General features: G+C 26.3%; 3 protein-coding genes and 1 long non-coding RNA gene across 5 annotated transcripts; 1 reads left to right on the plus strand and 3 right to left on the minus strand.

Moving 5' to 3' along the window:
* The first annotated feature begins 1,000 nt into the window (after nucleotides 1-1,000).
* LOC135923293 (uncharacterized) lies at nucleotides 1,001-10,566 on the plus strand. 2 transcript variants are annotated; one of them, XM_065457966.1, is made up of 11 exons: nucleotides 1,001-1,476; nucleotides 1,525-1,636; nucleotides 1,678-1,811; nucleotides 1,853-1,991; nucleotides 7,227-7,381; nucleotides 7,550-7,672; nucleotides 7,824-8,143; nucleotides 8,207-8,358; nucleotides 8,406-8,865; nucleotides 8,915-9,171; nucleotides 9,239-10,566. In XM_065457966.1, the coding sequence occupies exons 1-11, from the start codon at nucleotides 1,054-1,056 to the stop codon at nucleotides 10,318-10,320; spliced, it is 3,357 nt and encodes a 1,118-aa protein (XP_065314038.1). In that variant the 5' UTR covers nucleotides 1,001-1,053; the 3' UTR covers nucleotides 10,321-10,566. The 2 variants fall into 2 exon arrangements, with proteins under 2 accessions (XP_065314038.1, XP_065314037.1); XM_065457965.1 differs by having other exon boundaries at nucleotides 1,002-1,476; nucleotides 1,519-1,636.
* Nucleotides 10,472-36,503, minus strand: LOC135924130 (alpha-N-acetylglucosaminidase-like). Its single transcript, XM_065459178.1, has 17 exons — nucleotides 36,429-36,503; nucleotides 36,220-36,386; nucleotides 35,997-36,178; nucleotides 35,803-35,950; nucleotides 24,412-24,697; nucleotides 24,188-24,359; nucleotides 23,810-23,966; nucleotides 23,105-23,254; nucleotides 22,656-22,828; nucleotides 18,936-19,008; nucleotides 12,059-12,193; nucleotides 11,921-12,015; nucleotides 11,209-11,313; nucleotides 10,992-11,169; nucleotides 10,726-10,930; nucleotides 10,642-10,684; nucleotides 10,472-10,591 (listed from the first exon to the last, which is right to left on the minus strand). The coding sequence occupies exons 1-17, from the start codon at nucleotides 36,439-36,441 to the stop codon at nucleotides 10,534-10,536; spliced, it is 2,340 nt and encodes a 779-aa protein (XP_065315250.1). The 5' UTR covers nucleotides 36,442-36,503; the 3' UTR covers nucleotides 10,472-10,533.
* Nucleotides 36,504-41,903: 5,400 nt separating this feature from the next.
* Nucleotides 41,904-52,703, minus strand: LOC135923702 (CKLF-like MARVEL transmembrane domain-containing protein 4). The gene is made up of 4 exons (XM_065458603.1): nucleotides 52,508-52,703; nucleotides 44,054-44,233; nucleotides 43,353-43,448; nucleotides 41,904-42,993 (listed from the first exon to the last, which is right to left on the minus strand). Exons 1-4 carry the CDS (start codon nucleotides 52,610-52,612, stop codon nucleotides 42,673-42,675), a joined length of 702 nt encoding a protein of 233 aa, XP_065314675.1. The 5' UTR covers nucleotides 52,613-52,703; the 3' UTR covers nucleotides 41,904-42,672.
* On the minus strand, nucleotides 49,309-49,895 carry LOC135925496 (uncharacterized). Its single transcript, XR_010571656.1, has 3 exons — nucleotides 49,808-49,895; nucleotides 49,489-49,593; nucleotides 49,309-49,445 (listed from the first exon to the last, which is right to left on the minus strand). It is a non-coding gene; the product is annotated as an uncharacterized LOC135925496 (long non-coding RNA).
* Nucleotides 52,704-72,089: the final 19,386 nt, after the last annotated feature.

Genomic DNA, 72,089 nt, shown 5'->3' on the forward strand with positions numbered 1-72,089 from the left:
AAATCTCACAACCTATATAGTTAAATAATGAAAATACCAATGGTTGGAGAGAGGGAGTAATTAAAGAAAGAATAGGACTTTATTCTTATATTGTTGAATCTTCCGGGAAAACATTACGGAAGCATGCAGAACAGTAAAGAAATCGTTTAATTATCCCAAATCATGAAAGTTCTTTGGAAGTTACAGAAATGGATGTGCCAGTGAATGAAGCAAATACAAACACAAAAACAAATACCACATTACGTTGCTCATCAAGAAACCGTAAACCTACAAAGAGGTTTATTGAAGAAATCTAACTTTAAATTGTTTGAAGGAAATGTAATAAATTAATAAATGATTATTTATAGATATTGTATATTAAAATAGAATCGAACATTCGAAAAACAATAAATAAAAATTCGATGTTAAAAATAAATTGAAATATAAAATTAATAATCGTATTGTTTATAATTAGTAGTTGGTATTACTACAAGGCCATTGTGATATTTCAATAATAGAAAATAATTGGCTCTTCTAACTCCTTAAAAGCTGTTACTGCTTGATGGCAGAGACTCTATCTCGGACAAGGTTGCAATTTCTTTTTCCCTGTTGGACAAAAAGTTTCAGAAATAATAATTATTTGACTAGAAATTTGAAAATGGTAGATAAATAATACGCCACTAAAAATTTGAAAATAATAAGTAAATATTACGCCGGAAAACTTGAAATCGAAATTAATTGATAAAATAACTTAGTAGATAAATGTGATAATAAATGCAATTAAATATATATTTAATATGAGATACAAATAAATATTACCAAATATAAATTAATATAAACAATAATATTTTTGAAAAATATATCCAGCATCTGCATTTTTTGGCTTTGGGGGGGGGGGATTTGTCCCCCTGCCCCCCCTTCTGCGTACGCCATTGATTATATCATATAAAAAAATGATTATTATTATAAATAAATTTATAAAAAAAATATTGTTTTATATCACGTGAAATCTTTCCGCCATATTTTTTTTAACTTCATACCATTTTATTGTAATTTGCTTTCGAATTCTACGCCATGTATAATAATACTTTGAATTCAAGAAACTCTAATAAATATAATATGAATCGATTTCAGCTCATGAATTTTGAAAATATAGAGAATTTGCAACCGCAGAACATCTCTAATTTATCACATACCTTGCCTATTGGTAATCAAAATCATGACAAAAGGCAACGAGATTTTGCAGATATTGGACATCAAAATTTTGTACCAGCCAACAAACAACCGTCATGTTTTTTAAATAGCTATACTAACGTTATTCCAGAGGATCTTAATTCCCAAAATTATGGATTTATGAATATGAATCCAACTGCAACTAATGGCAATACATTCATAAATAAAAGAAACTTTGAAACATTAAGCTCTATTTATAAAGATATAAGTTTTAATGCATTAAATGAGATTAGTGTAAAGCGTAGCAAAAAACCAAAAATAGAGGTAATCTTAAAATATTATTATTGTAAAAAGTTATATATTTAGCAACAGTCCAAAGACCCTAAAGTATTACTTAACGAATTGAGGCCTGACATTCGCATGGAAGAAATAAGTATAAATCCATTTACTTATAGAGCTGTCATTGATGATAATCAATACCAAGGTATTTAAATAGATAGTAAATTTAAAAAAAAATATTTATAGCTGTTGGTAGATCAAAAAAATTAGCAAAAACTGCATTAGCTGAGAAAATTTTAGTAGAACATTTAAAATATAGAATTCCACCTCAACTAGAAAAGAAATCTAATCCACTTTTGTCCAATTACACAACTTCAGAAGTTTAACAATTGTCATATATGTTATATAAATTAAAAATCAGATAACTAAAAAAAATCCAATAAGTTTGTTATATGAACTCCATGATGGTCGTAATTTGAATATTGAGATAAAACAAAATGAAGGATATAAGATACCTATATTTGTTGCAAATGTATCTATTAATGGCAATATGTATTCAGGTAATTTATTATATATATTTTTATGAATTTTTTTAATTATTGAAATTTATTTGTGTTTATTTTTATATGTAAGAAAAATAAATGATAATAATTTCATTTATCATTACTCTCCTTATGGTTTGACTAAATCATAAAAATCTTTCAAACCAAAAATGGAATCATAAAATTTAAGGTTATCTAAAAATGGTTCAAAATATATAGATAAGTTGCCAAAAATTTTAAGGCTATGTTGATATTAAATATCAGATTGGTTTAATATTTAAAAAAAACCCAACTTAATTACTTATTACAAGTGTTATGCAAGCCTATTTTTTAAAATGGCTAACTCAATATTTTAGCCAGAAAAATATCGCCTAAACCTCGAGATTTAGATAATATATGTATAGACCTTTATTCCTTATATTAGCAAGATCTTCAGGCTTGCGTAATATTTTCCTGGATGAAATATTAAGTTGGCTCTTTTAAAAAATCGGCTCAAAACGAGTCATTTAACAACACTACTTATTACAATTGTTTAGTTATTTATATTGTTTTTATACAACAATTACATTTTATATAATTTCCTAATCATAAATGAATAAAAGGAACCAAACCAATTTCCAAATTGTTAATAAATTAAACTACAATTAAATTAGGTCATGTTCAGTTAACCTAAAATAAAATTATGATTGTCATGTAAATCTCACCTTGCAATAAATAGGCTTATTGAAAGTTTTAAGAAAAAATTGAGAAAAGTGTTTATTTCCAATAATAAAATGAATAGATATAATATTCATTAGGGATTATAATTTAACTTTAATTTATATTTTTCAATTAAAAATTTATGATTTATGCTGAAAATGAAAAAATATTAGGCCTACCTTAGAAATCAATAAAAAAATTTGAAAGTTAAAAAAAAGGGAACTAAATCCAGACAAGAAAAATGAATAAAGAAGAATCAGGTTGCATCTAAAGAAACCCTCTTTTTACATTTATTTTTTTAAAAGAATGATATAAATTTGAAAAGTGATAATATTGATATATTTGATTATTTTCCTTATTCTGTAAATTTTTATTATAAAAACATTTTCGGTTAGAACATTTTCTCAAAGAGATTTTCTAGGCATGTTTCAAGATTATTTTTTTATTTATTCCTATTTTTTTTGCTTAATAAAATATTAAAAAAAAATTTGATATAAAAAAGGCAAACGATTTTGATTTTACTTACAATTAAATAGTGGCAATTTTATATTATAAAATACATGAATTTAATTTAATATTATCCCTAGCTAATTGTTTTGTTTTGAAAAACATTCTGCCTGGAAATGGCCAAATATCCTCTGTTTGCCTCAAGTGTTATGTTTTATGAAACTCTTATTTGTGAAAATATCAATAGTGGACCACTTTCTTTTTTTGGAAAGTAATGTTAGATTTATTTTTATCTAATACCAGTAGCAGATACTCAAAAATGGCAATTAACCTGAAATATAAAAATTTAATCAACATTATGATATTTTCTAAAAATTTCTAAGCTATTATAAATAAAGGAAGAAGATTACAGTGTTGTTAAAGGTTGCTTTTAATAGGAACACACTGCCGCTATTATTATTTGTCAAAAAGTAGTTCACACCTGCTATTTTAACCTGTCAAAATCAAATAGTCACTGTTAGCTATAAATCTTTTTATTTTTTGATTATAATGTATTTATTTGTGAATATAAAAAATTAACATTTATAAATATTAGGTCTGTGCCGTTCCACATATTTTTCACCATTCTGATCCAATCTCTTTCAATATTGCTTCAAACCCGATCCGATATTTATACTGATTTTTAATCACCCCGTTTGAACCAATTAAGAAATCAATATTTTTTAGGCAAAAAATTGAATCATGAATTTAATTTAATTTTTTTATTTCTACAATTAAAACTATAATAAAAAAATATATATTTATTAATATATCCATTTTATATTGGTATGAATTATAAAATTGTAATATTTAATATATAAAATTATAATATATTAGATTTTTTAAATAAATATGAGAGCCTCCAGATTTTCTGGGAATAAGCTTCTACTATATGGACTATCTATATCTCCTGCCGTACTGAAGGCAGACTCAGATGATCCCGCAGATAACGCATTTTGCAAAATTATCTTTGTCTTTTGTAAAATATTTTCATAATTCAGATACCATATTTAAAAAAAATCTTTTATTTAAAGTATAAATAAAAAACTTGGCGTTGTTTAAAAAGATTTAAAATAAATAAAACTTTGGATGTTCCTTTCTATTTTTATAACAAAATCTTTTAAAATACTATAAATCTAAAAAGAAATAAATTTTAAAAAAATTATTTAGAAAATATTATAATAATGTAAAATAAATATACATAACATAAAATAAATATACATAACATAAAATAAAATAACAAAAAAAAGATCGAATCGGGTTTTTTATAGGTATCGGCCCGATCCGATATTTTTAGAAAACGCTAAATATCGGTACCGATTCGATCCGATATTTAATATCGGCACAGCCCTACTTAGCCAATTTTTTATGAGTCTTGTTAATACCAAAATGGCCAGCAAGTGAAATTGCTTCAATATTATTATCACAACCTCTGTGAACTGTTAATGAGTTCTTTTCTTCTAGTGTGTATGGTCAAATAATTTATCATTATGTATTTTAAATTTGGAGGCTTTAACACGCAAATTTCTTTTCTCACTGTTGTTGCCTGCTAAACGAATTGGATATTTTTTATATAATATGAAGTTTTTTATTTCTTCATAATCTAAAAAAGTTATATAAAATTTAAATATTTAATTTACTATCTTCATTATAATTTGTATATTTCGAAAATAAATGTGGATCCTAATATTTTAATTTTATATAAAAAAATTTTTTTTTTGATTGACAAGTTAAAAATATGAAATTAAATTATAAAACGTTATTCAAAATATATCATTATCAAAAATACACTGGTAAAAACTTACTCAGGTATGTAAATACATTATAATAGAAGAATAAGTATTGAATTCACTCATTAAATAGGACAAAAAGAGTGGTTATAATACTGGAGTGATTTTAAAACGTTACACCGGTAATCGTTATTAAAATCAAACCAGTTTGTTTTCTATTTACGATTGAAAAAATAGGGATCCGAATTGTTTTTTTTAAAAATATCATATATATAAAAATTAATTCGTTTTTTTGGAAAGCTGATAACATTAGCCAAAAACAGCATTGAAAAAGTTCTGCCTTGAAATGGCTTAAAGAGGATTTTTTAATATAGGTAACACGTTTAATTTTTTAAATATTTTGATTAAATTAATGTTAATTTATAAAAAAAAAAGGGTCGAGATAAAATTGGTTTTTGAATTTTTTATAGATGAAAAACACTAATAATAAATGATAAGCAATGTAAATAATTTATAATAAATCTTTAATATATCAATGAATTTGATTTTAAAAATTTTCAGAAAAATTATTATTTTATAAATTGTATTTTAGAGATTTTATTTAAAATTGTTATAGACAGCGATTTGCCATATATGTTTTATAAGTGCTGGCATTTTATTTTATCAAATTAGCTTAAAATCAATTGACGATTTATTAAGAGCTAACGAGGTTGTATATATAGAAATCCATTGTTTATATTTCTCATTTATATTGAACCCATTTTCGCATAATTTTATTATATTTTTAAATCTATAACATCCGCTACCCCCTAAATAATATTTAGGATATGCTGGATGACATACTTCCAAATATAATTTATAGAACATTTATTTTTCTTTTTACTCAATCAACCCAATTAATTAACTTTTTTTCTTTAAAATGCCATTTTTTAAATAATGTTCTAATTTGTCTAATTCTATCTATATTGTTGTTTTTTATCACTAAAGGATTTAAAAAAACTCGTTAACCAATTTTTACCCTATCACATTTAGTATAAATTTACTTTAATATAATGAAGATATTTACCAAATTCCAGAAAATGCACGCCGATATTAAAAAAAATCTACATTCACCTGTTCCAGAATTGAGAAAACACTGGAGATTCAAAAATTTTTTTTTATAAAGTGCCTCATTTGCTAACTAATAATAACTATTTAAATTTATCTTGTAATTAGGGATGTACCGATATTTTTTATCGGATCGGGCCGATATTTTATCCATTCTAAAATATTGTCGGTTATCGGCCAATATTAGAAAATTTTCCGATTCGATGCTATAAAAAATGGCGCTTAAAATGATATAAAATTTTTTAAAAAAGTTATATCTAAAATCATTTATTTTTATAAATTAAATCGAAATCCATTTTCATGTTTATTTTTTTAATAATAAGAATTAATTAATAAACATTCTGCCATATTGTTATTTTTTTTTTCGCCTTCTGTTTATAATGCGATAATCTCTGCAAAATCTGTTTTTAGTGAAGCTGCTGATATTGACAGTTACCATCGCCGCAGGCATACCTCTGATAAATTGGAAATTTTGGTATTTTTAAAAAGAAATCTTCTATATATTAATGTTAAATATTATTTTAAATATTTAATTCAAATTTCATAATATATTTGTTTATTACTTATTATGTATATAGATTAATGTTATTACTTATTATATAAAAGTAACTTAACAATAAAAATATTTTATATACTTTTAGAATTTCAATTGAGTTTTTTTAAAGTAAATAGGTAAAAATATGTTTTGTAAACATGTTAAATTAATATTTCAGTGAAAGTGTACTGTGAATATAAACTATAACTGATCCTTATAATATATTTAAATGACATAAGTTATAGTATAGTTAGATTATAGATGTTATACTAATAAAAAGTTTAAAAATTAGAACCATTGGTTTACAGAATACAAAATTAGATATGATATCGGATCGGTAATCGGCCGATATCAATTTAATATCGGGAATATCGGATCGGTTTCGAAAAAGTGGTATCGGACATCCCTACTAGTAATCTTTATTTTTATCCTTTTTGAAAAAATATGCAAGCCACAATTTTTAGGCTTTGAACTTTAATATCTCTGACAATCGTTATTTAAAAAAAATTAATTACACTATTCCTCACAATATACTTAATAACTATGCAAAATGTCATTCGAGAGATATCCTTGAAAATGGGTCTTCTTTATATCGATCTATAATCGAATGACCCTCAAGTTACTTATCTCCATTTTGATTTGATAAAATATTATTAAATTTACTTTTCATATATTTTTAATTTTGATTTTAATCAGCAAAAGGACTGTCCAAACATAAAGCCAAGATTACTTTGTCTAAAAATATATTGAAAGAATGTTATAACGTTGAACTGGGGATCAACGATGAAGAAGCGAAAGAATTAGAAAAAATCGCAGAATTAGAAAAAATTCTTGATACCTCAACAAACGCTGTAAAACTTTTTCAGTATATTTTGGTCAATAATTAAATTAATAGATTTCATGTATTTTTAGAAATTGTAGTTTTATTTCTTGAAATTTTATAATGTAATTAATAGTAGTTACTTTAATAATCGTATCAATATGTTTGTTATACAACCAATTTTATCTCTTTATCACAGACTAATGAATTAATAGCAACAAAAACTCCTTCAGCAATTCTTTATGAAATAATGAAACATGAAACAACAGTGATATCTTGTCCTACTGGGGGATTCACTGGAACTATAAATGCAAAAGGGAAGGTTAGTTATTCAATATATTATTTACATTTTTTAAAAAAATATTATATTTTAATAATACTAATTCAACTCTATTAATCATTATTAACAATATTTGAGGTGTATTTTGGTGTAAGTGTGTGGACCATATTTCTAAAAAAATATATTTTTTAAGGAATACAAAAGTTGGGGCAGCAGTAAAAAGTTAGCCAAAAACGAGGTTGCCAAATTAGTTTTAAAGGATCTAAATATTGATTTTGGAGTGTTTACAAACAAAATTGCAGTTCCTAATGAAATAGATTTGTCCATGCCAACAACAGCAAATATATCTAATATCAATTTTCCGAAAACTTTTTCCCTCATAACATCTACACTAAATGACAGTTTTACCACAACTGAACCAAATGACCAGTTGGAAGACTCTAATATTGGAGAGGTTGGAGATGAGGTCACCTTCAGAAAAATACCCTATGAATTGGCAGATCTTATAGCTTTGTAAGTTAGAAAAAGAATAAAACTTAAATCAGAAATATTCTATAAAATTATTATATTTTTAAGAACTGTTTTGAACAAATACAAAGAAATCATGCAAATGGGTGAATTGGAGAAGATTTTGTTTGATAATTCAAAGATGATAGCGGGTATAGTGATGATGAGACAAATGGTACCCAATACTCTACCACAATTGACACTCATAGCTGTTTCAAATGGTTTTATTTAATTCAAATTTTTGATATAATAAGATTCAATTTATCAGGAACAAGATGCTTTGATGCACCTGCAATCTTTAAAATGATATCCGAAGAAGAGATGCGTGATAGCAATTTACCACCCATAAAGAGAAAGTGCATCACTGATTGCCATGCAGAGAATTTATGTAGAAAAGCTCTTATAAAATTTTTATGGGCTCAAATATCAGCTCATGATGATGATAACAATATATTCGAAAAGATACCTGTGGTCAATTCACACTCTCTTTTCAAGCTAAAATCAAACGTTAAATTTTTATTATATCTAAGTGGGTTTCCCTGTGGTTCAGAACTTAGAATTCCATTTAAGTCTGCTTTACGTATGAATCAAATAAAAAATCAGAAAATGCCATGCTTAAAGCTCTGCCCAGGATTTTCCAAGACCAGAAATTCTGATAAATTGTTAATCAAATCTAATTATGTTTACCCTCTTAACAACAATTATTCCAATTTGGATAATCAAAATAGGTTGATTTTTAAATACTTTTACTTATTAATATATATTTATTATAAAAAGGGATGGAAATCAAATGGAAAAAAATAGTGATCCTCAAAATATAAATGGTAAGGTTGGGGGTGACACAGGCTATGACTTTAAAAAATCTTTTCCTAATTTTAACACTAGTAAACAAGACTCGAAAGTGGAAGAGTTTCAAATTGTGATGGAAAAGGGCTTAGGAATTATGTCTTGTGCTGACAAGCTAATGCTTTGGAATATAGTTGGGGTGCAAGGAGATGAATTAACCCAATTTATTCAACCTATATTTTTCAATGGTAATAATCATTTATTTTATTTGTAAAATTGAATGCTTAAAAAATACAATTTGCATTCCTTTTAAAGGTATCATAACCTCGACTCCTTATCCATTGACGAGTTTATATAAAGCAATATATGGAAGATCTTTATATTTTTTGAGACCGGAATGTTTTTCTTCCATAGATACCTATCTGAACCCACCTATTATTCAAAAGACAACTTACAGATTTATCCCAAACAATAAAGACACGAAAAACCCCAATATTTATAATAAAAATCATAATAAGAAGATGAAAAAAAAGGGTTCAGACATTGGAGGAAATGCAAAGATAGGTGATGACAACACATCGACCATGACTGAAGACAAACCATCATTAGATTTGAATATGAAAGAGGATATGCTTCAAAAATTGGAGCTAAATCAGATAAACCAGAAAATTTTAATAAGCGATAATATAAAAACAGTGAATGACATTAATAAGATAGACGATGAAGATAAAACGGAAGATGGAATGACGTTGGCTGCAAAGAAAGGGGCCAAGTTTTTGGCTAAAAGAAAATTTAAAAGTAATCCAACACCCAATTTTGTTAAGCATAATCGTTACGCTTTTGTTTGGTATCGAACCAACATGGTTGAATCTGAATCTAAGGACAACGTTTTAGAAATTTTGGACTGCAATCGAGGCTTTGCCTTTGGGGACGTATCTATGTTGCAACCTTTGGCGTTAAGCATTTGTGAGGAAACTAAAAAGAAAATTTATGCTAAAATATTGGAAAATAAAATTGTGGAAGTTGATAAAGATGATAGTCTAAATAACGATGATCAGAATGTTCTTAAGATAGATGATTCAGAATTAAACCAATCTTTAGTTGACAAGAAAGTTTCTATTCCGTCTCCTTTAAAAGAAACAATAAAAATGGATTATGTAGATACGTTGAAAATTGAATTAATGAAAAAATTGGATGAAATGCCAGTAATTAATTCTTCTCTGTCCTCTTTCCAATTGAATACATTCGCTTTGAAAGTAAAGACCAACATTTTAGTTAATAGTAAAATGACAACGCCTGCATCTTTTAGCAATGAGGTAACACTTTATAAAAAAACGAAATTGGAATTCAAACGGTACTGTGATCAAGTCTTGAAACTGGGTACTTGGGCTAAATAATATTATTTTACAAAAACCACTATTGCTCCCTTTAAAATGACTTTGCTTATATCTTTATATTCTTTTGTAAATTGTCATAATAAACTACTATTCATTAAACATTTTTTATAAACTAGATTTTTAATTTTTAGAGTTAAGTTCATCATGTATAGTACAAATATATAAATTTAATTTTTTGATATATATATATCATATTTTGAATTTCAATTATTTTTAATGATATTGTTGCATAACACCATTGAAATGTATATTTTTCCTAGATGTTTGATATCTAAATTCAATATATATATATATAGTAAATTTTTGTTTAATATTTCTTACTTTATTATGAATTTATGAATAAAAGTTTCTTCATAATTTTTATCTGTAGTTAATAAAAAATTAGTAATTATGAATATTTTCTACCTAAGCATTGATTTAAGGATGAGCTATTTGCAACAAATGGCAGTTGTAACTGGTTCCATATTTTCATATCAAAATCAGATTGAATAAAAATTGTGTCATTGTCTAAAGCATTTATTAGCTCCAATATAAATAAATCCCAACGTCGTCCATAATAACAGTTGAACATGCCACTCCATTGTTTACTGGCATAATCCATAAGCCATTTCTACAAAAAAACAATTATTGAATAATAAATCTTAAATATAGTATAATATAAATAAATCTACGTTTTGGTTGACATCCCAATTTGTTATCTGCATTAAAGCATTTTTTCTAAACAAATTATTGGTCTTGCTTGTAAAGTTTTCAGCTGTTTTTATCCACGTGATTAATCGTAAATCATTATGAAAAGATAATACATAGTCTAATGATTTAAATAAGTGGGCCATTTGTTCTTTTATAACTCTTTATGGTTTTAAATGACATATAATATTTTTATATTACCTCAAATTGGAGCTGTAACCATTAGAATATGTTCTCAATAAATTGTGATAAAGGTCATTGAAAGAGTTTTGAAAGCATTGTCTAATTATGTCAGCCAAATCGTATCTTAAAAAATATAAATATGTAATTTCTTAAAAGAAAATAATATAGTGCTAACTTGGGTCATAAATTTATTATTTAAATAAATGTGAATTTACATTTTTTATACAAAAAATGATTTGTTTTCGACTGAAAATTATGAATTATAATAAATACAAAATACTTTGTAAATATTCAGAAACAAAATAGTATTTTAAATACAAATATTACTGCCCTTTCCTTCTTTCTTTAGTCTAGGATTGGTCCGACTTTTCTAATTTAAGTAGAATAAATTTAAATATTCAGTAATACAAAAAACTTAGCTAATTTAATGTTTTGGCAAATTATTTTTTTTAAAACTTGTAATTTTTAATCATTTGTGGATTCAATCAAACTTAATGTTTATTCTGGCCTATATTTTATTGATGATGTTAAACCCTTAGCTCGGGCTGACTGCAGGATTTTAATAATGTTGCTCAATTTAGTAAACAAGTTTAAATAGGTGGCAAAATTTTCTTAGACAATTAAATTATCAAAGATATAGAAAATACCTTAAATTTACGTTTATAAAGTAAAACAAAAATATTTATAGCATATTTCCTCTTAATCTTATAGTGAAGTAATATATAAATACCTGAAGGTATCAATTAGCATCATAGATGGTTGATCAATCATAATTCTCAAAAATGTATTACAAACCATTTCCAAATCTGAATAATCATAAGTTCTCTGTCTTTCGTATTAAAAAATGCCAAATTAGATAAAATATAACTTGATCAAATGCAAGATTCATTGAAGGCATTGAAGTTATAAGGTAATCGCCATGCCCAGGAAATGAATGTTTTCGATGTATATTTCGGTCAATAACCTTATTGTTGCCTCCATTTTGATGGGAGTACACAGTGTGCTTAACGTGTTATAATATCGGAAATATTTTTTGTTTTTACTCATAAATTATTTAATGTAAATTAAAGTGATGTATTTCATATGGATATGGGTAACACAATTAGAACATTTAAAATAAATTTTTTACATTTTTAGAATGGAAGAACAAGACTTGGAGTTTAATCCTCTAAAAATAATAATTGATTTGTTTAAAAACAATCTGAATTATAACGAATTTTTAAAAAGATATATTATTTTTATGAATTTTTATTATTCACTCAGCTTTCTCTCACTTACAGATTTGTAGGACTTAAAATGGTGACTAAAAATCATGTCGGACTTAAAAAAATTAAAACACTTGGGTTAGGTCGATTTTTAATTTTTTTTCAAAAATTATATTAATGTATTTATTCAATGGGAAAATATTATAGTGAAGTCTAATATTTATTTACTCCTTTACATTTACAATTTCCCTTAGAAATAATTTGAAAAATAGTTAAAATTTTGGGCCGTGCCATAAATTGATCAAAAAGAATTTAGAGGTAAGCTTAAAAATGGAATTTTTTTTTAATCGGGCTAGGCCTAAAATTTTGACCTCTGCAGGTCTGCCACTTATTTATCATTAAAAACAATTTAAAATATTGCGATTGTATTGACATCGGGCGGTCTAATATTTTAATAAAATTTTTGCCTTTTATAAGAATGAATGAGAGCAGGTATGTAAACATTAAAAAGATTATCTTTTTTCAAATGTCAAAAACGGATAACTTATCATCTTAACAATTTTGGGAAAAAATTAAATTTAAAATTAATTTTCTTAATATGATTATTGAAAAGTTTATTGGTAAGTAGGAATATTAATTTTATCAGAATTATTTTTATTTGAATTTCCGAGCTAATTTTATTGAATGATTTTTCTTGATTATTGTGTAAATAAGAAAAGTGAATCTCATTTTTCAAAAGCCTCTTATTTCTCTATAATAAAATTTTTGTTCCTTTTTCTGAACCTCGAGAACTTAATGGTGTTAAAGAGGGCATAATATTAGCTTAAAATGTAAATTATATAACGTTTAATATGATACATTTCAAAACAAGTTCCCATGGAGATATATACTACATTTTTGCATGCCTTTTAAAAATTCTTTTTACAAGATATGGGTCACCCCTTCCTTCTGGCTTCTTACCGTATTTCAATAAATAAAAATAACTAGAAAGTTATGATCAAAAATAATTTATTTTACTGGATAAGTTAAATTTGTAATTGTTTCTTAAGTAAGAAAGAGAGAATTAGGAATAATATGGAAATAAGTACATATTCCAGCCTATAATTGTTTTAATTTTTTGGTTTGGATGATTTTATCAATATAAGCTCTTTATTCATATAATTAGTTTAGTGCAGTGGTTGCCTGAGATTATAACTGCCTAGGGTTTAAAATTTTTTTTTTGGGGGGGGGGGGGATTCGCCCCAAACTCCCTTTCCTCCGGCTGGGTCCCTAAAAAATATTTCTAATGATTATTTTCTATAATATATTAATATTTTTAAAATAAAAAATATCAATCAAATTCTGTACAAAATATCATTAATTTTTCAGTAATTTTCTTATCTTTGTTAAAGTTGGCTGAACAATTGGAAATACTAATTCTAAAATTTGCCAATATTATGTGCTTTATTAGTTTTTAACCACTTAAGTAGCCAGCATAAATGCAAAAAATATTAATAACAAAATTTTGCAGAGAATTTCATTATAGATTTCCTTTAGTATAAATAACATCCCTTTATATAACTGTATTTATTTTAATGAGAATATGCAATAAAATAAAAAATGAATAAATTTTATACAGATTATTATATTAAAAATTTATTGTAAATAACTGTATTTAAAAAAAAATATAATTAAAATAAAATATAAGTAACTCTTATTGCAATTGCAATACTTTTATTAAAAATAATAGAATATAAAAATATTATGACCAAGAATTTATTATAATTAAGTTTTGTATTTAAAAATATATGAATAAGAACATATTATAATCATATAGCAATTTTTAGATTTGAATTTATAAAATTTTTTATTGAGAATAATCTCCTTATAAATATTTAATTGGAATCCCGGAAAATAATTCCCCGGAAAAAAATCCCCAGGAAAATAATTCCCCGGAAAAAAATTCCCCAGAAAATAATTCCCAGGTAAATAATTCTCCGGAAAAACCGGAATAAAATTCCCCTGGAAAATAATTCCCCGGAAAAAATTTCCCCACTATACATTGAATTGCTAATGCATTGCTAAACTGCATTGCTAAAAGGCAATCAATCATTATCAATTATAAATCAATCAAAAATTTATTACGTATATTTTTTTAATGATAATTTTTTAAACTTTTTTTAAAATATATTTAAATCATTTTTTTATTATAAATGAAGAATACTGATTAAATGATATAGTATATAATTTTATTTTTATTTAATATTATTAATAAGAAATTTATTTTTCTAGCTTATTAAAACAAATATACATTTTATTCAATTTTAAAAATTAACAAATATAAATCCGTAAGAGGGCGTTATATGTTTTAATATGTATCATTTTAGGAAACCGGAATGATGATTGGATAGCATTTTTTTTATATTTGGGTATATATATACATATGAAAAACCTAAAAATTAAAATTTTTTTTTAGGTTTCTTTGATGTTTAATGAGTAGGTTTAGAATAGTAAAACAATGGAAATTTTTTAAAGTAAATATTGCTGGAGTTATTTATCAAAATCTCTTCATTTTTGTTTTATACGTGTATATTTACGTGCTAAGCATTATTCTAAAAAATATTTTGAAAATAATTTGATTTGACCGATTGCCGAGTTCAAAACCGACCACTTATTAAATATTTGATTGATCAAATTTGCTATTAAGATAAATTGAAAAATGTTGATTTTTGTTTTATGTATCTATAAATACGTATAAAACATAATTCCAAAAAATATTTTAAAAATATCGTGATTTGACCCGAAAACCGACCGAATGACCAAATACTGCATTGCTGGCGTTATCCATGGAAAAATCTTCATTTTTGTATTATACGCGTATATATATACGTGCTAAGCATTATCCTAAAAAATATTTTGAAAATAATTTGATTTGACTGATTGCCGAGCTCAAAACCCCACTTACTAAATATTCGATTGATAAAATTTACTAGTAATATGATTCGAAAAATGTTCATTTTTTGTTTTATATATCTATAATTACGAGTAAAACATATACGAGTCGGTTATCCGCCAAACCACGATATTTTTAAAATATTTTTTGGGATTATGTTTTAGATATATAAAACAAAAATGAACAATTTTCAAATTATATTACTAGTAAATTTGAATCTAGGAAAATAATTCCCCGGGAAAAAAATCCCGTGACCCGGATCTGCTCTGCAGTATTTAATTAAATAGAAATGTTTTTTAAAGTCAAATTTCTTCGAGGATTTGAGATTTTAAATAATAAAACGAAAGTTAAATAAATCTAGTTCACCTTTACACACTTTCATCAACTTTTAGGTATTTATTGAAAAATTATTTTTACACAAATTTTAATCATTTTTTTAGAAATATGATAAAAGGCTTTTCACAGTTTACTGACTCTTAAATAGCGCCCCTTTTTGTTTTTACAAGGATAAGCTATTAAATAATATAATTTTATAAATTTTGTGGCTAAATAGGAAATTAGCAATTCAATCTGATACCCTCTATTTGATAAATATATTTTACTGAAGTATTTACCTACTTTAAGAATTTAACTGACTGAATACAAAATCACTATAAAACTTGCAAAATTATATTTTTACTGCCGAATTTTAATTAAATACTGCCAAAAGTAATGAAAAATGCTGACCACTTTAATCAAAATACATCCAGAGGTGATTATCAGCAGTGAGTATTATATTTTTCTAATCTAACAATTATTATTTTGCTTATGAATTTTTTTCAAAAGTTACAGAAAAGAAATAATTATAATTTTATTAAATGATATATAGAATAATAAATTATATTATTCAAAAGAAACAATTTTAGAACGTATATGTTCTCCAATTGAAGAGAGAAAATTGGGCAAGTCCATTCTCTCTTCTAAATAATCAATGCATAAATTTTTTAAAATAGTTTGTTTAGTTGCATAAATACGATTTTTTTTGGGAGTGTATGTCCCAATATTCCATTGGCCGATTTTTCCCATATCAACCGCTATTCAGGTTTCTGATATATATATATATAATCATATTCTCTGAAGGGTTATAGTTCAGAGCCAGAAAAAAGGAATTTAAATGCTATATTAATTTATATATTTCAGGAAAAAAAATTGCGACGATTCCAAAACAAATATTTCTCATAAAAATTAATATAAAGGGTAATGAACAAATTTATTACAACCTTAGTAAAAAGCAGTGCTGTAAACGTTACTTTAAAAAAGAAACACGTTACTCATTACGTTTGAAAAAGGAAAGGCGTAACCGTTATTCGTTGCCTTGATTTTTTAGTTTGATTTTATATTTTCACGTTTAGTTTATATATTTTAATAAATTAATTTGGAATCTTTAATTCTGGCTCATAATAATCATTACTTGTTTAAACAATTGGTGCCAAAACCGTATGTACTATGGGCCTAAAACTTCAGTCTAATTAACTCAGGAAAAAAATTCTAAAAAAGGGGGAGAGGGGATTTATGAAATGACCATCGACATAAAGACAAAGTATAAGATCAATCAAGATAAATTGTATGAATATCCAGGTAAATTGTCATAGAAGAAACGAAAGAGCATATTTTAGTAGCTATAGTAGAAGTAACATGTTCGAAAGAGTATAGAATTAGTCGTTTTAGTTATAAGAGATCGTTATGCTAAAAGAAATTCGTCACAAGAGATCGTTATCCGTACAAGAGATCTTTTTAGCTAAAACTAAAAGAAATTCGTCACATGAGATAGTTATAGCTAAAAGAAATTCGTTACAAGGGATCGTTATCCGTACAAGAGATCGTTATAACTAGTGTTGTTAAATAGCTCATTTTGAGGCAGTTTTAAAAACGGCTAACTCAATATTTTATTAGGAAAATTATTATGCCAACCTTTTGCTCATTGGTTTGAACATCTATTAACGAAATCTCGAGGCTTAGACAATCTTTTTCTGGCTAAAATATTGAGTTAGCCGTTTTAAAAAATCGGCTCAAATCGAGCCGTTTAACAACACTAGTTATAACTAAAAGGAATTTGTTACAAGAGATCGTTAACGTTACAAAAAATCTATTGTAGTAAGAGGTCGCTAAGATACAAGTAATAGTTATAGTATAAGAGATATTTATTACAAGAAATCGTTATCTTTATAAGGAATTGTTATCGTTACAAGAGATTAGTATACTGTTACTATCATAAAGGTCAGTATTGTTACAAGAGAGCGTTCTGGTTATAAGAGGTCTTTATCGTAAACAATTTGACAAAAGAAGTATTTAGGAGTGGCCTTCGCAAAAGATGGGGTTAACTCAATGTCTTAGAATTAGTCATTACGTTTAGCTAGCTATGTTCAAAGTAGATTTAGGCGATTTAAAGGAAGGTCGTCGAATACGTGTAATGAAAAAGAAAAGTTAATTATAATTTTAAAGCAGTTAAATTGAATATAAAATTTGTAAGGATAATTGGAATGTTTAAATTGTAAGCAAATTAAATGAAAATTATATAAAATAATTATTGATGGTATGTAAATTTTAATAGTATAATAAAATCAAAAATGTAAAAATGGAAGAAAGAAAAAGAAAGAAAAAGAAAGGAAACTTTTATAATTTTTTAGTTTGATTTTATATTTTTAGTTTGATTTTATATTTTTAGTTTGATTTTATATTTTTAGTTTGATTTTATATTTTTAGTTTGATTTTATATTTTTAGTTTGATTTTATATTTTTAGTTTGATTTTATATTTTTAGTTTGATTTTATATTTTTAGTTTGATTTTATATTTTTAGTTTGATTTTATATTTTTAGTTTGATTTTATATTTTTAGTTTGATTTTATATTTTTAGTTTGATTTTATATTTTTAGTTTGATTTTATATTTTTAGTTTGATTTTATATTTTTAGTTTGATTTTACATTTTTATGTTTAGTTTATTTTTGTTAATTTAAAATGATTTTGATTAACTATATATTTTAATAAATTAATTTGACATCTTCTATTCTGGTTCATAATAATAATTACCTGTTTAAACACACGATTTCCTGGTATATAAAGTACACATTATATTTCATACCGGGCTACTAATTCAATTAAGCATGTCTGTTTGAGATCTTATGGTATCTCTGCAAAAATGCTCGACGAGAGCTAAAATAGTATATAAAAATGCAGAGTTTCTTTGATTAAATAATACATAATAAGCTAAAGCCAACTTACCCAAATCAAGTTCATGTAATATTAAATTTATTTAGATAAATATTATTTATAAAATTATTAACTAAATAAAATACTTTGCATAAAATTAATATTTGCTCTTATTCTGGAAATATTTAGGTCCCCATCTGAATGAAAAATATTTGAGAGCGCTTCTTGGATAAGATTTAGCTGCAATTAGGACATAAGCCTTAGAAAATTACACTGTAACGTTCATACACAATTGATCATAATTTTAAATTATATTGCAACATAAAAAAAATTTCTAAAGATTTCTGTCCCTTTTTTAAACTTTCGGAAAATATTTGTTTGGGATAATTATATCCAAAAATTATTTAATTGTATACATACTAATAATATTTTCCAACTTTGCCTTAAATCGTCAGATCTCACGCCATATCGTCGATAACTATAATCTTTGATCCTTAAATTTTTTAACATAAGTTTTTTATCAAATTTTAAAAAATATATTAAAAAATAAAATAGCAAAAACAAATTAAAATAATATGTGAAAAAAATCATGAGAACAACTTAAAACAAGACAAGTATTAGAGACCTGCAGACCAGGCCCTTACCCAGGGTACATGTCGGGCCGTATTTTAATTTTTTAAAATACCCGAGATGGGACTAATTTTTTTTTAAAAAAAATACCCGGCCGAGCCCTACATTTTAAAATTAAATATTTTAAATCTTAGCTATAAAAATTAAAAATAAATATAATATATTTTAAATAAATTCGGGGCGGGCCTGAAAATAAAAATTTGACAAATATATCCGCCGTGCAAATAGTACTTCTTCAGGTCTCTGACAAATATAAAAACTATATAAAAAATGATTATGGTCCAATTCAAGGAATTTATTTTTAATCACATAACCTGTAGATCTGACAAGTTATTAATAAAAATGAGTACATTTTATTAAAAAATTTTTTTAATATATCTTTGCACTCCATATCTCTCAAACCTCTATCAACCCTAACCCATATATCTCTTATTTTTAATCCTACATACTTGTTTAATTTTAAATATATTTCATCCAATTAAAAAATTTCCTTGAGTTAAAGATTCCATAAGTTAGGTTATTATTTAAAAATTACATATAAGAGGGGGGGGGCAAAGAGGCCCTCTAAGAGAGTTGCCTCGGAGTCGAAACACAGCAATTTGAGTTGATTGTAACATTTTAAAAGAGGGTCCATGATCACCAATGAATTTTTTTTACCTAAAATCCTTTTTATACAATGATTATTTAAAAATATCAGAAACCGGTAGCCAGGAGCCCGGCAGGGTTGTAAAAAGATTTGATTTTAAAAATTTTGGCACGGTTTATATAGCTAAATATTTAAAATGAAAAAATCCTGCAAAGAAAGCAAATATGAGCAGTAAATGATCCTTTACATATTTTCAACCGATTAATTGATATCATAAATACTTATAAAAAATAAATCTGATCTGGGCTTTGTAAAAAATATTTTTAGAGGCCATGTAATGTTTATTTTTAAGCTGGTCTGAGCTTTAAAATTATAACATTTTACGGCCAGCTTAGGGTTGGGCCATTCCGATGATAATAGAGACTAACATATTCATTATAAATCTAAAATTTAGTCTTACAAATATTTTAATTTATATTCACCATTTTAAAAAAATGATATATTAAAAATCGCATTAAATTGGCATCTGTTTGAATAGTGTTGTTAAACGGCTTGATTTGAGCCTTTTCTTATAAAAGGCTAATGCAATATTTTATGCAAAAAAAATACGCAAACCAAAAGATTTTGCTCATAGATGTCATATTTGACATCTATTAACGCAATCTTAAGGCTGATATATTTTTCTGGCTAATATATTGAGTTAACCATTTTAAAAAAATCGGCTCAAATAGAGATATTTAGCAGCACTATATTTGCCAAATTATACTTGGCAAATATCGTTCAGGTTGTAAGGGGCCTAAAAGTATTAACATATTTTCAAGTTTAAGTATATTCTATTTTTTAATAAATAAAATGTTTAACTTAAAAATGTGTTTTATATTTTACATATTTTTAAATTTATAATCTTTATTATTTAAAAAAAATTAAATAAAAAGCATGCATATATTAATATTGATAAGTAACCTTTAAAAAAAATGGAAATTAAAAAAAATTAAATAATAAAAAAAGGCAAAAAATAACATTAAAAAAGGATTAAAAAATTAAATAATTTCTTAGATCATGGCTGGCATTGAACAATGAATGGATACTAGATTCAATTTGCGTGTAGCCATTGCGATTTGCTGTTTTAGATAAAAACATTCGTTAGAATCTACAGACTTTAAATGAGATTTTATGACCTAAGAATTTTATAAATTTAATACCTTCAGGGACCAAAATTTCCTACCTAAAGTGCTCTTAATAAAGGTAATATTGGTTAAAAAGGTTTATTTAAATTTTCGCGTCCTAGTTTGGATAATGCATTTCGGTAAGGAATTGCTGGATCTATACATGTATAATTACAAGTTAATTCTCTTCTTTCCTTGAATGAAATGAGTATTATGCCATCTGATCTTTTTCCGTCAGCTGCGTTGAGTCCTATGGGTTCCAGGGTAGATGGGTACCTGCTTTATTGAGAATCATATCTAATAAAGTATTAATTGTTTTATGTCTGTTGCTGAATTTGCAATGGAGAGGATGCTAACCAATCGACTTGAATACCGCTTTACACATAAAAAATTCAGTCCGGTATTTTGATATCGATCTTCGGTTCGATCTTTTAAAATTGGTTCAAAAATTCAATTTCAAAAGAGCGAACCTTGACCTTCCCATCATAATTTGCCAAATACAATTGTTATTTTAGGTTGGTAATTCGAATTTAATATTCCTAGTCAAATTAGGAAGGTATTTATTCTTAATTCTCTGTAATATAATATTTAGATTAGCATTTTATTTATTCATTATTCAAGTGATACCTAAATTTATTTTGCCATATGTTTTATTAAAACTGAGCAGTATAAATAATTCTGTGAACTTTCCTATTTACCTATATTGAAAATTTAACCCATTAAATTCCGGGTAATAATATGACGTCTGTCTACAAGAACAATTTAATCAACGCTCAGATTCTATTAAAATGCAATAACATTGTTACTAGAGACCTGCAGGCCCGGCCCTAAGCTCGGCGGGCCGTTTTTAATTTTTTTAAATATACCCAGGCCGGGCCTAAATTTATTTTTTAAAATACGCGGGATGGGCAGTATATTTTAAAACCTAATATTTGAAATTGCCATTATTATCTATAAAAATAAAAAAAATTAACATATTTAAAAAAAATCTGGGCCGTGCCTGCAAATAATTTTTTTTAAAAATCCAGGTCGGGAAGTACAATTACCTCTGCAGGCGTATGTTTCTGATGTTACCTTCAATCCCAATATTCTTGAGGAGGTTGATAGAAAGTCCCGAGCTGGGATTGAACCAACGTGGCAGTTTTTTAATTAAGGTATCTAACCTCTGAGTCATACCCATCACTCCAAAATAGTGTTGTTAAACGGCTGGATTTAAGCACATTTTTAGAAATGGCTAACTCAATATTTTATCCAGAAATATTACGTCAGCCTGACGATTTTGCTCATAGATGGCATAAAGGTTGGACATCTATTAGCGAAATCTCGTGGTTTAAGAAATATTTAACTGGCTAAAATATTGGGTTAGCCATTTGTAAAAATCGGCTCACATCAAGTAATTTAACACGACTCCAAAACAATCATTATATCAAATAAATTTAGAAGAACATATCTAAATATCATTACCCTTTTCTAAGAAATGACATATTTTCTTCTCATGAGTGATTAACTAAAAGCTTTACATCAATATTATAAATGAGTTGGGGTTATAATAAATTGATGTGTAAATCAGTGGCGTTATAGCCTTCATCATTTTATCATGCTAAAGAAGCAATTTATTTTAATATTTAGGCGTGAATAACATATTTCTAGAAATTTTAGGTGTTCTCATTTATTCATGCTGAGCACCCCCACCCCCTTTAAAAAAAGGCGCGATTGAATTGATGAGTGGCAAATATATATATTTAAAAAATTCCTTACCATTCATCTAAAACTATCTCTGATCGCCAGTTTAAATCATTCACAAATTCGTATACAACGTTATTTTGGTTAATACCTTCCATTGTCAAACCTATTCCGACACAACTGTTAGAAGAATTGCCAAGAAGGTTTTTATTTCGATGTGGACTAGAGGAAGTTACCAAATTATAGCCCTAATATTTTTCAAAGGTTTTTTTTATGTATTAAAAATGTAAAATTGTCTCTTAATATATTATAAAGCTTCTCAAGGGACGAGGAATTTTATAGTAAAAAACATTAAATAAGATAAATTATAAGATTTCTTGGAGATTAAATATGATAAAAGTTATAAATGGAAACTTTTTATAATCGCATAGAAAATTATAAATTGTAAACAAACCGTGTTTAAATGAAGCATATTTTTTTTCTTATAGGTTTAAATATTAATTTTTAAAAATTAAATTGGATACCCGTTGGATGCTAAACAAATTTCCTTGCATGCCCGATGTGCCGCCAAAATTGTGCAAGACGCACCATATAAATGGTTGCCCATAAAAAGAATCAGTTAAGGAATAAAGTGGCATCATATCACCAGCGAGATCTAAGATGATCATTTTACCCTACATAGAAAAATAAAATCAGAAATTACACCAAATTAAAGTTTAAGTAGATTATCACATTAAATAAAAGTCACCTGATAGTTATAAGGTTCTAACTAGAGGTCTGTCAAACCGATTTAATCAGGAAATTCGAACCATCAACCAGATCCATGGGTTGGGTAATTGTTATTATTTTTTCATTTCTGGTTGGGTCGTTAAATGATACATTCCTACTGGTGGGGTATAAATAATTCTCTTGCAGGTCTTTAGTTATTACTCCATTTTGATCAATCAATTTTACACACAAGCGATTTAAAAAACAGCTCACCTTAACACATTAGAAGAATCAGAGAGTTTAAGGTTGGGAAAAAGGTTGTTATGAAAATCTTTACAGGTCGGTTAAGATTGAATCTTGCTGATCTCGAATATGAATTATATATATTTTAATAGGAAACATATTTACGATTAATTTAAAGAGGACTCCTATGGACAAAGTTTTAAACCTAACTCAAGACGAAAAATGGAATTAGATGTTATATAAAAAAAAATTACGAAAGTTAAATGATAAAATATAACCTTATGAACGGCAGTTAGAAACGCCTTTATATACTCGGGGCTCCATGTTTTAATGTCATAAAAAGTCCAGCTTTGCAATAACCAATAAGCTTGCTCATCAATTTTAGCCAACGAATTATATATAGATCGTGAAAAATTTGCAACTTCTTCCTTGTTTCTAATTTATATATTTTTTTGGATATGGAAAATGAGGTTATAAACGTATTTATCATTATCGTTATTATGCATAAATGTGGGAAAGGTCATAGTCTAAACAATATCACAAGGGTTAAGATTAATAAATGAGCCGCCGATTCCACAATAAAAATAATGATAGTAAAGGTGCCCCTTTTTGTTTTACACATATATATCTTTTTGGATATAATTATAAAAATATACTTAAATGTTCTTTTCAATTCGTTGAAGGGGTCTATATTGTATATGTGATGATAATTGCCATAATTTTTCTTGAGAGTTTGTATGTAAATATAATTTATTTTATGATATAATTCGGAAGAGGGATCTAGAAATCCTACACAACAAAAACTTCCATTTAAATGACCCCATATACCTTATTTAAAAGAAGAAAAAAAAAGTGAATTATTTTTTTTATCTATACATACTTGTATTTGTTATAGGTGCTTTGGGATATAACCTCAAAAATGGCTTTAGTGGTAAGTGCCCAGAAAATCCTGGAAGCACAGCAATTATATCCAGGGATCTCATTCTAGCTAGAATAAACTTTTGTAGATTATATTGATTTTTGGTAAACCACTCCCATAAAATATTCCTGTCCTCATTTTGTTGTCCTAAATACTTCAAGTTACCCATTCTATTCCATGCTAAATAGGCCGGTCCTGAAAAATAATCTAAAATCTCATCTTTTGTAAGGCCCAACTCTAAGAAAACCTAATTTTATTTAAAAAAAACGTAATTATATAAACGTTCCAATGCTTTTCACCATATTGTAGTGGGATGATCAAATAAAATTATCTAAATGAACGCACAAATAAAAAAAGAAAACAACAATAGATCTGCCCTCGCCTTGCAATATTATTGAACTTCCCACCAATTCATTGATTTAAATCTGTGGCATCACTAGATCTTATTGTTTAAGAGTGCTAAAAAGTTTCTATTTATTTAAGCTTGCTTGTGCTCAAAAAATGGTCTGCCTCATACAAAAAAATATTTTGGGCATGTTCAAATTAAATTTAGATGTGCTAAGCACACTTTCTTTGTCCCCCTCCCCTCGAGTGATGTCACCGTTTTAACCCTTTGGGGAAAAAACGTGTTAGTAATTTTTTCTTTTTGTAGAAATGTAATTTTATTTTTAACTATATACATAATACAGGGTTTCCCATTCAAAAAAGGAAAAGTCCCAATCAAAAAAGGAAAAGTTTCAAACATAAAAGGAAAAGGTCCGCTCAAAAAAGGAAAAGATCCAAACAAAAAAGGAAAAGGTTTAATCAAAAAAGGAAAAGTGTCAATCAAAAAAGGAAAATTCCCATTCAAAAAAGGAAAATCGTAATTTTTTAAATTTTTTAAAAAAAAATTATAAATTTTTCAATTTTCCTTAAATTTTCATTTATTTTTGTCATTCCTTCTTATTTTATTTTTAACTTTTTGAGATTTCTTTACTTTATTTGAATCTTTTCTCAATTTATTTTTCTTACTATATAACAATTCTTTACGTTTTTTTTTCATCATACATATGTCGTAATTTTTAAAGGAATCATAACTATCCGGGATCTTCACGGGATTTAAAGGGATCCCTTTAAAATTTCAATTTTTTAAAGGATAAGAACTATACGTCATTATCACGTTTGAACCATGATATAGAAGAATCTTATTTTAAAAAGCGTTTTTCGCGCTTTTCGTTTCGTTTTTTAATTTTATTGTTATTCATTAATTTTCAATGTTGTTGAAATAAAATATGTCTAATATAGGGTATCAATCGATAGCTAATCAAAAGATCCATCCAACTGGAGGTCAATATCTCCCCCATAATGGGCTGGTCTAGGTTATGGGGGGTCAGGAATATTTTTATCACCACAAAATATCGATATGGGTATCAAATAAAATCTAATTTAAATATCTTTAGAATTCATTTTTTGTCTTGATGGGTATGACTGTCAGGTCCTCAACATACAGGGTTTCTCATTCAAAAAAGGAAAAGGTTCAATCAATAAAGGAAAAGTTTCAATCTTAAAAGGAAAATTCCCATTCAAAAAGGAAAATCGTAATTTTTTATAATTTTTTTAAAAAAATTATAAATTTTTCAATTTTTCTTAAATTTTATTTATTTTTGTCATTCCTTCTTATTTTATTTCTAACTTTTTGCGATTTCTTTAATTTTCAGAGTTGTTAAAAGATACTTTTTAAATGGATCTAGATACAGATACATAGTCTAAAAAGTTATCTTGATACAGATACAATTTAAACTGTATCTAGGTACAGATACATTTTTTATTATACTTTTAGATAAGGTTTGAATAAATCTAAATTAGGATTCTCTTGTGAAAATACATGTAATGATCTAAAAAATTTATTGACTCGATATCACATTTATCAAAATATAAATAAAATAATGATTTTTAGATATTAATATAATATATGATTAATATAAATATTATTATATATCATTAATAAAATAATATAATATATGATTAAATGATTATAAATAATTATTAGATTTCAGTAATAAAATATTTTCAAAATTTTGGTCATTAAGACATCCTCGTTTATCTGTAAAGACATTTTTAGCTATACTAAAAAGTCTTTCAACAGGGGCACTGGAAGGGATTGTGGTGTTATATTTAATGAAAAACATATTTATATCAGGATGTTGTTTAAAAATACTAAAATCTCGGCATTCATTTTTGAAAAAACTATTTAAATTTTGTTGATTATCAGAATTTAAATCATTAACAATCATATCTCCTTCTGTGAGATACTGAAAAAAATCGGATATTAAATTATTGGTTTTTTTTTCACAGGTTAATTTGCACTCATTTGAAGACTTTGATAATTCCTCAACTAATCTTTGTATTAGTTGTATTTTTTTAATTAAAATTTTCATCCATTTGCAACCATGTACAATCTAGTTTAAAAAAAGGATGAAGCATAGTTGCCAAAATATTTTCATCTTCAAAAATTGTCCCAATAAACCTAGAATTATTAAATATTGATTAATTTATTATTAATTTACCTATCTTCAATCCCTTTAAGTAAGGCATTTAAGAGTGGTAAACAAAATTTCAGGTTCATTTGTTTAAAATTTTAATTTAATAATGAGCTGGGAGATAGTTGCACAGTAATAAGCTGTGAACTGACTCCTATGTATGAACTAAAAATTAACATTTCTTAAAACATGCTGTTGTACATATTAACGATAATTCTATTAGAATTTTAATGATTTCTTTCTTTTCATTCTCCCATCTTTGGAAAATTCTGGCTACCACTGTCTGTCAGCAAATAATATTTTTTTGTGGAGCTAATGTTTTGATCATTTTTATAAATGATGGATTTTCAATAACTGAAAATGGCTGAATGCTATCTATAATAAAATCAGTTATTAAATCATCTAAAGTGGTTTGGGTTAAAGTCTGAGGTCTCTTGGGAAAAAAATCAAATGACGATTAGCCTAGTCCAATATTTTCTTTAATAGATTTTTTTTCCTTCCCCTTTTTTATTTAGATTAAGAGTGTTTGATGTTTTCTCTTAAAATTTAAAATTAAAATTGTAAACATTCATTTAGTATCTATATAAATGTTTTATAATGTTGCAAGTTGAGGTAATGCTAACTGAAATTTGTATATTTTTTGATAGACATGGCAAACATTTAACTAACAGAGATTTGTTTTCTTTATTTTGAGATATTATTATAATATGGTCTATAAATTGGCCAAGGAATGTCGTCATTTTCGTCATCAATATTAATCTTAAAAATTAATACAAAATGTATCTTAAAAAGTATCTAAGTATCTAGATATTTTAACAACTCTCTTTATTTGTATCTTTTCTTAATTTATTTTTCTTATATCTTTTTTCAATTTTTTTTCTTTTCATTTTTGATAATTCTTTTAAATATACTTAATTTTCACTAAATTTTTGGCAGACAACTTTTTTATTATAATTTTTTACATATCAAATTATTTAATTACAACTACGATATATATTTAATATAGTAAGAAATAAAAATTTATATTAATCATTAATAATTTCTCCCCTTCTACATTTTGGAATATAGGCCTCCATATTTCTAAAATAATTTTTGGCATTTTCCTCAGATATTCCCCTCCACCCCCCAGGCCAAGTCATACCCATCCAGACCAAGAATGAACTTTCAGTCAAACGATATTAAATTTAGCTTTTATTTGATACCCATATCAAAAAAATATTTTTTACACCGCCCCCCCCCCCCAAATTAAGTCATACCCATCAAGACCAAGAATGAAGACTTTCAGTCAAACGATATTAAAATTAGCTTTTATTTGATACCCATATCGATATTTTGTGCTGATAAAAATATTTCTGACCCCCCAAGACCTAGACCTGCCCATTATAGCGGAGATATTGACCTCCAGTTGAATAGATCTTTTGATTAGCTATCGATTGATACCCTATATTAAACATATCTTATTTCATAAGGCCAATAAAAAACAACATTGAAAATTAATGAATAACAATAAAATTAAAGAACGAAACGAAACGAAACGCGCGAAAAACGCTTTTTAAAATAAGATTCTTCTATATCATGGTTCAAACGTGATAATGCCGTATAGATCTTTATCCTTTAAAAAATTGAAATTTTAAAGGGATCCCTTTAAATCCCTTGAAGATCCCGGATATTTATGATTCCTTTAAAAATTACGACATATGTATGATGAAAAAAAAAACGTAAAGAATTGTTAAAAAAATGGACCTAAATTTATCATTTATTTTTAAAAATACAAAAGAATTATCAAAAATGAGAAGAAAAAAAATTGAGAAAAAATATAGTAAGAAAAATAAATTGAGAAAAGATACAAATAAAGTAAAGAAATCGCAAAAAGTTAGAAATAAAATAAGAAAGAATAACAAAAATAAGAAAATTTAAGAAAAATCGAAAAATTTATAATTTTTTTTAAAAAAATTACGATTTTCCTTTTTTGAATGGGAATTTTCCTTTTTTGATTGACTTTTCCTTTTCTTTTGGGAATTTTCCTTTTTCGATTCACACTTTTCCTTTTTTGATTGGACCTTTTCCTTTTTTGTTTGACACTTTTCCTTTTTTGATTGGACCTTTTCCTTTTTTGTTTGACACTTTTCCTTTTTTGATGGGACTTTTCCTTTTTTGATTGACACTTTTCCTTTTATGATTGAAACTTTTCCTTTTTTGATTAAGACTTTTCCTTTATTGAATGGGAAATCCTGTATTATTTAATTTTGAAATTGAAATATATTTTCAATTTGTAATTTATCTTTTCATTTGTATTATAAACCTAAATTATGTGTTAATAATTTAAAATGTTATCGCCTACAAATCGTTGAAAGTGATTCAGACAAGATATTAATGAAATATTAGATACCAGGGAAGAAAATGTTCTTAATAGCTATAATACAAATTTCCCATTCTCTAGATTTGAAAAATTTTTTAAATAAATATAAAAACCAAAACTGGATTCAAATTTATTTGTTTAAAATGTAAAAAAAGTATTTCCTCTGGTAAATTGTCATTTTTACATTCTAATAGTATTTATTTTATCATGCTAATAGCTTTAAGGAAATGGAGAAACATCTAAATAATTAGGAAATTCAAACCAAATTTATTAATAATACAAATGCTAATATTTCTCAGAAATTGGCTGATAGTTATTTTATTTTATAATTGATACAGTTCAGCCAATTGGTACAACAATTTTATGTAGCCAGACACTAATGAATAAAATAGCAGATAACTTTAAAGTGATGAAAGATGCTTTAATAGTAGAGTTATCAGAGATATCATATGGTACAACAATTTTATGTCGCCAGACACTAATGAATAAAATAGCAGATAACTTTAAAGTGATGAAAGAATAGTAGTTATCAGAGATATCATATATATGTACCACGGTAGATAGTTGGACACATAACAGAAGGTAAAAACTTATTTATATTTATAAATGGATCTGATTAAATATTTTTAGAGCTTATTTGGTAAGGCAAAACTTATACTTTCTGATCGTCGTTCTAGACTTGGGGATGATAATATTTAAATGATTTTATTATTAAAATGCAACAAATTACCATAAATATTTATTTTTATTACATAATTTTTTTATAATCAACTAGGGATGTACTATCGGATCGGGTCGATATTTCACCTATTTTAAAATATCGGTTATCGGCAAATATTATAAAATTTTCAGTTCCGATCCGATAAAAAATGACGCTCAAGTTTCTCATTTATTTTTTATTTCCAAAACCCATGCTTTATATGATATGGAAAAAGGACAGAAAATAAAAATGAAATGAATAAATAAAACTCTTTTTTTAAAATTCGTTTAAATATTACCTTTAGAATTGGTCAAAAAAATCTTCTAAGACAACCAATAGTGGAATGTGCAATAGCATTTATAAACCCAGTAATAATGGATTATAAAATTTAAAAAAAAAGTTATATCTAAAAAACCATTTATTTTTATAAATAAAATCGAAATCCATTTTTGTTCAATTTTTTTAATAGTAATTCGTATTCTCTTTATAAAAGTGTGCAATAATCTCTTCAGAATCTGTTTTTAGTGAAGTTAGTGATATTGACAGTCCCCATCACCTATTCTGTAAAGATATCAATGGTTTTAATTTTTAATATACTTTTTATTAGTATATCATCTATAATTTAACTATACCATAACATATGTCATTTAAATATATATATATTTTTTTTCCGGTCATGGGTTACTTTATTTGAATATTTACTGATATGATATTATAATGATCAGTTATAGTTTATAATCAATTCATTTGCAATTCTGGATAAAAAATATTTTTATTGATAAATCACTTATTTATATAATAAGTAATAACATTAATCTATTTACATAATAAGTAATAAACAAATATATGAAATTTGAAATAAATATTTAAAATTAATATAACAAAGATTTCTTTTTAGAAATACCAATTTCTAATTTACCAGTCTAGGGCGATGGGGACTGTCAATTCACTAAAAACAGATTCTGAAGAGATCGCACACTTTTATAAACAGAATGGACAAAAAAAATAACAATATGGCAGAATGTTTATTAATTAATTAATTATTATTATTAAAAAATTAAACATAAAAACGAATTTCGATTTTATTTATAAAAATAAATGGATTTTTTAGATATAACTTTTTTTAAAAATTTCATATTTTATTTTTGTTAAAAAAGCCATTTTTTATCGGACGGAAAATTTTATAATATTTGCCGATAACCGATATTTTAAAATGAGTGAAATATCGGCACGATCCGATAAAAAATATCGGTACATCTCTAATTTAAAGCATAACATAACTTTATTAAAATTAAAAAAACATATAAGACGTGGGGAGAAGACAATGATATTAAAAAAAGGAAGTCATTAAGATCCGAGGAAACTAAGATAATTGCCTTCTAACACAACAATTTGGATGTTGATTATAAAATTTTAAAAGTGGATCCGTGATTCTCATTGGTTTGAGAATTTTTTTTAAACCCAAAATCTTATAAAATGATAGCCTTGGAGACTTATGAACTCATTGATAGAAATATTTGGGATAAAATGAAAATATATTTTTATTAAAGTTTTCATATTTTGTCATTTTCCTTTTTTTTCACTTGTAAGCACGAGTTCGGTTTCCGGTGAAGATTTATAGGCAATAATTGCTTAACAGAGGAAAGATAAACGCAACAAAAATTGGCATTCTTTGACTTTTAAATAAAGATTTGAATTTTTAATTAGTGAATTCTTAATTACTGCTGTAAAATTATGGAAATAAATAAGGCAGAATTATAATATTTAAAAATAATCCATGAACTTTTCAATTGTTGTGACAAAAATTTTTGCTTTCGTGAGTGGGCGGGTCAGGCTCGGGATAAAGAAAATTTAACATATCGCTTGCATATAACCTAGTGGGGTATAATAATATCAAAATCGAAGTGTTGGGTAAATGTGAAAGTCGAAGTAAAAAAAACATTTTAAAATTTTTACCTAATTGGGTAGTTAAAGGAGAGAATTCCCTTATTTTTGGAATGCGTTTTCTTAGAGAATTCGATATAAAGCTTCCAGAAGAAGTTTAGATAAATAATATAATTATGACTCCCATTAAATACTATCGCATCAAAATTTCCTCAAGTTTTAAAAAAAAAATTAGGAGAATGGTTATCCGCCTACAACCGAACGCATTACAGATAGTTTACCAGCAAGAAGAGTTCCATTTCTGCTTTGTCAAACCATCGTAGCTGAGTTGGACAGACTATTAGATGAAGGCGTTATCAAAAAGGTGGATCCAACAACAACTCCAATCACTTGGGCTACACATTAATATCTTAAATAAATCTGGTGCCGTGCAGATACGCGGAGATTTTCGTTTAACAATCAACAAATATTTAGAGATAGATAACGATTTACTACCAAATTTTGTCGACCCAACAAATACAATCGTTGGTGTAAAATATTTTCGACGATAGATTTAAAACATTTTTACAATTCGGAGTTGGTCCAGAATGTAGGGACCTTTTAGCAATTTCGACTCATGTCGGTTTACCGATACCTACTAATCCCTTCTGAGTTGTCTAGCGCTCCGATAATATTTCAACACATGCAAAGCCTATTAAAGGGAATTCCTATGGTTAGTTTATTTTTAGACGGCGTAATAATTACGGGCGAGAATAATTCTAATCATGTAGTTAATTTGGAAGAATATTAAGAAGATTTGATAAGGCTGAATTGACAACAACGACTGATAAAATTAAAATTGGAGAAAAGTCAATTACTTATTTGTGTCATGTTCTTGACGAACGGAATTCACCCTATAGAAGATAAGATCATTGCCATAAAATTGTAAAATACCGTCATATGTAAAAGAATTACGTTCGTTTCTTGGGATGTCGTATATAAAAAAATTACACTTTATTTGTGGGCCTTTAAACCGACTAAAGAGTAAAAATGTTAGTTGGTTTTGGTCAGCTCAAGAAAATAAAATATTTAATAAAATTAAAAATATATTATCGAAAGAGGATACAATAATTCCTTATTCAGCCGATATTCCTATTAGTGATCTGCATCGGGCCTAATTTTTCAAGCCCGGACCGCCCGGAATTTTTTTTAAAAAAGTTTTGCCGAACCGGCCCGAAATTTATTTTAAAAAATTTACCGGCCTGGCCAGGCCCGAATTTATTTAAATATAGAAATTAATTTTTATAATTACTTAAAATAAAAGACATATGTTATATAGCGTTTAGTTTCAATAAATTAAATCAAAAATTTTTATTTTACATAAAAAATTCAATATAAAATTAATAAAGTAAGATATATTTAATAAAATTTCCAAAGTCCGACCCGACCCGGCCCGAAATTTTTTAAAAATATTATGCCTGGCCCGGACCGATTATTTTAATTAGGCCCGGCCTAACTTTGCAAATCTCTAATTGCTATCGTGATTTCTTGTGACGTTTCCGAAGATGGTTTAGTAGCTGTTATTGTACACCGATTTCTTACTGGCCAGGAGAAACCGATTGTTACGCATCGAGGACACTTTCAGTTGCTGTAAAGAATTACGCCACAATTGATCGGAAGGCTTCGGCGATCATGTTCGCCATCAAGTTCCATCAATATATTGGAAGACATTTTATTTGGGTTATGGATCACAAACCTTTAAAATATATCTTATGTGATAAAAGAGACCTAAATAAAATAACCGTTTAATATGGTGGACGAAGAAGCTTTTAAATTAAGGCTACGAGATAATTCATCCATAGACCTGGTAATCAAACAAAAGTGTCTACGCTTTATCCCGCTTGGGGGTAGAGAAAGCAAGAACCAATGAGTTTACATCATAGAATTAAAAAATTAATCTAATAGAAAATTTATCTTTCCCTCGCAGATAAGTGGTTTAAAAGAGCAATGATATCAATCTGAAAGATTATTAAATTAATTAAAAGTCTTTGGTATATTGATAATATAAATATAGGAGATTTAAAAAAAATTTATTTTAATTAAAGATAATATTTCGTTCGATTGATTAATATTTTATCATGATAGGGTTATTCCCCGATAATAAAGAAGGTTTTGAATGTTCATCAAGGACATTTTATAGTGGGGATGAAATCATTATGCAGATACTATGTTTTTTGGACAAATCTTGATCGTGATGTCAAATAATTCGTTAAATGCTACAAGAGTTGCCAGGAAGTAAGAATTGTAGTCAAAGTGGCGTAAAACAAATGGAACATTTACCCGTCATTGGGAACAAATACATATTAATTTGACAGGCCCCATATCTGGAAAATATTTAATTTGCGTATACGCCTTCATCAAATGTTTGAAGTTGCAATTTTAATATTAATTCGGCGAGTATAATCAACAATCTGCGTAATTATTTTTCTAGATTTGGGTAAACTTGCTACATTGTTTCAGATAGCGGTACTCAGTTTACTGGGTCTGAAAAAAATTTCTTTACATATAACTTTTAGATCGGTCCCATATAGCCCAAAATCTAAAGGTTTGGCTGATCGTATAGACGTACGATAAAGACGCGTTTCTATGCTGGAAGGAGATGTGGGGCTCAGGGTAAGTTAGATTTAGAGAATGTTTTAACTCCTCACCGAAATACTCCAAATGCAACTACCAGTAAATCCTCTGCCGAAATGATGTTAAGACTACTAGGACGACGTTAGATCAAAAGAAACTAACTAGGTGAAATATATTATAAAGATAGGAACGTTTAGCCTTGTAAATTTGAAGAGAAGCAAAAGGTTGAAGTAGAAGACGAAATAATTGTGATATGAAGGGACCGTGGTTCAACGGAAAAGTGCGATATTGTATGATGGTGAGTCTGTGGGTATTGTAAAAGACAAGCATGTCATCCAACTGAGGGATGCTCATGTACAAGCTAAGAAAATAGCCATAACAATGACAGAAGATTTGAACAATGAAGAAAAAATAAAAAGTTTCAACCCCCCCCCTCCCACACACATTAGCATAACAAATTCAATTTGTAGTGGGAAGAACTGTAATGTATTAACTTTAAATAAATTGTATTTTGTTTAAGGATACAATTTATAGTAATTAATTATCATAAATGTACTTTTGATGAAGATATAAACATATATTTGTATGTTAAATTATCTTTAAATCAGATTACACTCATCTAACTATTCTCACCTTTATTTTCAACTTGCCTTAATTGACCATGTTTTGCTGTCATACACTATACAACTATTCCCTTCAAAGCTAGAGAGACATTTTTTAATTAAAATTGAAGAAATTTATCAGAATTTCTTCCATGTATACTTTATCCTACCTCCTACATCTTCTCTAGGTATTTCCCTATTTCTTTCTGTTTCATTTGTGATATCAAAATCTATTTTATTACCATATTCTTGCACACTTTCTATGTTGCACTTGCCATCTACAGATTTCTATTTACACATTACCCTGATTGTTAACCTATTTACAAGTACAAGTTAGTAAATTAATTCATTTCCCATCTCCTGATTTTAAATGCATTTCTTATTTTAATTTATTTATAGTGATATTCAATCAAGCAAGGAACAATGAAGGAAATAAAACAAATATTATCTCTGTCATAGGCAAGGTCTGTTTTATTGTTGTTAAAGGGGGATGCACTCACAAGTCCCACTTCATTCTAATTAATTTTGCATTCATTAAAAACATATTTTTTTTTAAAAAAATATCCAAATTCACTATTATTTAAGATGAAAATCAAGATTTGCTCATTTAAATCATAGCTAGATATTTCCTTACTAAGTTAATTTAGGATAAAAATTAAAAAACAAAGCTGAAACTTTTATCCATATAGCTTCTATCCCTGTGAAAGCCAAAGCAATATTGATACCATTCATAGCCATCCAGTCTATTTCCCTTTCCCATTTAAAAGTGTCATAAAATACATATGAATAACTGAAAGTGCAAGGATTTAGGTAATATTGAAATCTGATGATTTATTTTATGAAAATGAAATGTCTATAAATATAAAAACTGCAGGGATGAGATAAATTTCATAGGTTTTAATAAATATGGAAGTTTGTAGGGAAGAGAGAACTGAAAACCAGCCCATGAAACATGAACCCCACAATATTTTCTCAAATAATCATATAGCCCTCTTGCAAATGAATGAGCACTGTTTGTTGATATTAGTATTCTATCATCTATGCTTTCAACCTTAAAAATCTCAAATACCTTTAAGCAGTAATAAAATTTACTTGATACCAATCTTTTAATGAATGGTTATTTATTACATTAAAGCTTATTTGACTCTTATGGTTGGGTAGTAAACGCAATATAAGATCCTTAATTCCTTTCATTTGATCTGAAGGGGCATTAAGATTAGTGAAAGAACTCGCTTGAAGAGTTATAGTTAGCAATAAAACTTTATAAAATAAAATTAATTAATTGAATATATTCTGCATACATAAGTTTAACATATTTTATTCATTCATGTTGCTCAAATTTAAAAAAATTTTTGTTGATGAAAATCTTATAATGCATGCATTCATTTATCTTCGCAGTTTAAAAAAAAATGATAGTATTTTAAGTTATAATTTTAGATATCCTAAATTTTATTAAGATACATGCAATAAACCTCTTCTTCCAAAAAGTCATATACATGCTTTGAACCTATATAACAGGTCCGATCCAATATGAACCCATTTTTTAAAAAACTGTACGATATTTAAATGAAAGCAGAAAAATTTTAAATGGTGAAAGTTAATTCAAATGTTTAGTATTATTTTAAAATATTTATAAAAATATTAAAGAAATAAATCATTTAAAAATTTAGTAGAAAATTGTGTCCGGTCTGGAATAAACTTTAAATCAAAGTCCGAATCTGATTAGGGATGTCGAAAGCTATTAGCAAAAAGGGATGCCAAAAGGTGCTAATTTATTCTATAATAGTGTTTTTTTTCCAATTATATATAATTTATGGGGAGGCCTCACCTCCATGCCCCCTTTTGGCGGGCCTACGACCCGCCACATATAGATAAAAGCACAGAGTTGAGAAATATGGAACACTATTTTGTTGAGTTGCTTTCCATATGTTTTTTAAAATAACATTTTTTAAAATTTTCACGATTGATAAGATTACAAATAATTATACCAGAGGTTTGATTTATACATACATTAAATATTAAATGTAATATGAATTTATAAGAAAAATCAAGAGAGTCATCACAAAATATAATTAAGCATCTTAAAATACTGTTTGTAAATTTTCATAAGTTATCATCATTTCTTAATAGTAGTTCAAATAATTAAAGAATAAATTATTAATAAATTTATATTTTTATTTTATATTAACTTAAAAAACTGTAAAGTTATAATCTATGTGCAAAAGATTTATCCCAGGATATTTGCAATTCAGATGAATAAATCATTTTGTAAATTAAAAACTCCAACCCAATTTGAACATTTTTTAAATTAAGACTTCAATAAATAGGGATATTACATTTTATCAATCATATTAAATTATGATTTTTAAAAGTTTTAATGTCCATTAATATTATTGAAAAACTTATACTTTTAGAACGTCTGCTATTATGTTATTTTGTGTGAACTTGAATCTACGACCTGACTAAAAGATTATCTAAATAAAAATTTAAGATAGTTTTTTTTTATATTATACTATTAGACACAATTGTAATGTGTTGATTAGTGTTGTTAATATAATTTTGAGAAACGTTAACTGTAACTAATAAATTGAAAAGGGATACTTTTGCCTATGACTAGTTCTATTTCAAAGAAGGTAACTGTGCTATGTAAGTTAAGTTTTGGACAAGGTAACTTTTTAATGTAACTTGTTACTTAAAAAAATAATTTTAATAACATAACGTTGATAATGTAGCACTAGCAGAAGAAAATTTATCACTTTGATTGGACTTTATTTTCATTATATAATATGATTAACTCAAAATAACTAAATTGAAGATCATCATAAAATATATGTTCTAACATCAGATACTTAAGAAACTCGATTAATACTTGTAGAAGTAGGAGTTGATAAAAATAAATTTAAGTCTTAATAAAATATGGTATAGATTTTAACCAATTTATACTTTTTTAAGATTTAGTTATGATTAAATAAATTATTTTTTTTCCCTTGAGATATAATATAAAGAAAGAAAGAAAGATTTTTTTTTGAAATTGTCAATGTTATGCATATGAAGCGAAATATATTTAAGATATATTTACTAAAATTTTAAGGATAAAAAATATATTTTAAAATATTAATTTTAGAAAGCGGGGCAAAGCATACAAATATTTTAAAAATAACAATATAAATTAACCTCCTGCTGCACCAATGATATTTCCAGCGTATCTTTAGTCGCTACCTCTATTCTTGCTATTATATTCGCGTAAATAATTTGAATATAAATTATATTTTTATATAATTTGTTAGTTTGTGAATATGTGATCGACGATTGTTAAGTATTAATTTGACTATGCAGTCTAGGAATTTATTTTTTATGAACTTAAATAGACTTGTAATTTTAATTATTTTTTATGAATACTTGTAATTTTTATTATTTTTTATGAATTTTTAATATACTTGTAATTTTTGCATATTAAAAATAAGTGAAAAAATTTTAAAATAAAAGTCAGTGTATGGTTTTATAATTGAAGAAATTTAGTATTGTTGTGAAAAATTCAAGATATAAAATTTGTTTAGTGAAAAACAGGAGTCGTAAGATTTATTAACCGAATTATTTAATTTTTTATATATTCCTTTTTATTAATACTAGGTTCCATTAAATTCATTAAAGTCTCTCCCACGAGCCTTCAACAATTTTATTACAATTTTATAAGGAATTGTAACACTTGCCACATTTGCATTCTTGCCTCTCGTTTTCATAGGTAGAAAATTCATATTTGCCAAAAAATATGACCCAAAGGGGCCGTATCTTAGGCAGAGAATAACCATACAAATACTGTAGAAAAACTTGTTTACTAATTTTCTTGAAAAACTATTCCTACTATATTTTAATTTTTTTTTTCCTTTATATATTATTCGCTAGTTTTATGTTTAGATTTATTTTACTGTATGATAAATAGAATGCTTAACATTAACGACAAAAAATTTAATAAGTATTTTTAAACAAGACAAATAATTTTATTGTTTTTGGAATGTTTGAAAATATCCGAAGTTTTAAACTACATTAATGTGAATAGAATTATAACTCTTTCTCTTCAATTAAAATCTGTTAGAAAGAATAATATCTCAAAAATAGGTAGCTTAATAAAATATTTAAATAAAATTCACCAGCTATTTTTAACAACATTTAAGTAGATATTATGATTATATATAACTCTTAGTGCAATATCTCAGAAATAATGCGATAAAATTTTTTCCTTAAAGTGATTATAACTTTCTTGAAGAGATTAGACAATAATATACAATTATATATATAAAATGGTAATTATTCTAAATTAACTTCAATTCCTTAAATGTTATTATAATCTGGAGCCAATTTTAAAATAAATGTTTTCAATTAACAAATCTTCGCCAGTTTTTAAAACTGCATTTATTTTTGTGTTAGTATATGATCTTCAAATAACCTGACACCTTTAGGATATAGATACTTTAATAACTCCATTACGCATACTGCGTAAATGGCAGAGTAGGCTCTGTAAATGAAAAATGATATCAAATATTTATTATTAATATTAATATATAAATTAAAATTTTTTTATTATGAGTGATGCAACTACAAGAAACTTTTTAAAATGATATAATAGCATTTTAAAAATTTTCCAAACCACAGCGTTGCCACTTTAACGGCGGCGAACCCAGGTGTCAACTTAATCGGCAGTTTTTCAGGTGTGGAAAAATTACCAGCGGCACATAGGACACAAGCCCACCCAGTTCCCGTTGAAAAGGAGAGAGGAATAATCCAGTAGTATCAAGTTGCTGCGCTGAAAAAATTTTTCCCAGCGTGTAGGCTCGATCTCACTACTAATATTATTGAATAATTGATAGGAACAAGAACTGAAAATTAGACAGTTGTAATTATATATGAAAAATTTTAAAAATGAATATAAATTTCCTAATTGTATTAAATAAGTAAACGCCCTAAGCTCAATAAAAAAAATAAAGAAATAATAAATAAACCTTAACATTAAACTTTGCGTTAATGACCTTGCAAATTAATAAATATGAAATAAAATAATGCTTAAAATTGATCGAAAAATATAATTATATTTATTAACATATAAAAAAATATATTAAGGAAATTTATGTTATTTCAAAGCACTTTATAAGAAAAGTTTGATTTGAAATCATTATGTCATTCAATTTAATAATTTATTTTTTTTAATGAGGGGAAAAATAATCAATTTAAATTTGGGATACATAATTGTTAATTTATTGATTGTTTTATTTTATACCAACACCCTTAATAAATGTAAAATAAATATAAAAAAACAATTACCAATATGAATATAATTAAAAATTTCAAGGTTAAACGTTTTAAAAATTATTGTAGTGTGTAACTGAATTTTTGGTAAAAAAAACAAATAAAAAAATTTATTATATTTTAAATGTTGTTTAAAATTTTTTTTATTGAATAAAAATTTGTTTTTTTTATAAATATAGGGTTTATTGGATCTATACCTAGTTATAAAACCTGTATTTTTCTAAATAAAAAATGCCGATAAGTTAAAACGGCAGTTAATTATTGCAATATTAATTATATTTCAAAAATTATTAAAAATTTACTAAGATAAAAAGAAATCCTAAACTGTTAACATTATCAAAAATATTATTTGGTTTTACATCAAAGAATTATAAATAATAATGTGTCAGGATATTTTATTAAATTTTTTCTGCATTATACATGTGAACAATACCAAAAATTAATTTTCATAAAAAGAAAATATTTTAAGCCTACATTAAAAAGATATAAATTTATAAAAAAAAATCTAAAAATTTCTATAAACTGATAAGAAAGCAAGTCTCTTTAATCAAAATGTTAGTTATATTATGTTTACTTTAATTAAATCATTATCTATTCATTCTTTAATTTTCTTTTTCACATAAACCTACATAATAGTGCGCACAAATTGAACGTTTCAACGCAGCGTTTCAAAAAGTAAATAATGCATTCGTTTAAATTGTTAACATTTCCGTTTTGCATTAAATTATTTATTAAAAACAAAAACTTGCCTTTTTTGAAGCGTTTTTAAATTTTGAAGTGATAGCATGGATACAACATTTTCTAAAAAGTAAAATAATTTGGAATTCTGATATTACAAAAAGATTTGCCAATTAAATATAAGGCAATCCCTTTTTTGTTTAGAATTTAGACGTTTCATATTGAAAAAAAATAAAATGAACGCTTCAATTTAAACATAGCTATGTTTACGTTTTTTTTATTTTCGTTTTGAAACGGTGCGTTGAAACGTTCAATTTGTGCGTACTTAAGTGAAAAAGAAAATTAAAGAAAGTTTTAAAAAAGAAAATTTACAAAAAATATTTTTAAAAAAAAGAGATTAATGGCACAGAACAGATGTACTATATTTTAAATTAACTATAAAGTTTGAAAGTTCTATTGTCTCATAAGTCATAATCATCAGAGATATAAAAAACCTTGGAGTAAAAATGAAATTAATTTTTTAATAAAATGAATAAATTGACCTTCTAAATTGGCTTTCTTTATTATTTAAGAGAGATTGAAATAGGGGAAAAAACATTAAGAAAAAGATTATAATAATTTTTAAAGGTATATGAATTCTTTCACACTCATTCCACCAATGGCATCGCCAGGGATAAGGCTGGTCTTAATCGTATAAATTTTTTTGGAAGCACCTCAAAATCTATATTATATCCAGAACGAACTTGCTTTATCTTTTATTTTGCATTGATTGGTAATATTCAAAGCATTAAATAAATAATGCTCAATAAATTATTCGTTTATAATTTAAAATAAAAAGGTAGTATATAAATTAAATATAAATTACAAACAAAACTATGTTAAAATTTTAAATGTAATATACAATTTCATTTCATATAATATATAAATTTTTTTTATTTATTACACTATTTTGAATATCGATTTCGAATTTCAATTTTGAAAATTCACGAAATAAATAAAGCATTTTTTTTATAAAAAAGAAGAAAGAATGAAATGCATAAAAAGGTGGAGAGGGCTTCGCAATAATTATCATAATATACAGAATCACAAATATTCTTAAATAAAATTTAAAAGAATTAGCATATTTTATATACATTCTTTTTTTATTACAAAAGTAATATAAAATTTTTTTAATTTGTCTTTAAAATAAAATGTATTTACACGTGTAAAACCTGAAAGATAATATACCCAAAATAACCTAATGTCTTTAAATTTTTTTTAATAAATTTGATCGCAATCGCATAATTTAAAAGGAATATTGCTTGAAAAATGATAAAAAAATAATAATTTTACATATTATATAGATAACGAAATAAGTTTATGACCTTATCAATAAAAATTACAAATTTTTATAATGAAAAATAATCGTGTCCTTTCTATACTTTATGATCATTAAAAAAATTAATAGCTAAAAATTAAAAAACATTAATAAAAATTACCAAAAACATAATCACAAGTTTTGAATTTTATTTTCAAACAATGCTTATTGCTTGCTTTATATTTATCCATAATAAATAGCAATCCTTATTATTCTCTTTCAATGTTGATAGTCCTGAATGGCGGTGGTGGTGGGGGTCGTCCCAACGAGGGAGGTGGAGGATGGGGAGGAGGTGCTAAATAAGGACCGGGGGGAGTTGGCACCCGGTTATCGCCTAGATGCGAGCGTGGTAAAGATGGAGAAGTATTTCCATCTAGCTTATCTCGAATACTCGATGTGACCTTTGATACCTCGGGGATATCCGCATTAACGGGATCCATTGGCTCAGTGGAACGATCAGGTCGGGAATAATTTTTGAATACCAGGAGAGCGCCCAGCAAATAGAATAGGAGAAGGACAATGGCGGTTATCTTAATTTAGGGAAAATACCAATTATAAATAAAATTAAACCAGATATAAAACGCTAAGGAAAACGTAATATATGAGAAAAAATTTTAAATTTCTGGGACCCTAAATCAAAATTTCCTATATAAGAGGGTAAATAACTTTTATAATGTTTTATTTAAAACGCTTTTATGTTAATAGTTAAAGTTAGTTTGCTATCTAGACATTTACGAGAATTTATTTGCAAAGGCTGGGGGTAGGCCCATAGCTATGCCTATATTGAGAGGTATAAAGGTGTTGGCATAAATGAAACATTTGAAAGATTCTAATTCTGCGAAAATGAATATAGAAATATAACATTTAAATTTGTAATAAAAAATCTTACCACACCAATCATATGTCCAATTGTGCATGGATTTATCGCTAATACTATTATGGCAATAAATATGAATAATGCGCAGAAAAATTGCTGCAAGAACGTCTAAAAAATGTTAAGAAATAAAAATATATTAATTTTAAAAAATTTAATGCATGTGAAAAATAATTTACCTTCCTTTTCTATTATTATAAATCTGATAAATGCCAAACAATGGCCAGTTTGAAAAAAATTCGTTTGGCCAAACAAATATTATTTTTATCATAATTCTTTTTATATAAAAGAGTGTTAAATTAGGGTTATAAATATCATTTTTGTTAAAATTATAATTTCATAAAAAAAAATTTTATGCTATGACATATTATGATTTTTGGCCAACAAAATTTTGTAAACTAGACACTTAATCCATATTATATTGATTCACGTGATAAAATTACCTTTCCAAGAAAATAAGATATTATATTTTTAAAACAAACCAACCATAAATAAACGTAAAGTAGAAAAGTTCAACTATAATTTGTTTTAAAAATAAAACCATTAAAATATTCTATTAATATATTTCCGTATACAACATTTCTCACAAGTTATAAGGGATTTGCGCATTTTATTGAATTAATCAAGATTTAAAGTATTAGATACAGTATAAAACCAGTTAAAAGTGTTTCTTAAAGGGAGAAAATTTTAAACAAGAATAATTTAGCAATATATACTATGAGAAGCCAGTTGATCTTGTCCAATTTGTATGGTATGTTGCAAACGAAAACTATGAGGAAGATCATATTAAGCCAAAAGACGGATAAAGTGAGCGTCGTAAATGTTCGTATAGAACCAACAGATTCTAAACACCACGTGGAAAATTCAACGATGAAAAATGCTAATATAGCCACCAACTTTAATTTAGAAAATAAATATTGATAAATTTTTTTTAAAAAACAATATAACTTCCTTATTTTGACCACTATAGAGATCAGTATTCTTATGTCAGAATCATATTTAAATGTTCTATATATTGACCAAACCATATCTATATTATGACGTTAAATACATAATAGTAATGAGTGGTCATCTGATGGGTTACTGGTGGTGAGGGAGCATATGATAAAACAAGCCAAAGTTTAATCCCTGTTTATATAAAAGAGTTTGAGAGCAGTGAGTTATAGCTAACTAGCCTCTTTCATGGAGAAAAAAATTCTTCATTTAAAAAATAATAAAGTTATTCATCTTTTTTATTAAGGATGGAATCTTTTGCATACCGAAACAAATTTCCCTGATTACCTAAAAAAGCAACAATTGTAAATTAATTTATTTGTAAAAGTAAATGTAGAAAAATGAAAAACGTATTTAATAACGCCAAATATTCAGGTATGTTAAAAAAATCGAAGAAATTTGAAATGCCTTTAAGATTTCTTGTATTAATTTTCGTTAATTAAAATATTTACACAGCGATTCGTATCATCCTATTTAAATATTTATGTAATAAAAACTAAATATACAATTAAATCGAAGCGATTTTCTCCATTTATAACCGTAAAATAATTTTCCCGGAAAAAACAAATTCTTTAAACTTCAGACAACGAAATATTTTGGCATAAATCAATAGAACACTATTGTTAATTATAACCTTCCTTCCCTCCATCCTGCCTGTAGGGGGAAAAATTGGAAACATTGTGTTCAAAATTATTATTTCTCAATAAAGATTAATTGCAAATCGCAAAAAATACCAATTAAAAATATTCCCTTTTTAAAACTCGTAATTAATATGAAATTCTTTTAGGCTATGTCCTAAAGAACATTTATTTGTATTATGATTTAAATATGATAATGAGGAGTCTAACGACAGAATATTCAGTGATTTAGTTTTCTATGGTACCTCCATTTAAATAAATAGTATTTGTTGTAAACCTTCGCTAGGATAGTTTTAGGACATAAAAACATGAGAAAGGAAGGATACCTTTTTTAGTTAAAAGCGGAGCGAAAAACATAAAAACGAATATTTTGAAAATTATTCGGAAATCAAAAAGGAAAGAGAAATATACCATGTAATAAAAAATTCAAAAAAATATATTTCTTAATTAACGTTAAAAAAAAGATAACAAATGCTTTTGCCCTTAAAATCCATTTTTAGAATTTTTTTGTGAATTAATTTTTTTACTTTAAAAAAAATGAAAATAAATATCTTTGCGTTGATTTTCAAAATCAAGTGTAAACTCCCTTCTTTTATGCAGGCTAGTACAAACGGGGTGGCAGCCAGGGTGGCGGTACCACGGCGCAAAAATAAAGACTCCGCTAAATTCTGTTTTTTTGTGCATTTAAAAGAGAATTGCAGTTTATAAAAAAATAAATAATTATTACATTTCCAAATGACAAAACTAGTTCTTTATTTTACGATTTTTTTTAAAGCTTAGGTAAATATTGGTTTTTAAAGGACCATTTATTTTCGAACCTGCTGCAATAGCTTTTGTATCTGCCTGTCTCTATAAAAGAATTAGCCGTGACGTCATTAGGGAGGGGTTTAAAACGCTTAAATTTAATTTGAGTACCCAGCCCCCTCTAGTAGTATTTATTTGGACAAAATAATTTGCGTACCGAACCAACAAAAACGCGAATTGACTGAAGGAAACTTTAAAACAAAAACAAATTTATCTTTTAACTTCAAAGGTATAAAAAGAAATTCCTAATTAAAATCGTAAAAAAAACAAATTTGGTAAAAAATATTTAATAAAAGTGGGATGGGAAAACATGTAATATCAAATAAAAGTTATTAAAACATATTATAAAAGAAATAGATATTTCGACATATTTAAAATGTAAAAAATAATTATTTTTGCCAAGGCCTTTCCCTATTTAATTTTAAATTTGTGATTACAAATATTACTTATTTTATTTGTATTAACATGGTTATATAATGTTTAAATAGCTGCGAATATTATAATTTTAAGGTTATATGTTATTAGGGTGGAATGTGCGAAAGTAATTAGAATTTGCATTCGCGAAATGTAGTTATGCGATATTTATAATTTAACCCTAGCCATTTTATACTAACCCTAGGCGTAGGCTACATCATGTCTTTATAGCCTCTACTTAGTATCGGTAAAATCAAGCATATTTGCATATTATTTTAAAATAAATATTAATATAACCCAACATCTTATCCAGCCTTATCCCGTACCATGTTTGGGCGAGATTAAGTCAGAGATCGGAACATTATAACCCGAACTACAGAAGCGAGTGGACTTAAAATATGTAGTTCTGGAGTTCTTGCCTAGCAAATTTAAAATCATAAAATAATAATTATTATTTTTAATTAAACAAATTTTAAAACCATTCATTACTCAATCTTTTTGTGTGGATGGAGTTTAGGTTAATATCAGGTGAAAATCTTTTTAAAGTTAGGGTTAGGTAAATTAGGCACAGTTTTAACATTGTGCGAGAGTCACGGCCCTACATACTAATTAAATTTTAATTCAAAATGATAAGTTTGGATATAAAAAAAACGTTATATGCTTATATTAAAATAAAAAAAATATAGTTATTATATATTTGAATAGTGTTTTAGTTTTGGTATTATTTGATTTTAAAACTTCGACAATGATGGAGTCGAACTAAAAATAATAGAGGATGAACATGTATTTGTTTTATTATAATTTTGGAAACCCTAAATAATTATCTTAACTTAAAAACAAATTGAAGGAGATAGAAGTGATATTTCATCATTTATCATCTTAATATCATCCCGCCGCTCTCTTATTTTTAGTTAAACAGAAGGGCTCTTCAAATTTTTCAGGGGTTTAGAGCCCCGGCGCCCCTTCCCCCAGTAACGCTACTGGTGAAAGATATCCAATTATAATATTTGGTCAAGTATAACTCCACCTTGCAAATCTGATTGAAATAAAAGATAGCTTGATTTAAATTAAAAAGATCTGTATTTTTTTTTAAAAAAAATAATGATTTAAATAGATCGTGTTTTAAAAATAATATTAAAGTTACAAGTTACGTTTTTAAAAAGGTATATTTAAAGTTATTAGTTGCATTTCAAAAGTAATTAGTTACATAGCAAGTTACTTTAAATAAAATATAGCTAATCATTTTTAATAGTTTTTATTATGTTTTACGATTTACAAATTTTAATCAAAAGAATTAACATAAATAATTGTACTGAAAAAAATAATACAATATAATATATTTTTCATAAAAATCTGGGCTTAATAAGTTTTTAACGCATGCAAGTCAATTAGCCGTGCGAAATTTGCGTGGATCCGGCACAGCGACAACTCGACAAAATAAAAATGACACTTAAAGTGGTTAAATAACCCGAGATGCCATGGCAAATCGGCATAAAAATATTTAGCATAATAAATATGTTGATTCGATATCACGCCAGTTAAAAACGGAAAATCCACCGGGGTCAAATGCGCATACAATGCATGTGAAAATATTTAGTTTGAAAAGAATAAGCAAATCAGTAATTTATAATTTAACCCTGGAACACTAATCCGTTAAATTTAAGACCTAAACAAATTATAATATCATAAGTAAACAAATTATAATATCATAAGTAAACAAGATTTTTTAATTTCCAGAATAATCATGCAACATCCTATATTATAAAAAAAATATATAGAAATATAGTATAAAATTTATTTATAGATTTTAATAGTGCCCACAAATTGAACGTTGCAACGCAGCGTTTCAAAACGCATATATAAAAACGTAAACGCAGCCTTGTTTAAATTGATGCGTTAAGTTTAATTTTAATATGAAACCTTTAAATTTTAAACAAAAAAATTACTTGCCTTATATTTCCTTAAAAAAAATAAAGAAAGGAAGAGGAGCAAGACATCTTAAATATATGTTAAAAGTAATCTTTTTTTCTGAATATATTAATAATAAAGGCGATTTCATTCTCAATTTTATAATTATACAAGATAAGTTAAAATAAATTTAATTCATTATTAATTATTTATATAATAGATATTTATGGTGTATAATTTGCACAACTTAGTTATAGCTCAAGGATTTCAAAATCCTGTATAGCTTGCAATTTGGAATGCTGCTGCACATATTCACATACCTATGCCTAATAAAAATGATTGGGAAAGAGTAAATTTATTATAATAAATCAAGATTAATATTTACTTATCTTTAGTTTTCCCAGGAATTCCTGCTTCAATCAGGATTTCCAAATTGTTTTGGGGCTATAGATGGAAAACATATCTATATCAAGAGCCCTCTTAATAGTGGCTCACAATTTTTTAACTGCAAGCATCGATTTTCAATTACCCTGTTAGCCCTAAAAGACATTAACAGGAAATTTATTTATATAGATGTGGGAGCATATGGAAAGTAGAGTGATGGTAGAGTATTTAGAAATAGCTCTTTATATAGAGGTTACATTATATTAATTTTATTATATCTTAAAAATATATTAATAGTTGGTGAACCATACACTTGATCTGCCTGCTTTATGTAATCATCCAAATTAGATACAACAATGATAAACCTCACTACAAGACCTTTCTTACCTAGCAGAGAAAATAATTCTACTTCAATGGAATCAAAAATTATTAGAGACAAATATAAAAATTTTATAAATTATTAAATTTTTATATTTATATTTATATTGTATTAAATTTATTTATGAAAATATTTTATATTAAATTGTGTTGCATATTTAATTTTTATAGACAATTATGTTATTAAATGATATAAATAAATAGATTGAATATTAAGGAAAATTTATTTAATATATTAAATCTTAATATGGACACTATTCTAGGTGTAGCCAGTTGAGCTGTTTAAAATCTTGAGGAATGAACCTTAAACTTAAAATAATATCAATTCTAATATCTTACAACATCATTTATTAAAAAATTATTAAAAATATACAAAATACATACAATACATTTTTATAAAAAATAAATAATTTATATAATGCTATTAAAAATGTCTAATGGAGAATCATTGTCAGGTTGTGATGATATAGGTTCTGATGATATATCATTTGTCTTGAGATATAAATATTTCATAACCTCTGTTTTAAACAGCAATTGCTTCTCATAGCTTAAGGATTCAGCCTCCTCTACAAGGCTATTCAAAAAATGCCTAAATAAAATATAAATAAATTTAAAATATAAATTAGCTTTACAGCATCCCAGATGGGCTTTCTTCCAAAACATTTATTAACCTATTAAATTCATTCAGTACTTTAAGTTTTTTTGTTGTTGAGAGTTCCACATGTAAATTAACATTTCTAATATTTTATACAAGGTAATTAACTTTTTGAGAATAACTAATTTTTTATGAATAGTAAAATATTTTCTGGGATTTATTCAAATATAGATGGTAAGTAAAATCAATATAAATTTTGGATCAATATAAGATAGGCTTTGTAGTAACATCAGAACAGAATTTAAGGATTGGCACAGCCCTACTCTTTATTTTCCAAGTAGTTATTATCAACTTACCAATAAAATAAATAACATGAATATTTAATTAAGTAGGTTTTCCTATTTTCTCCTTTTGAAGTTTCTCATGAAAAAGAGTTCAGCATTTCTGCAAACCTTTCGGTAATTTCATCGTTCCATGTCCTAATATCATTTAATAATAATTATTCTTACAATTTAGAAGAATTTTATCACTTCAAAATTTAAAAAGTTTCAAAAAACGCAAGCAAGTTTGTCTTTTAAAAAATAATTTAAAATGAAAAACGGAAATGTGCTCAATTTGAACGAATGCATAAAATGCATTGTTTGCGTTTTGAAACGCTGTGTTGCAACGTGAGCACTATAATGCGATAATTAGGTGTTGAGTACAAATTACTTTTGCACTGATTTCACTAATTTATCTTCAGTCGGTTTGTTTTATATTCTCCATCCTTGCCGAATTAAGAAAATTTTTGAAACTTCCTTTTACGTATTAAATTTGGCGTATTTTCCCCAATGACATATAATATATAATACCTCATTCACATTAATGCATTTAAAGTATCGTTGAATGCAAATCAGTTGAAGATCAAGTGACACGCCATTTTGGTATACTATAAAAGATCCAAAATACTTTAAATTATTTGAATTTGGTCTGCTAAATACATATTTCTTGTGAGAATAGCCTTGGAATAATTGCGAGGTAGGATATTATTTTACTCCGCTTACATTAAAATTTAAAAATTTTATATACGCTATGCGTTACCAAAATGGCGTCATAATAGCGTCCTCAAATGTATTTTTATTGAGGAAGGGTCTTTAAAGTATGATCGATCATAGATTACCCAAGAATTATTTGATCATTTAAAGATATTTATTTCAAAAAAATGAAAAATAATATATTGAACATTTTGTTACGGAATATCAACTTAATATTCTTATCTTAAAAATAAGACTAATTAATTTTTAAACTCGATTATTTTTTATATAAAAAATTCTAATTAAATTTTTTTTTCTAAAAAATTATTTTTAACATGTATCTAAAACATAAAAGTCATCGTGTATACATATAAATAAATGTCGCAATTTGAGATTTTGATTTAACCAACTCACCGGATTTACAAATAGGGTAAAAAATTTTAAAAGATTTATACATATAAAAATAACTCGGGAAATCTCCAAGAAATTTAATTTTTTATTTACTAAAATAATATGCATCTAAAAGATTTATTATAGCATGTCTAGAAACGTTTTAAACAAATTTTCTACAATATCCAAAATAGAGGTCGGGATAGCCAGGTCCGTGGGATGGGAAAAGAGATTTTCGGGGTTAGTCGGCCAAATTGTTCAAAAAATTTTAAGGGCAAGGCCGGCCGAATTGAAAATGTTTTTAAAGCTGATAATCGAACAACTTTATATAGTTGTCAACCTTCATAAAAAATTATTACGAGGCGGAAAAAAACCCGATTGTTTTCACGGAAAATAACAAATGCTGATTTTTAAATGTTTAGTTAATATAAAATGTAACTTACTTACTTTCCCTCTATTTCTTCTTTCTTTCTTGGTTATAACATACAAAATGTAAATAAAAATATTAAAAAACGTAATAATACAGTCAACTTGTAAATTAAAATTCTTTATATAATTGAGAATGGATGATGAGAAATAATTTATTAATTAATCTTTATGCAATAAAAAAACGAAATATTTTTTATAAAAACAGCCATTCCTAGTTTCTACCTGAAAATTATACTTTTTAAAAATGTTCTGGTTCCTAAATGGCAATCTTTCAAAACACACGCTTTTTTTTATCGTGAAATTTTATAGTATTTTTATTTCACCTGAGAAAGTTTTCAGAAACGTTTAATTGAGTGATTTAAATTGTTACCATGAGCCAGCTTAGGTTACTTTATTTATTAAATAAATAAACAAAAAATTGATGTGTCAAATTATATCTGCACCCAATTGATTGCTCTGTACTGTAGTGTTGTTAAAAAGCCTGATTTGGGTCAATTAAGATTTTAGCTAAAATAATATTATGTGCATTGAGATTTGGCAAATAGATGTCCAAGCATTTCTGCCAGCTATTTGCAAAATCTTTAGGCTTACATAATGTTATTTTGGTTATGATCTTTATTAGCCCGTTTTTTAAATCAACCCAAATTGGGCTTTTTAACAATACTACTATACTGACATGCACTCAATTTTTGTTATGCCATATATAGACTGAATTATCATGTGCCCAATTGTCAGCCATGAATATGATCAAGCAAATAGATAGGGGGAATTTTTTTAGGGAAGGGACAAAAAATTTTGTTTGGAGTAGGTTAGGGCAAGATTTTTGGTACACCTCTGATTAAAATACTTTAACACATTAGTACCTTTAAATTTATTTATTACCCAGTCTGTAAAAATATTTTAACAAAAAATGCTTGGCCTAACCTAAAAATATTTTTTCCTGACTTGTCAGGTTTTAGGTCAGGCTACAACGACCGATAACTATTATTTTATAAACAAAAGGTGTTTCTAATCTTTTCCCAATAATTTCTTTTAGGGTGATTATGATAGCACACTAATAAAATTGTAATTTGGAAGCCTTTTTAGTCAAACATTGATAACTATTTTGTGAAAAAAAATTTTGCAATATGTAATATTTTTTTTTATTAATTCTGAGTTAAAATTTTATAAAATAAACATTTACAAATATGTCAATAAAAATAAGAATGATAAAGCAATATTTACCATTTGTGTGACCAAAATAATCCCTGTAGCAGATTTAGAAAAATTTAAATCCAATGGTCCACAGATCGGATCAAAAATGGCCGTACTTTTTTCTACCTGACACATTGTTTATATAGGAATTACGTATGAATTATAAATTCATCAAATGGAAAATTTAAATAATTCCACATTTAAAAAACAGCTGTAAAATTTTGAAACATATTTTCTCTTGAGGAAAATAGCTATTTAATTATTATTAATATTATATAAATAAATTGCCCATAAGGCTGTGAATTTCAGATAATATATTTGTGTTTCTAAATACATTATAAATAAATAATCTAATATTTAAATATCTTCAGGTAAAAGTAAATAATTTTTAAAATAATGAAAATAATATAAATTTTTAAAAGCAATTTAATTAAAAAAAAGGCTAGAAAACTAAACATCTACATGATTCGGGGATACAGTTTACTTCCAAATTTTTTAAGGGGGTTAAGTGTCACATCTAGAGTACGCATCTATAGGGGGAGGGTAGGCATGGTAGGCATCTAATAAGGGCAAATTTTATTAAGGGTAAACATTTGCATTTATAAAATAATGTAAAGTATATTGCTGTAAAAATTTATTTAATAATTGAATTATAGACCTATTCTAACATACATAGATTACTAAACATTGAAAAAACTCTATATGCCTATTGCACACAATTACAGTTATTTAAAATAAAAAGTTCCCCTCCAAAGATAAACATTTTCAATTAAGTTTATGCCATAATACCCCGAAAAATAATTATAATACAAAACCAACAACTATTCTTTATAATACCTTTAATAATATATATATTATAATTATATAATTTCTATAAATGTTGGAATTAATAAACAATCATTTAATGTAGGTAGGAGTTTTAAGGTTATTATAATACAAAACTCATTAATTAGAAGTGTAGAAATTTCCCAGCCTTCGATGTTGCATTTTTTTTATGAGGATAGATATAACTTTTAGAAGACAGTTTGCCTCCCGAATGGGAAAACCAATGTGTGTTTTTAGCTAGCACCATCCGAGCAGAATGTAATTAAATTATTTTGGAGATACTTTTTATTAAAAACATATTGTATAAGACAAAGCATGAAAGAATCACAAATCGATTCGACTATTGTCAAAAATAATTCTTTCAAATTATCAAAAATATTTCTATGGCTTCCTTAATTACACACCTAATAAATAATACCAATATGTAATCTTTTTGAATGGCCTCATCACTTATTTAAGCACACTTTGAAATTTACTTTGTTTACCCATGGCCATATACCTTAGTTTTAGTTGATTCTTAGGGCACATAGAGTTGTAGACTAGATTCAGTCCGGCATGACGATAGTTTGGTGCTTAAGATGATATGGCACTCAATCCATCTTTAAAATTAGTACCCATTTTAAAAGATGAATTTGCGCTCTATTTCTTTAAATTATCACCAAATTTTAAATATTTGTTTAAATTGTTTATTTAACGGAATTTTAAGTCATATTTAAAAAGATATTATTTTACTTGTGGCAAATTATTTTATTGTTCTTCCTTTTGCCATAAGCAAGACAAAATGTTAAAGTCATAAAGTATCATATAAAATTTAATATATTTCAAACATTTTTGCTCTAATTTTTGAATATACAAATAGTTGTGCTTATTTTCCAACAAATTTAGGGTGCGTCCAAAGTCAAAATTTTATTTTAAATAAATTAATCTATTATTTAAATTTACGAAATCGAGTTTGGACGCCTTAAATGCGTGAATTATTTTTTTAATTAGACTTATTTCTGAATTAGTTCCTATCTAAACTTTAATGGAAAAGTTTACGTAAGGTGTGTAAGAAGTTTTATAGTTTATGGCGTTAAAACATGGACAATGAAAGTGGATCACGAAGCTAAATTGTGTTAAGAACATAGAAGAGAATGTTTAAATGGATGTGTGGGGTATCTCTGAGAGAGAGATAGAAAGAAATTTTAAAGGATGGGAATCGAAGAAATTGGAATGGTAGTGGGAATAAATAGATTGAGATGATTTGGGCATGTGGAGCGAAAAAGAAAGATGACTGGGTAAATAGATGCACCTCGATAGTAGTAAAAATATCAAGATTTCGTAAGGCTCAAGATAACAACGGATGATATGAGGAAAATATATCTTATAATAGTGATGCTCAGGCTGATAAAAAAGGTGAATCAGAGGGTAAACTGGTTTATAAAGGTAAACCTGGATCGGCATAAATGGAGAAGAAGAAATGATAAACTTGGTAAAAACATTATTATAATTTTTTTGATGACAAAATCTAAAGGATAAAGGCATTTTTTTTATTGATTATGAGGGTAAAGCATTTGAATTAGATATTATTTTGATTAGCGAATACTAATTATAGTAGAAGATATAAATCTATGTACCTATACCTGGCCGATAGCAATGCAAAAGCCTGCTGAAAGGCTGGTAAATGATATGGGTATAAGCGGGGGCGAAATCCCCTATACATTATATATAAATAGAGTAAAAATAATTATAAACGATTTTTATTAGCATCCTTAGCCCCTCCTTTTATAGCTACCCCCCCCCCCCCCCCCCTGGTAGTTAATTTAAAAAAAGTAAAATTGTTGATTCTATCTTGTATTAGATATTAGATATAAAACTGCCATTACCGACCTCGAAGGTGAGTTTATATCTACTCTTACATCTAGTTATCTTTGTGAATTGATGAATGATATTCAGGAATTACTATGTAAAATTCATTATTTAAATGTAAAATCCCTTACAGAACAAAAGATAATATATAAAATAATAGATTTAATATAAATTATCACTCAGATAGGGATATTTCTAAAAGTAAAAATAATTTTTTTTAAAAAACAACCGAAATAACGATATTTATCATGATAAAAAAAATACAAGTAGGGACAAGCATATGGGCTATTCTCTATTTCTCAAATTTTTTTGGTTTTGATAGGAATACCTGTGTATTTAATCGTGGAATTGGAATGGTTCGATTTTTTCATAGATATCCGCAATAAATCAAACGAAATTATTTAACGAAAAAAAAACTATAGATTTTAATTTTGAGAATGACTATTTAATATTAATTGAATACAAAAGAATTTCAACTTTTTTTATTCATAAAAATTTATAATATTTTTACTGTTTAATTATATGATCTTATATATATTGGGTTTTAATCATAGTTTTATTATTTAATTTTATTAAAGAATATTTTGCACTTTTGTTAGATTTTATATAAACATTTACTAAATCATCATTATATTAGTGTTTATATTCTATCGTTTTTTAGATCATAAATTTTTATTATATATAATAAAAATTAAATTAAAACTTTTATTTTTTTTTAAACAATATATATTATAAAATTTACATATAAAATTTATAAAATAAAACTATAAAATGGTATCACGTCAATTCGGCGCGGAAAATTCGGCGCACGACAATTCGGCGCAGAAAACTCGGCGCGGCGTCAATTCGGCGCATCGTCAATTCAGCGCAGCGACAACTCGGCGCAACGTCAATTCAGCGCGGCGACAACTCGGCGTAACGTCAATTCGGCGCATCGTCAATTCGGCGCATCGTCAATTCAGCGCGGCGACAATTCGGCGCAACGTCAATTCGGCGCCGCGTATCTAATACAGTTGCAATTTATTATAAATTTATTAGTATAAAAAAAAGGATGATTAAATAGAAATGATTTTGAATGTTAGTCATATTAATTATTTCTTCGTATTTTTTTTTACAAAAATCTCAATTTTATTTACTAAATGTGTAATATCAATAAAAAAAATTAACAACCAATATTTATATCGATTTCCTTGCTGGACCAATTTACCACATTATAAGGTAGGGGAGACTGGGGTTAGTCGGACCGATTTTTACAAAATTTAGCTCCTGATTTTTTTAGATAATATAAAAAATAATATATGATTAGATACCTCCTAAAACTATACTCTATAAAGGTACCTTATAAAAATTTTAAGGATATAATCATTTTTTTTAAATTTTACTTTTTGAAAAAGTAAAAATAATATCCAAAAAGCCCCAATAGCTGGGTGAGGCAAATTCAAGGGGCTTCCTAATCATTGGTTTTTTTAGCCATAATAAATTGAAATGCATTTTTATTTATTAATAATGATACGTATAGAATAATTTTATTGTTTTATTGTTAAAAATATCATAATACTTATAAATTGAATTATATATAAAAATTGAAACTTAATTTAGGTTAATTTAATAAACATTTTGGACATAAAGGAGATATTATGATTTCTTAGCATAAATCCTAAATACCAATCATAAACAGCCATGAAATTGCCTTTGTGCGATAATTCGTTTTTGATTATTTTATAATAGAAAAAATTAGTTAAACATAATATATATTTAAAATGATTAATAGAATTATTTTAAGGATTTTTAATAAATCTAAAAAATGAATCAGTTAATTTGAATTTTATTGGATCAACATTAGTGTTGTTAAACGTCCGATTTGGGTCGATTAATATTTTAGCCATAATAACATGTAAGATTAGAGATAGAAGTCCAAACTTTTCTTACATTTAGCGCAAAATCTCGCTTACATAATATTGGCTACTAATCAAAAAAGGGGAGACTGGGGTTAGATACCGGGGCTTGGCAAACCACTTAATCTCATCTAAAAATTAAATACACCAGAAGGTTAAAGTTTTATCATAATATAGTTTTTATTAGTTTACGTCTATAGACAAAAAATCTTTTGAAATAATTATTAAAAATTTTATTTAAGAAATAAAATATTGATGAAGTTTTTATAATTTGGGAAAGTTATATGAGTATTTATTATATCCAGAAATTTAGAGTTAGCAGGGCTTGCTAAACCATACACGTCTATTGTGGCAGTTAATAATGAAAAAAATACAAAATGTTTATTAAATTAACCAAAATTAAGTTTCAATTTTTATATATAACTTGCCTTAATTTACCCGCTATTGGGGCTTGTTGGACAAAATTGTTCTTTTACAAAAAGTAATATTCAAAAAAATGATTATATTCTTAAAATTTTTTATAAGGAACCTTTATAGAGTATAGTTTTAGGTATCTAATCATATATTTTTTTTATATTATCTAAAAAACCAGGAGCTATAGCCAATTTTATAAAAATCGGTCCGACTAAACCCAGTCTCCCCTACCTTATAAAGTGGTAAATTGGTCCAGCAAGGAAATCGGTATAAATATTAGTTGTTAATTTTTTTTATTGATATTACACATGTAGTAAATAAAATTGAGATTTTTGTAAAAAAAAATACGAAGAAATAATTAATATGACCAACATTCAAAATCATTTCTATTTAATCATCTTTTTTTTTATACTAATAAATTTATAATAAATTGCAACTGTATTAGATACGCGCCGAATTGACGTTGCGCTGAATTGACGTTGCGCTGAATTGACGTTGCGCCGAATTGTCGCCGCGCCGAATTGACGTTGCGCCGAGTTGTCGCCGCGCTGAATTGACGTTGCGCCGAGTTGTCGCCGCGCCGAATTGACGTTGCGCCGAGTTGTCGCCGCGCTGAATTGACGATGCGCCGAATTGACGCCGCGCCGAATTTTCCGCGCCGAATTGACGTGGAACCCTATAAAATATGAGATATTAAAATTGAAATTTTTTTTTTATAGATTGTTAAATGATTTGCTCTGCAAATTTCTAAGGTAATATTCTGCCGCAGATATAAGTACTCTTTAGTATCGTAGGTTAGCACTGAAAGCTTTTTCGTAGAATTTAAAAGGCGAGGGCTTCGTATTCAAAATTGTCAAGAGTCATGGCGACCATGGGAACGAAGTGGACATTGTTTAGGAAATATTTTGTTTTAGCGTGAGAAATAGAATTTTCACGAATATTTGATTTTGTGAATATATCTGTGCAAGTATAATCTCAAACAAGAGGAAGACCTTTCTCCCAGGATATCAGAGTCAACCATACCTTTTGCCGTCCAATAAATTAACACTATAGGTTACAAGGAACATGGGATATTGGGTCTTTTAAGGGCTTTAGAAATGATATTATTTATGGCGCTGGGTCTAAAATGGCGGCTTTTGAAAATTTACAGAACAGGCTATAACCATTTTTTTCGATGTATTAATTTAAATATGAAAATAATATTTAAGAACAATTTAGAATATAAACGAATATTTGAAAATGATTTCAAATATTTACGAATAATTTTAAATTATTAGAACGATTTCTAATAATACAAATAATTTCTAATAATTCGATTGAATAATCAGAAGCCCATTATTCAACGAATATTTTTTTTCATTATTCATATTCGATTTGAATTTTAGAATCGAATAATATGTTATTGGTATTAATGAAATAAGAATCGAATTATAACGAATAATTAATTCATTATAGGCCTAGTATCGATTTTAAAATTTTAACTTTCAGCCATATTTTAAGAAACACCTGGCTCTTAGATTATAAGATTAATATATAGTTTTTTGCCTCCCATACGCGTTGAAAGTCTTAGCAAATATATGGCTAAATTTAAATTAGAGGTAATACGTAAATTAATAGGGAATTTGTTCCAACTGATATGTAATATATTGCTATGTTAATAAAATCACCAACAAATAATTCCTTATTCGTATTTAAATAAAACAAATAATTTAATATTCGTTGCCATTATATTTTATCAGAATTTTTTGAATTGGCCTAGTATATAATAAATGAATGATATAGTATTATATTTTTGAGATTTAAAAAATATGACAACTTATATATAGCGCAATGACTTTAAGACCGAGTAGATCGGATTTTCAAATAAACTCTTATTTTTCCTTCTTTTTCGTATTGAAGCATATTGATAAATAAATATTAAAAAAATATTAATTATATAATTATAATATACGCAGTTTCATCATCGCCATGAATCTCGCTAATGGCGGTGACTTCTTAGGCAACCTTTAGTAAGGCAAGATCCACGAGCAAATGTCAAATTTGTTATATCTGAGTTTTAGGTCTTAGATATCACCATTTTGAAGCTTCTATATTCCGGAAATTATATATTAATTAAAAATATAATGTATTTTTCATAAATATGTTCCTTAATTATATTGTGATCCTTATAATTTATTTTTAATTATTTTACAAAATTGTTTCATAAAAGGCTTCTTTTTCTTAATTTAATGTATTTAATTTATATAAAATTATTTAATCATGTCAGGTTTAAATCGGAGAGACAAAACTGATACAGATGAGGTACCTGGGGCTATGTAACATCTCAAATCTTTTAAAAACAGTTCCATTTTATTTTATTTTCTTTTTTTTTTATCTAAATAAATATTTTCTAGAAATTTTTTTTACTTTAAAAATAATCTAATAAATAATTAACACGAGGGGAGGGGTACAATTATTTGGTGCTTAATAATATTTCTGATATCTTTTTCCCCCACTTTAAAGCAAATAAAATGAAACTAATTTTTTTAAATAGGTGAAATTATACCACTTTGGGGAGATTGACACGTTCTCCTATTTATTTCTAAGATTATTTTATATAAGAGTCGAAATTTAAACCCTAATATAGCTAATTGTGCCATACATCATTGTACCTTTCTATTTTAACATAAGAGGAGGTCTTTTATATAGTTATAAATAAAGCATTTAAATTCCAATTTTTTTGTATATATCTTAAAGCATAAGGATTCTATTTATATAAAATTATAAATTTAAGTTACGTAAATTCTTCACCAGATAAAAAAATATGTAGAACAAGATTTTGGTTAAACAGGGTACTAAAAAGTACTAATTTTTAGAATAATTATTTTATTGGATTAAAATAATTAGGTAAAATAACCAATGTGGCCAGTCAACCCCGATAATAACTTATCCTCGATCCCATAGTATATTTTTCTTAAAAAAATGTATTGTATTAGATGCATACACAGAAATCTATCATCCGATGTTTGCGCAATAAAGCTCAATACTAATACTTCCTTCGGTCAGCTTTTCAAAAACTACGAGGATGATGAGAGATGTCGATACTTATTGGAATTTTTCAAATAAATAAAAGAAATATATAAAATCTCAGGACATTCAAGATCGTAGAATCATAAAGTTTTCGCCTTAGAAATGGCGAAAAGCTAATAGGGAGACCAGGGATAGTGTTATCCCGTGGCAGATAATTTTTTCTCTAATAACTTTTAAAACGAATAAACTCTGATATTTAAAATTTAGGCCAAAAATTAATTTTAATAAGATGCTTCAATGGTTTTAAAAATGTTTTGAAGAAATATGTTTATGAAACCTTTCAAATGCATATTTAAATTTTAACTCGTTAAAGTATCTTTTAAAACATTTTTACAAAATAATTTTTTATAAAATTTACTCACAATTTTAGGGGGAATGGCTATAGGCAAAGCGCACCTCAACCAAAATATATAATAATTTTTTCAAATATATGTCAAAATAAATAGAAAGCTTAAAATTTAGACGTATTTAGCTTAAATAAATAGATGGGTGGGCAACATTGTTTATTTAACACAGAGGTTTATCCATCTTATTTTACAAATAAAATCAGAACTGAAGGCCCTGCTCAGAACGGGGCGATAAAATAATTATAAAATCCGGGCAGGTTTTAAAAAGTTAAAAATTCAGGCTGGTTCGGGTAAATTTTTTAAAAAAAAATTAAAAACCTGGAACGGGCCGATTAAAAAAAAATTCAATTAAAATTGTAATAACTAATTAGTTGAGGAAAACCATATAATGAAGAGCTAAATATTCATTTACTCTTCCTATTTTCTATTTCCCTTTAAAATTATTCAAACTAGTCAAATTTTAAACATTCTGGTGCGAACAAAAAAAAATAAAAAAAATAATTTTAAAAAAAATCATAGACCGGGTTTGAAAACAAAAAAAATATTAAAAAATCTAGTCGAGGTTTAAAAATAAAATTTTTCTAAATTCGGTTGCTTAAAATTTATAGTTATAAAGGTTCCGTGCATTTCTGCTTATTTTTCAATAGATGTGTATTCCTCACGCAATATAAAAAGCATGTGGTAGTGTTGTCAAGTGGCTCGATTTGAGCCGAAAAACGGCTAACTTATTATTTTATCCTATCACGCAAGCCTGAACATTTTGGTCATAAAAAGCACAAAGTTTCGAACATCTATTAGAGAAATTTCGAGACTTTGGCAATTTCTGGAAAAATCGGCTCAAATCGAATAGTTTTATAACACTAGTATATAGCATGAGGGAGTCTACATTTCTGAAATTTTATCTTTTACCATAGCGTTTAATTTAAGTTTTAAAGACTCTCCAAACTAAATCAGGGGTGTTGTTAAACGGACCAATTTGGTTTGATTTTTAAAAATGGCTAGATTAAGATTTGAGCAAAAATTATATTATGTAAGATTCGAGATTTGGCAAATAGAGGTTCAACCCCTTCTTCCACCTATGTTCAAAATCTCCAAGCTTACATAATATTATAATGGCTAAAATCTTTATAGGTCCGTTTTTAAAAATCGACCCATCAGGCGTGTCACTAGTTGATCTTTATATAAATTATCTAATATTTTACACTAATTAGGACTAAAAATAAAAGTGATAAGTATATCTGGTTAATCAAATATATTTACCAAATCATTTGCATCGTTATATTGTTCCCATATACATTTTATTGCGTTAATAGTTTATTGAAGGATATCACCTTAATAAATACCACTTTTGGCCGTAAAATTATTTTATTAGATGGTGACCTTAGACAAATCTTGACTGTCACACTTAAAGGTTTCAAAATAAATGTGATAGAGTCCTCTATTAAAGGCTATGATATATGACCCTTTTTTGAACAACTTTATTTGAAAAATATTATGCGAACATTTTTTTTTGGTTACTTAAATAACTTACGCCATGATTTACCACTATTTTTTTTCAGTATCATTGCACCGCCATTTTTATTCCCCCCATTTGTAATTCACCGCTATTTGTTATTATCCACTATATGCAGCTTACTAATATTCACAATTCATCGTGATTTCTGATTATCCATCATTTGCGATTCATTGCTATTTATAATTTATCACCATTTCATTTTGTGATTCCCCAATTTTTGGCTCTCGCGATTTTGTGATTACCATTATTTGTGACGGACTAGCCAGCTGGTGTTATATAAATTTATATCTCGATCTATTAATTAAATCCTCATTTATCTAATAATATTTTATAAAAAATTGGAAACTTTCATTTCAATTTATAGGTGCTCTCATTATAGTTAGCTGATAATTTAAATTACTAATTTTATTAATGTATAATTTCACATTATACATTAGAACTAGGGATAATTTTCACAATTCCTAGTTAAAGGCTTTTTTAAAATATAACAACAAATATAGCTCTATTGAAATTAATAAAAAACATAATTGGTACTTAATACATTTTCAAATATTTTCAATATCGTAAATTTATATTATTTTTATATAACAAGTTTTTATATTCCACCACCTCCCTCCTTAAGTTAATCGATTAAATTTATAATTTCTAATCATGTAATTTGTATTAGAAAAGTGGGATCTTAGATCAATAACACATTTGTAACGAAGGCGAAGTTCAGTTTTGTTATATAAAAATAATTCGTCAGAGCACTCGGAGCAAATATAATAATCAGATATTTTTCTCGCAACCTAAAAATATTTTTAATATTATAAAATTAAAAATTAACAATTTAATAAAATTTATAATTAATTACCATTTCTGCCTCCTTAAAGATAAATTATAAAGGAAATTTACTGTCTCCTCTCCTCTCCTCTCCTCTCCTCTCCTCTCCTCTCCTCTCCTCTCCTCTCCTCTCCTCTCCTCTCCTCTCCTCTCCTCTCCTCTCCTCTCCTCTCCTCTCCTCTCCTCTCCTCTCCTCTCCTCTCCTCTCCTCTCCTCTCCTCTCCTCTCCTCTCCTCTCCTCTCCTCTCCTCTCCTCTCCTCTCCTCTCCTCCCCTCCCCTCTCTTCTCCTCTCCTCTCCAATCAAAGATATAGATATTTAAAATAATTAATATTATTCCCCAGTGAAAGAAAATAGCATAAATATATATGAAAAGTGACAAATTTTGACATGATAATATGAAAAAAATATACCTCGAGATTTATTTGTTTCCCAATGTAGCATATTAAGTAATGCATTATAATATCGGCGCAGATTGTATTTACAGATGAATAATTTTTCACGAGCTCAAAAAAAGCATATTTGAAGAGATGATGATAGTACTAATGTTGAAAATTTTTTTTAAAATACAAATTAATATATATAATATCCGTATTATAATTAGAATTTTTAACTTTAGTCAAATTTATTCATTTAACTCAATTGTATATCATCTTAATTCTTAGTATACCTAATGTTTATTTTATGTTTATAAAAAAATGTTATTTTTTAAATTCATTTTTTATTGAAAATTAAATATATTTTTTTGATCGACTATACCTGACTAATCTGAGAACTTTTTTTTCAGAGGCGAAGGCTTGAAGACTGTACTATATTACCTTAATCCAATTTATTATGAAATCTAGATAAGCTAATGGTTTGATGGGTGTTGCTTTATTTTTTGTTATTTTTCCAACGCGAGGCTTTTTTTAAAAAAGGGGATTTTGCTTTAAATGTATTCATATATTTTTAAAATACCTACCCTATTAACTTCAAACAATTTTATAATGAAATTTGAAGAAGTTTTAGTTTATATTTAAAATATTTGGTAAAATTAATATATATTCTTAATTAAAAAGTTAGTTATAAAACTGTCTGAAATTTATAGGATAGGTATTCTATTTTAAATTTAAAAAAATGTCTAAATAAATGACTTTAAGTTGGAAATTTAATAAAAAATAAAACAACACCTATCAAACTATCTCCTTACTAAAATGTATGGATAATTTTAAAAAATCAATTTTCATCCAATTTATATCTTATAATCAGTTTTCATCCAATAAAATTCCTTTTTTTCCTGTTACCAAAATTAAATAATGCTTCTCAATGAAAAGTCTATTAAAACATTTTTGTAAAAGTTAAAAGCATGCCAACAATAAGAAAAACCATGGAAAAATTTAATGATACCTGTAATATCCTCATATAAGGTGAATGGATATATTATTAAACGAAAATATAATACAAGCTGGCAAATCATTCATTGGCGTGAGTTTAAAACAGGTAAAATGATGATATTAATATATAAAATTACCTGATAAATAATTAGTGTTTTTCTTATTATATTATAATTTTATTTAGCTATTATTATTCTGATAATATTATTTAGAAAACATGTCTCTTAAACCAATATTTAAATTGTTTTTATATATTTATTTTATATTTGTTGACCTATAAAGTATTATGATAATATTTGATATAAAAAGACTTTTTATTATACTATTGTAGTGGGAAACAGTTATCAGCTTAGTGCAAGCTGGCGAGGAAAGTCCCGCCCATTTTCCGCACTTATGAGTAACGTATGTTATAGCTTCAGGAGCAAACATACATGTCTTCCATTTTTATTATAATTTTACATTAAAATATTTGTATAAATAATTTAATAACTCAAATCATTATTATATTTTATGAATTATGATTTAAACTATATTCTAATTCTAAAAACAAGGCCTTGTAAGAATGGAATGTAATAAAAAGTAAAAAGGAATTCGCTTTTTTAGTTAGGGGGGGGGGTTAATAACAAAAAGTTGATGTATTAAAAAATGAGAAAAAATATAATTACGAAGTATATTATAAATTTATAAAGTGAAATACAATCTTCTTTAGAATTGAGCTAATTTTTCATGATTTCATCAGTGCTTGGTGTCAACTCCCTATGTATATTAAGAAGGGCTAACTCATTCAATCAATTTTCAGAGGTAGTATTTCTCAAGTAGTGTTGTTAAACTGCTTGATTTGAACCGATTAAAAAAAAATGCTAACTCAATATTTTATCCAGAAAAATCTTGCCAAAGCCTCAAGATTTCGCTAATAGATGCCAAAATAGTTTTCATTCAGCTAGTAATGCATCGTGGGATACTTTAACATACTCACAATAAAAATTTGTCAAATATTTAATTTTCTCTATCAAGATTTGAAATAGATTCGGAAGGATTCTGAGGGAAAATATTAGCAGATATGTAAATTCTGAGTTATAAAAGTATACAAGAAGGGAAGGGATAAAGAGATTTATTTTATAGTATTCTTCGATTGACCCTATATTAATATTGGAGCGATAGGTTTATCTTGCTGCGAGTCAGGGTAAACAAATATTAAATTAATAGAGTGCTTTTGACTCAACAATAACATATAATTTACAAAATTTGTCATCTAAATTTGCCATAATTTTCTTAAGTTCTAACATAATCAAATCGATGTCATTTTTAAAAATATTTTAATTAGTTTTGCAGTTAAAAAGTTTCAAATGATTTGGTGGGAAATTTTTAAAATGTTAAATAAATATAACACCAAGGAAAATTTGGAATCGATATTCATTCAAAAAATTTTGCGGTGAATGTGATAAATAAATATAAATTGGAATATAAATTTAATAAGAGGGTAGGGATGTTTATTATAAACTTTAAATTAATAATCATAAAACAGTAATATTTTTGAAAAATATTATAGCCGGCATCTGCATTTTTGCTTGGTGGGGGGGGGGGAGGGGATTTGTTTACCTGCCCCATCCCGTTGCATATGCGCCTGCTATAATGTTCATAATTGATTTAAATAGTTATATTATATTCATAGTAAATATTATGTATTATATATATAAATTTACAACAAAGACCTGCCGAGGTACCAATTGCATGGCCCTGCCCAAATTTTTTAATTTTTGTCCGGGCCCAGGTTTATTTAAAAATTAAATTTTCAGCCCAGCCCGGGTATATAAAAAATTTTCGATAAAATAGTTTTGAAATGATATAGGAAATATGATAAGAGAATGAATGTGATATTATTCAATTTTACAACAATTTTTATGTTTTATTCTATTTCATATATAATAATCGTGATTTAAAATTTTAATAGCCAGATTCGGATTTATAAAAGAAAAAAATTTGCGACCAGCCCTGGTATATAAATAAAAATATTTTAAGGCGAGCCCTGCCCAGGTTTGCTTAAATTTTTCTAGGCTTTGGGCTGGGCCGGGCCCGCAGGTTATATATTCATACAATATACATAAATTATACAAGGAACTATTTAGCAGAGTTGTTAAAGTAGCGCTGTATCTTTTTTTTCCAATTATTTATATTTTTAGCGCGCTCCTTTTTTTGGAAATAATGAATGTAAATATAAACATGAAAATTTAAATATAATATCATAATTAATTATAATTTTTATGATTTATTATTTAATTTTGAAATTTAGGTACCCTGGAAGAAAATGTTCTTAATAACAATAATACAAATTTTCAATTTCCAAAATTTGAAAAATATTTTCAAATTAATGTAAAAACAAAAGGTGACTGCAAATTTATTTTTTAAAATATAGAAATATATATCCTCAAATAAATCTAGTAGCTTTTAACCTCAAAATACACCTAAAGGTAATTATCATTTTTAAATTCTAATAGTATTTTTACTTATCATTGAGAAAATGTTCATCCTAATTTAAATTTAACAAACCAGAACCCCTCCAAATAACAAATGATTTATTACTTAGGTACATAGCTATACCATAAAGTTAATAATTATTATGCAATTGACATTGTTGTAATCTTAATCATTCTTTTTATATAATTTTTTCAACTTAAAATTTACAACAAAATTTTCTCTATTTTAAATTTTACCCAATATGATTTCTATCACAAATTTAAAATTTGGTCAATATTAGATAAAGATCAATCTTTTTATAGTTTCTTATTCTAAATATAAAATTAAATTTAAGACATCGTTATTAAGTTACAATAGAAAAATAAAAAAAAACGAGGTTATTCGGTTAATGATATTCACTACCAAGTCAACGTATAGTAATTTTCCAAATACTACCAACCAAATTAGCTAAATACCGACCAAAATTTAATAAAATGTAATAAGACCCTTATTATTTAACATATATTATAACGGAATCACGTGGTCGAGTCCGGCCTCCTATATACATGCTGGGATTTGAACCCATGACCATCGGATTGGTAAGCGACGCTCTTGCCGACTAGGCCACAGAGGCTTTCCAAAAATCATGTTTTTCAAATATATTATGAATAAATTTGGTAATGCCTACAAATATATTATAAATAAATTTGGTAATGCCTATCCAAATGAAAAATAAACAAAATACAAATTTGATAGGTATTACCTTAAGGTAGTGACTATCATTAGCCGTTAACTTCAATCATAGTGAAATTTTATATAAGTAAACAAAAATGTTATAATGAGTTATATGAATCATACATTTAACAATTATGAAGGGATGAGGAAATATACGAAACTATAGAATGCATGAAGAGAGGTATACAGTTGCAAGTTTCATGCATAACATGGAATATCCATACGATAGCTAATATGATAATAAATGGCAAAATTTTAAAAATATCAGCTATGCTAACGGCAATTGAGCTGTATTAATATATATATAATTAATATTTTAATTTTAAATTTAATTATAATTCAAGTAGGTGCAGGCGTAAGGTTTGTGGTTCGATGATACTGGAAGATGGCAAGAAATTAACATTGTACTATATAGTCTCCTTAAATTTTAATATGTTAAGATGATACGAAAACTATCATGTTTTGATTATGGAGATTATATATATTCGGTACTATACAATTACATTATAAGCAAAAAATAAAACAATTTTTTAATAAAAAGTAGCTAAAGCTACTTTTAAAAAGGTAGCTAATATCGCGCTACTTTATTTTTGATGGGTAGCAATAGCGGTATCGCGCTACTTTTAAAAGTAGGGTTTAACAACTCTGTTATTTATAAATATGGATATATATATCCTTTTTCTAAATACCCATAGGTCAGAGATAAAAAAAACAAATGTAAATAATGAATATCAAAAATTTGTATCTAAGATAAAGATCCCTTTGTACCTGTACTCTGTATCTTCTTGAAATTTTTAATTAGATATTTATATTGGCATATAAGATACTTTTTTAAAAGAATTTTGTATCTTTTTTATTTTCTTGACAAAATATACAGATACTCATTTTAAAAAAATTAATATTCTCTTTCCATCCTTTTTTATATGGATTCTTGCATTATCTTTGTTGTTTTTATTTCTTGCCTATCTTTATATTTTAAATTAATTTTCATTATTATTTTATATTTTGATAAACCAACTTTATCGTTAAATGCAAATTTTAAATTTTATGATTTCTTTGGCTATTTCCAGATAGACCGTCTTTTTCAAAGCGGTTTCCTAGGCATTTTTTCCAGCAATTTTTTTTAATTTAAAAATAAAGGAAAATAGTTGTCGAATTAATTATTTTTCTTGTAATATAATGTCATTAGAAAATCCTGGTTGTTCATGTATCTCAAGGCGCCATTTAATCGTTTATTATATCGAAATGCCTAGTAAACCGCTTTGAAAAAACGTTCTGCCTAGAAATGACCTTATCAATATTTATATTATATTAATCATTGTATCATTATCATCTTATTTTATAGGGAGGGGTGAATAAAATTTATTTATTTATATTCCCTGTCTAACATTGGATTGATTTTATTGTATACTTTGTATAAAATAAAATACTGATATAGTTATTTCAAATTGTTGATTGTATATTTTTTTTATATGTCTCTTAGTTTTTAATTATATTTATATAAATGCTATCTTAGGAAATTTTATTTAAGACATCAAAATATTAGGTATTTGCTAGTGTTATAGATAATTTAAAAAAATCTCTAAACAGTTTGGAAAATTTTGGGATAGTTCCTCTGGAGGAATAAATCTCGTAAATGAAAATTTGGACAAACGTCCTTCGGTTAAAAAGACATAGGACATAAAGACAGTCAAAATGAAACCAAATAAAAATATTATCGGACAAAAAGACACCAGTCAAAACAAGCCAAATAAAAATATTGTCGGACAAGAATACCCCGAATTTTTATAAAATTGATGGCTTAGAAAGGGGAATTTTTTTTAAAAAAATTATAATCTTAAAAATAATATGATTTACAAATATATTACAAATAATAATTACTGTTTAGTTGAAAGTGCTAAATATGCATCGCTTCACTAACATATTTTATAAAGTATGATGGAAAATTTCATATTCAACTCTTATAAAATATAAGGAAAATTTCTGACCCGTCGTCAAATCATTGGAAAATTTCTGATTAGCCGTCATTTGTTGACGGGTTTTCTACTAAGGGAAACTGGGGTTAGTCGAACCTATTTTTACAAAATTGGCTATAGATCTTAGTTTTTTTTAGATAATATAAAAAATAATATATGATTAGATACCAAAAACAATTTTTTATAAAGGTGCCTTATAAAAATTTTTAAGAATAATCATTTTTTTAAATTTTATTTTTTGTAAAAGTGAAAATTATACCCAACAAGTCCCAATAGCGGGGTGAGGCAAACCACTTCAAGGGACTTCCTATACAATTGGTTTTTTTAGGCCATAATAAATTGAAATGCATTTTTATTTATTAATAATGATATGTATAGAATAATTTTAATGTTTTTATTGTTCAAAATATCATAATACTTATAAATTGAAGATAAATTATATATAAAATTGAAACTTATTTTGGTCAATTTAATAAACATTCTAGACATAAAAAAAAATAAAGATCTAAAGGATAGATTATGATTTCTTGGTATAAATCCTAAATACCAATCATAAACAGCCATGAAATTGCCTTTTCAAGATTTTAAAATTTTTTTCATTATTAACTGCCATAATTGACGTGTATGGTTTAGCAAGCCGTGCTAGCTCTAAATTGATAAATTGATTGAAATAATATCTAGATATAATAAATACTCATAAAACTTCCCAAATTATAGAAGAGTGTTTAAACTTTAAATTTATAATAGATGATTATATATTTGAATAAAAATTGAAATCTATCATGTAAAAATCTTCTGAAAATTTTATCAAAATTTTATTGCTTAAATAAAATTTTTAGTAATTAATTATTTCAAAAAAATTTTGTTTATAGATGTATAATAAAAAATATATTAGGATAAAATTTTAACCTTCTGATGTATTTAATTTTAAAATGAGATTAAGTGGTTTGCCAAACCCCGGGATTTATCTAACCCCAGTCTCTCCTATACATCATATAATTTATATTTTAAAATTTTATATTTAGATGTTTAGAAACCTCTCAAATAAAAATATAATCATAGCGTTTATGTTTATTTAAACTTTATGATATAAGAAAATGCCGCCAAATATTATGGGTGGTGGAGGTTCATTGTCCTTATCACCGGGAAGAAAAAAAGAGACATTGTAGCCATTAATATCATTAGATGTTTCGCGAAAAGGTAAGAAATGTTGATCAAAAGCAGAATTATTCTCATTCCACCTACGATTTAAAACTGGAAATATAACGCTAGTCCACGGGGACCTAGTCCATAATTCGTAGGCCATCAGAATGTCATCTGGAATTAAATGTTCGATACTATCATCTATAGTAAATATGCAATCCGTGCTGAGAGTGGATGTATCGTGCTGATCATATCCTGTATATAGAGGATGAGTAAATCTATCAGCGTTGTTCTTGATATTATAGGTACGGAAAATCTAAATGCAAAACATAATTTATTTATGAAATGCGATTTGATTTAAATATATTATATTGGTTATTGTACCTTTTTTTTGTCTCTTTCTAATAAACAGCGCATGAATTTGGAGGTAATCATATTAATTTTTTAAGATATAAAACGAACTTATAAACTACGCATAAAAAACAATGCGTATTTGGTGCGTCCAAAGTCAAAATTTTATCTTTAAAAAAATTAATTTATTATTGAAATTTACAAAATCGACGGATTAAATGCTAGAATCATTTTTTTTTTAAAAATTTTTTGAATTTGGACGCACTCATATTTGTATTTTAAAAATAACCGAAAACGAATATTAACATTAATTGTGCGTTATAATTTGATCGTACGCTCTATTTAAGCTGTAAGGTAATATTAGGTAAAATATACAAAACCTTAATGGGAATTTCTAATTTGGGCCATGCATCTATTATTGGAGGTGGCACTGCATTGGAATTCCATATTATTATGAGACTTTTGATTAATTTTTTGAGTTTGATAATATTCTTTACCCATGACTTTCTTTCTTTAGATGATAAATAATTTTTGATATTATCCCTATTCGTCCATTCCTGTATTCTCCTGAGATTCTTGATGAATGTTTTGTGCCTGGAATTGTAAACTAAAACTATAGTAATTCCTATTTTATTGTTTTGAGATTTTTCTAGCCTAATCAGATCAGGTATATTCTGTTCGATTAAAATTTTTGCCTTGAAATTCTCAATATTTTGAGGTGTTTTACCATATTTAGTTTTAGTCTGGACCTGAAAGGGTAACAAAGGATCGGGGTTTTGTAGCTTAAAGATTTACATTTATTTTTTTGAAAAAATTAAAAAAATATATCTCAATTAAAAAAAAAA

This window comes from Gordionus sp. m RMFG-2023, chromosome 2 (genome assembly GCF_954871325.1).
Source record: "Gordionus sp. m RMFG-2023 chromosome 2, tfGorSpeb1-WG-v2, whole genome shotgun sequence".
Lineage (NCBI taxonomy): Eukaryota > Metazoa > Nematomorpha > Gordioida > Chordodea > Parachordodidae > Gordionus > Gordionus sp. m RMFG-2023.

Bases quoted from the DNA above. Each gene is read 5' to 3' on its own strand.
- LOC135923293 (XM_065457965.1), top strand. From the start codon at position 1,054: ATGTATAATAATACTTTGAATTCAAGAAACTCTAATAAATATAATATG. The intron at 7,382-7,549 runs GTAAAACTTTTT...TCTTTATCACAG, and splicing joins TTGATACCTCAACAAACGCT to ACTAATGAATTAATAGCAAC. The intron at 9,172-9,238 runs GTAATAATCATT...TTCCTTTTAAAG, and splicing joins TCAACCTATATTTTTCAATG to GTATCATAACCTCGACTCCT.
- LOC135924130 (XM_065459178.1), bottom strand. The intron at 22,829-23,104 runs GTATCCAATTTA...GAAAAATATTAG, and splicing joins ATTTGTTTAGCATCCAACGG to GGCTATAATTTGGTAACTTC. The intron at 11,314-11,920 runs GTATTTATATAT...ATATTTTTTAAG, and splicing joins ATGCTAATTGATACCTTCAG to ATACGATTTGGCTGACATAA.
- LOC135923702 (XM_065458603.1), bottom strand. From the start codon at position 52,612: ATGTGTCAGGTAGAAAAAAGTACGGCCATTTTTGATCCGATCTGTGGA. The intron at 44,234-52,507 runs GTAAATATTGCT...TCTAAATTAAAG, and splicing joins TTATTTTGGTCACACAAATG to TTGGTGGCTATATTAGCATT. The intron at 42,994-43,352 runs GTAAGATTTTTT...CCCTAAATTAAG, and splicing joins TTGGACATATGATTGGTGTG to ATAACCGCCATTGTCCTTCT.